The sequence below is a fragment of the Panthera tigris genome, chromosome C1 (genome assembly GCF_018350195.1).
Source record: "Panthera tigris isolate Pti1 chromosome C1, P.tigris_Pti1_mat1.1, whole genome shotgun sequence".
Lineage (NCBI taxonomy): Eukaryota > Metazoa > Chordata > Mammalia > Carnivora > Felidae > Panthera > Panthera tigris.
Window position 1 is genome coordinate 8316902 of NC_056667.1, and position 70509 is coordinate 8387410.

Below are 70509 nucleotides of genomic sequence, written 5' to 3' on the forward strand. Positions count from 1 at the left end.
CAGCCCAGCACCCTGTGAAATCTGCAGCATTCTTTACCTTCCCAGCTGCTCCCCTAGCCCTCAGCCACCCTATTTGCACTCTTGTCACCCTTCTGTGTCCTGGCCTTGTGGGGTCTCCGAATGACAGAACTGGAAGGTATCTAAAATCTCATTGCGACCAGCCCTCCCATTTGACAAAGGGCAAACTGAGACCCAGGAAGGAAGACTAGCCTGAGATCACAAGCAAGGAGGAGACAGAGCCCCGTTACTGTGGAAGGATTTGGGGTGGGGATTCCCACTGACTTAGGGTGATACTGCACCACTGAGCAGGGGTGGGGTGGGGTGGAAAGGGACTGGGATTCTTGAGTCCAGGTAACTTCACTGGGGTCTCTTGTGGTCCCCGCAGCTGGGAGCCACAGCCAGTTGCTGGGGCCCAGAATCTCCTGGGAAAGGCAGCAGAGTTGAGGAAGGATGCTTAGAGATCTGCTCTTTATCCCGGGGCCCTCTGCTCTGCCTGCTCAGCGTGGACCCTTAATTCCTGTCTCTGTAGACAGCTGCACCATCACGGGGTGTGGGGTGAGGCCGAGAGCCCGTGTCAGACTCCCCACCCTGTCGGGGGCCTCTGTGCCACTCCCCACTATAGGCACCCGAGTTGTCATCATCAGTGTAGCCAGGAAGCCCTTCCCCGGAGCCACTGACTGGTGTGGGCACTGAAGGTGCATTTCTACCTAGACACTCAAGTCGATGAACTCACTTGCTAGTCCCAGATCCTCCTCTCCTCCCTTCCCTGGGGCCTGAGCTGTGCCTAGGCTGTGGCCAGGATGACTCTTTGGGGGGGGGAGGTGCGGACCCTGAGAAAGACCGAGGGAGATGGAGAAGGCACTCACCTGTGTGTGCACCAGCAGGGATCAGGAGGGCTGATTCCAGAACTCGGAGAATTTCAAACATGTAAGGCTCAAATAAAGTCCAATATAGTGAGGAGAGTGCCGAGCTTATCAGAAATCCGGTTCAAAGAAATCCGTTTACTTCTTTTAGCCTCAGTTCTTGTTTGCAAACTGGAAATAATTCCTAGGACTTGAAACCCCACGTGAAAATGATCTACAAGCTGTAAGATGCTGCGTAGACGCATCCCCCAGGATGTGAGGGGCAGGGGCAGGGCTGGCTCTGTCTTGGGGACGCAGGGTCTGAGCAGCGTCCAGCATCTCCCTCCTGTGCTTTCGGCCGGTGCTGGCCTCCTTGGCCCTCCGCAAGCGTCAGCAGCAGGGGCTGGGGAAGCTCGGAGTGCTCAGAGGGGACATTTACCCTAAGGGCTCTCCCTGTTTTTTTCCCCGGCAGTCAGGCTGGGGTACAGCCTCCCTGGAGCTCCATCTCAAACCAGTCGTGGTGGCCTCTCTGTGGTCTGAGCACTTCGTATTATGTGCTTTTTTATCTTTGGTGTTCCAATTTACCTCCATGCTTGTCTTTCATGGTGTGGGGCTGAGAAGGGTCTTGCAATGTCCTTGGGCCCACAGATGTGGTCTGGGGGCTCTGGGGGGGGTGGGGGTGGGAAGGGATACAGTTTCCAAAGCCTCCCCCAGAGCTGATTACTGACAGGTGGCCAGCCACCTGCTGTGTCCCAGCAAAGCTGATGGCACCTAGGACGTACTGCTTGGCTGGTGTCAGAGCAGGACCCTCCCAACATTTCCCCATCCCCCAGTCATACAACAGCTTCTGAATGGGGTGAAGGGCAGCCCTCTGCCTTTCCTTTGTGTCCCCCTCTTGGGCAGAGGCCGAGAACACAAAGCGCGAGGGTGTGAGAGCGTCTCTCCCCAGGTGGGGGACCGCCATCCAGAGGTATTAAGTGACTTGTTCTGAGTGACACAGCAGGCCAGTGCCGAGGCCCAGAGGGCCGCTTCTTCTGCCCTAGATACACATCCCCCCGCTTCTGCCTCGTTCCTTGTCCCTGAGCTTGGAGCTGCAGGGAGAGCTGGCTGGAGCCAGAGATGATAGGGGAATCGTTTTACATATTTGTTAATCAGGTCTCGGAGACAGAGAAGGACCCCAAGCTCATCATCCACGAAGGAATCCAATTTGGCTTTTATGGCCATGGTTATTGGTCGTGTTTTGTGGGAATCTTTTTATTTTTTATTAACCTAGCGGTCTGGGGCTGGGGAGCTGATTGGCTACTGGGCCCTGTGGACACTGAAGTCCAGACAGCAGCCAGGACTTGGGACCAGGGAGTGGGGAAGAGGTGGTGGGAAGCAGACAGGTTGGCCAGAGCATGTAGTGAGGGTTTTCAGGAACCTTCTGACCCTTCAAGCAAGGGACGCCTGGGGGCCTGGCTGTATTTTGCGGCCTCTGTAAGTGTTGCTGGTTTTATTAAGCTTTCATTGCCTCTTCTTCAGAGATGCCAAGGTCGCCTGGAAGGCTCCAGGAGTCCGGACTGATGGGTCTGGGCTATGAGGTCTGAGTTCCTAGGCGGCAAGAGGTGTGGGGGAGGGGCAAGAGGTGTAGAGTGGGGCAGTCTGTGTGGAATCCCTCTTAGCAGTAGAGCACAGAGGCTAAAATGATGGGCTCTGACATTGGGCCTGCAGAGGCCCAGATCCCCGCCCCACCCCTGCACACTGCCTCATAGAGCTGAGGCTGGACCAGAGAGGACATAAGTAAAGTGCCCAGTGCTGGGTACACAGCAGTGCCTGGTGGATGCGAAGCTCCCTGCCCAGGCCCCTCCCACAGCTTTTGCCAGAGAGTAAGCCCTTGGCCTGCTGTTTTCTTTCACTGCTGGTTGAAGAGCTGGTTGGCAGATCTGGGCGGCCTGTGTCCCTCTCTCTGGACGTAAAGTCCTGTTCCTGGCCCAGATGCTGTCATCTCTTCCCTCCTCATGGCTGGAGGAAGAGGTGCTTAGAGGAGTGAGCCCTGAGTCCATCCACAGGGCCCCCTGGGGGTGTGGTGAGCCTGCAGAGAGGCAAGCATGAGCTGCAGGAAAGGGAGTGCCAAAGGCTAGACCACCTGCCGGAAGAAACCACGGGGAGCTGGGGAAGATGACCAGGACAGCAGAGTCTTTCAAGGAATACTCCCGGGCCGCCTGCAACAGAATCACCCAGGGAGGTGGTGTCACTAGATTCCTGGGCCTTGCCCCCTGCCTCCCTGAGAGTCTGAATGACTGGATCTGGTGTCTGGCTGAGAAGTTTGCACTTGAACAAGCGCACCTGGTGAATGACCCATGTTAACATCTGAGGGCCAAGGTCGTAGAGAATGAAAGAGGTGGCTCCGGCCAACGTACAGCCCTGCACAGGAGCCGGGGCCGGATTTAGGGTTCTCCCCATCTCTGAAGCTCATACTGATCGCACCAGCAGCTGTGTGACTCAGTAAGCAGGTGTCACCATTGCCATTTCACAGATGGGGAAACCGAAACCCCAGGCACCCAGCCAGCGGCAGAGCCAGGGTCTGACTCCAGGTGTATCTGACTGCAAAAACCCACTGCCCCCCGCCAAAATCAGGCCCTGATGCTCTTGGTACCCCAGATCCTTCTTAGTGCTGGGGGGAGGCCAGTTCTGTTCCCCTGAGCCCACTAGAGAGAACACACAGAACGGCGGAAGGTGGCAATGCTCTGGTGACCATTAATACTGGATTCCTCTGGTGCTGGCTGGGACATTCCCCGGGTGATATATTGATCAGAGCAAAGCTTGTTTGCCTGATATATATTGAGCTGTTGGGCTTACAAGTCAGTGCCCAGTTTCCTCACCAGCTGTCAACCCCGGGAGGCCGGCTGTCCTTCATGTACTCTGTCTCCGCAGCCGGCCCCGGTCTGGGGAACACGGGGCCTGGACAGGCTCACCGCAGAGCCCCTGCCGACTCCCTCCCTCCCACCCCTTCTGCCTCCCTATAAATAAGCCCAGATTTGCTTTGTGAGAAGTGGTCATGTGTGTCCTCCTGAACTTCCTGCCCTCTGCTGGCACATTTAGCTAATGAGGATATGGTGTTTCTTGAGGGGCAGGGGGTCTGAAGGGGAGTAGGGGCACGTGTGAGCTTCAGCTACAGCTGCAAAGCCAGGTTTCCTCAGGGCTGGGGGAGGGGGCGGTTGGGGGGGTAGATGGGGGAACTTCTTGCTGAGGAAACGGTTCAGACACGCCCTGAGAGCCTCCCAACCATGCCCCTCCCTCTATGGATTTGGAGGGCATTGCCTGGCTCTTTTGCCATTTTCATTTGAGATTCTGGGTAGGACTTGGGGCTTCTTGAAGGAAGACCTCTAGGATCTAACTGCTGGGATGGGGCTCCTGCCTCACCCCCACTTTCCCTCTGAGAAAACTGTATTAGAAAGAAATGGAACCAATAGGATGTAGGCTGATGGATGGATGGATAGATAGATAGATAGATAGATAGATAGATGAATTGGCTCACATGAGTTTGGAGACTAAGAAATCCCAAGGTCCACAGGCAGCAAGCTGGCGACCCAGGAGAGCCGATGGTGGTTCCAATCTGAGCCCAAAGGCCTGAGAACCAGGGAAGCAGATGATGTAAGTTCTTGTCCAAAATCCAGCAGGCTTGAGACCCAGGAAGAGCCAATGTCTGAGACTGAGTCTGAAGGCTGGAAAAGACTAATGCTTCAGCTCTAGCAGTCAGCAGAAGCCCTGTCTTACCCGGCCCTTTTATTCTAGTCAGGTCTTCAACTGATGGGATGAGGCCCACATTGTGGGGGGGTGGTCCTCTGCTTTCCTCAGGCTCCATATCCAGGATCATGTTTGGTCCAACGTCTGGGCATCCCATGGCCCAGCCACACAAAGGTAACCAACACACCCATGTTCCCATTGGAGGGAAGGCTAGGCTTCTGAGACTGATGGGGACTTCCTTTAAGTCATGCCTTGAGCTGACAAGTACTGAAAGCAGAGTGATTTTTAGGTCTTGCAGTGCTGGTGCAGGCTTGCTAAAGAGCAGTGTGTTTTTTCAATGGGTATTGCCATCTCAGCTCTCAAGAAACTGACGGGCCACCTGGAATGCAGAAATGATCATGGGCTTCAGAATCCGTAGACCTGAGGTTCAAACTCCAGTTTCACCCCTTATTCGCTGTGTGACCGTAAGGGAGTCACTTAACCTCTCTGTTTATTCTTCTGTTAAATGAGGACGCTCCTACTGCCTCCCTCGCAGGGCTGGTGTATGAGGGAGGGTGGAGAGAGTACCTGGACCTCGCAGACACACAGCTAATTATTAGATTGTGATTATCTTAATGGGTGGCAGAGTTTCTGCAGTGAGTTAGTGGGGCTTTGAGCTTCACCCCATCTGGGTGATTTGGCCCCAGTTTTACCACCACGTCTCCACTGCTCCTATAGCCTCCTGGCCTGAGATGGAGTGCCCAGGTCTTGGAGAAGGGCTGGGGATTCAGGATGGAAGGCACATAGCTGGGGCATCTGGAGGGAAGACTGGGCATCAGCAGATAGGGCATTAGGACACTGCTGCCCAGGAGGTCTCTCCCTTCTCCTGTCTACCCTTCTCCGCCTCAGATGAGCTGAATTCACCCAAAGGCGCCGACCCAGAACCAGGAAGCAGAGAAGGACACGATGTCCCCCACTTCAGTGTCAGGGGAGAATGGGACCGTTCAACTCCAACTGTCTCATTTTGAACTTGCACGCACATCTCTCAGCCGAAGGGTAGAAGAATCAAACACCCCAAGATGTTTCTGAGGACCAGCGCCGCACCAGGGAGGCAAAACACCCCGAGACAGGAAGAAAAAGCTGATTAGCTCCTAATTGCCATTAAATTATATATACATGTATGTATTTGAAGTTGAATCTGCATGTCTAATGTGACTTTTAGTAGTCTGGCTGGGATAAGGGAATGAAGAAGGAATGTTTCTGTCGCCCATCACGGGAAGGAGGGACGTTGTAACCAGCGCTGCAGGCAGGCTCTGGCGTGGGTCCATATCCCTGGGAGCCATGCTGCAGGAGAGCAAGAACTGGGTCAAGGGGGTCTTTGAGGAAACATCGCCTCCCACCAAAGCCCCATCCTGTCCAGGTTGGGGGGCGGGTCCATCTGGCTTGGGACTTGAAGAAGGCCTCTTTCCCTAGACCTTAAAAGTCGTTTCCCTATTTGGCTCTTTGGGAGCACGTGCCGTCTTCTCCGGGCCTGGTGGCTCCCAGGGACTGCCAAGAAGTGCCCCCAGAATCTGCCGATGGAGCAGACTGAGCACTCCTTCAAGCCGGAGTCCTGGCTCTGCCACTGAAATAAGACCTTGGGTGAGTCCCTTCTCTTTGCCTGGTCTCAGTGTCCCTATCTGGAAGACAAAGGGATTGGACTGCCTGTGCTCTGATGCCCCTTCTGGGACATGATCTACTCCCTGTTCATTAAAGAAAAATTTTAATGTTTACTTATTTTTGAGAGAGAGAGAGAGAGAGAGAGAGAGAGAGAGAGAGAGCACGAGTAGGTGAGGGGCAGAGAGAGAAGGAGACACAGAGTCCGAAGCAGGCTCCAGGCTCTGAGCTGTCAGCACAGAGCCCGACGCGGGGCTTGAACTCACGGACCATGAGATCATGACCTGAGCTGAAGTCAGACACGACTGAGCCACCCAGGTGCCCCTCCCTGTTCATTTTAAAGACCCCTCTCGGGTCACCTGGGTGGCTTGTCGGTTAAGCCTCCAACTCTTGATTTTGACTCAGGTCATGATCTCACAGTTCATGGGTTTGAGCCCCGCTTGGGGCTCCTTGCTGACAGTGTGGCGCCTGCATGGGATTCTGTCTCTACTTCTCTCTCTACCCCTCCCCTGCTTGTTCTCTCTCTCTCTCAAAATAAATAAGCTTAAAAAAAAAAAGACCCCTCTCTTTATCTCAGGAGAACAGGAGATTTCCACATTCGCTCACTCATTGGCCTTTGCCAGCTGCCTCTCTTCCAGGACCTTCTGTTTTCTAACCAGGGTCTCTCCTGCTGCAAGTCAGTCACCCCCCCTCCGCATTTGCTCTCCTTTGGGGACAGAACCCTCCTCCCAGGCCCTATTATCCTAACTCCTCAAAGAGTTGGAGGCTGTTCACAAAATCCCTTCCACACACATACACACACATTCTATTTTTAAATAAGGTTTTTTTTTCTCATTCTAAAAGTGAGGCTACACCTGATCATTGCAGAAAAATTGGAAATAGACAAGTATAAAGGAGAAAATGAAAATTACCCATAATCCTCCCAGGTAGAGATAACCATTGTAAGTGTTTTTTTTTTTCTTTTAATGCATGTGGAATTTTGTTTTTTCTGTTATAATATTGAGATTATGCTTCAAATGTGGCTTTGGATTGCCCCATGCCTGGCCCTTAACACTGGGCCAGGTTCCTCCCTGGGCCCCCCAGGGCCTACCATTCCCTTTCAGGCACCTGCCCCTCTTGATTCCCCCAAGAGAAGGGATACCTTTTTTTGTGGATGTCTCCACCTTGTCTCCTGGGCCCCTGAGAGGCTCAGAGTTCAATTCTGACCATCTCTGAGTGTGTGTGTGTGTGTGTGTGTGTGTGTGTGTATGTAGGAGAGACAGAGACAGAGAGAGACAGGGGAGGACAGAGAGGACGTTGGGCACTGAGCAGGCCTACCATGATGAAGACCGTGAAGGCATAATGGAAGTCGGCTCATGACGGGTCCCTCATAAGCTGTCCTTAGTTCCTTTCCATGGAGCAGCTGGAGCTCCTTGCTCGGCTAATCAATTCCCATCATTTGAGAAGGGAAAAGAAATGTGCAATTTGCTGCCCACCCTGTGGAAAAGCCTGAGGAGGTGGTTGTCCACTGAGGTGCTGTTGTCAGACCCCACCTGCGAGCTGAGGCCTCCCTGGGTTTGCTGAGGGTCTCTCAGACCCCACCCACCCTTGCTGGCCTGCAGACCAGGGCTTCTCTGCAGCTCGGCGGGAGTCACCACTAGAGGGACCTGAGGCTTTACCATCCCAATGCCAGATGGGGGAGACAGGGCCCCAGGAGCGGATGGACAGGCCCAGGGCCACACAGAAAGTTGATGGCTGAGCCAGGCCTGCAGCCGTGGTGGTCAACCACCAATCTGGTGTCATTTCCCACGTGGCAGCTTTTCTTCCCAGAGGTAGAGAAGACAAGCGTGGGGGTGGGAGGCATGAGAGACAAAGAACTCATCGAGTCCACTTCTTGTTTGTTCGTTTCACCCTCTTCAAGATCCTCCCCACCCCAGGCAGAAGAAACCATACTCCTGGCTGCATGTGTATATTGTTTGGTGATCATCCTCTGTCCCGGGGGGAAGTTCTAATACCTAACCCAGATTCTCCAGAGATTCCTTTACCTTTCCTCATTCGACAACTATCCGAAACCCAGAACCCCAGCAGGGAACATGACAGCCAAGTCCCTGCTCTCTTGGAGTTCATGTCCACCTGGCTGCGGGGCTCTCACTGGGAGGCAGAATGGCTGTGCCCAATTTTCTGGGCACTTCAATCCAGAAAATGTTGTCTGCAGGGCACAGAGTCAAACGTAGGGGACAGGGACCCATTATAATAGTTCAGTTACTATTACTATGTAATCAATCATCCCCCAAACTTAGTGATGTATGACAACCAGTGTATTATGCTCCTGGACTCTGTGGGTCAGGACAGGGTACAAGAGACGGTGGCTTAGCTCTACTCCATGGTACTTGGGTCTCAGCCGGGAAGACACGAAGGCTTGGGTTACTCCTTGGCCGGTGGTGTCTTTACTCACATATCTGATGGTTGATGCTGGCTGTCAGCAGGAGCTCCCGCATGTGGTCTCCCTTCCTGTGCTAGTTTGGGCCTCCTCTCCGCATGGCAGCTGGGCTCCAAGGACAAAGCATCCCAAGAGAGCCAGGGGGGAAGCCTGCCTCTCCATTTGCCAAGCTCAGAGCCACTTCTGCTGCAGTCACAGCCCCCACGCTCCTGGATTCAAGGGGAAGGAATGCAGACATTACTTCTTGATGGGAGAAGTCTCAGTCATACCATGAGAAAAGCACATGAGACGAGAGATATTGCTGTGATCATCTTTGGCAAATGCAATGAGCCATGTGAGTCTTCCAGTTCACAGCCTTGGCGGAGGAGCAGAGTATAAAAGAACAGAAGCAGTCATTTCCCAAGCACTTACATGTACCAGGCACTGTGGTCAGCCTGCTGCGTACATCATCTGATCACCTCTGTAATGATGACTACTGGTAGCCCCATCTTATAGATGAGAAAACTGAGGGTCAGAAAGGATACATCGCCTGCTCTAAATTGTATAGCTGGGACCAACATCCAGATCTGTTTGCCTCCAAAGCCTTAGCTCTTAATGTCCTACTATATTGCCTCTCCCTCCTTGTCCCTGAGTAATTTGTACCCCCTAAGTGTGGTGAGAAGTTTAGATGGGTCGCTGGGGGCTTCAGATCTGGGAAGGCTTCTTGTCAGAGGTGACACTTGAGCAAGACCTTGAAAGATGCATTAGACTTCTAGGGAAGGGAATGGCTTCGCCGGTGCAACAGCAGGATCCCCCAAATCCCTCAGGAAGTGCTGCCGTGACCCAGAATCCTGGCCTTGGACCCCTGCTCACATATCAACATACCGTAAACTATACATCTTGAAAGGCAGGCTGAGGCTGGGGGCAGGGTGGATGGACCCCAGAAAAAGAGGCAGAAGTGGCCTTTGTCCCTCCCTCTCCACCATATTGCCATCAGCATCCTCCTTCCAAGGCTGGGAGTGGGGGCGAAGCTCCCACCTGCCCCCACCTCCACATGCAGACTTAGTTCTGCCCCTTGGACATGGGGTGAGTCTGAGCTGCCTCTGGTTCACACTCAGGAGTTCCTGCTAACACAAATTGGTCCTGGGAGCATATGGCGTCCCCTCGGCCAGAATGCTTTAGGGCATCGCAAATGGGAAGTTTAATGATCTCATCTTAGGATAGGACTCTTGCATATTACAGGAGCAGTTCCCATCCCCTCCAGGCCTCTCTCCCTTTCAAGTTTTCTGCTTTGCCCTCCTCTTCTCCCACCCTCCTCTCTGTTTCCCTTTTTGCATCTCTGTCTGCCCACCCCCCACTCAATTCCCCTCTCCTCTCTGTCTCCTCTTCCCAGCTGTCTCTGTCTCTCATCTCTCCCGTTTCCTGTCTCTCTGTCTCTGTTTCCCTCCTTCCCCTCACCCTCTCTTCCTCACTTTCTCTGGGCTGACGGCAGCCCCCTCTCTTCCCGGACAGACCGTCTAATTGAAATGGAGCACTCTAGAGAATGTTAATAGGAAAGGCAGCATTAATTAGCCAGCTCTGGTATAATTAGCTTCCTCTTCTCGCTGCCTGGCGTCTAACTGGATAATGAGTCTCTCCCCGTCCAAACTGAGGACAGGAGGGACAAGGGGAACAGGCCATGCCCGGGGATGCCGGAAGGCCTCCTGCCTTCGGGCCACCCTGCAGGAGTCCTCAGTCTGCCCGGGCTGCCCTCTCCTGCCAGGCCCTCCTGCTGCTTGTGCCCAAGTCTTGGGGAGACAGATGCCTGGCCCCTGCTCGTGCCCAAAGGTTTGATGTTGCTGGCGCTGCATGTTAAGTGGCCTGAGCCTGACAAACAGTGGCTGCAGCTGCAGTGTCCCAAAGAGGGGGTGGGGAGCTATTGAGAGTTCTTGAGGAGAGCTATGACAGCTCTGGCACAGCCCCATCCATGGGCGACCGCTAGGCACATTACAGCCCCCAGAGGGGAGCAAACAAATCTGCTTACGTGACAGATATAGTAACTAATATACTACCCAGACTGCAGCCCTCCTCACAACTGTGTGAGGCAGGAGTGGCCACCTCTGTTTTATAGACGACAAATTGAGGTTCAGAGAGGTTTACTGCCTTGCCAATGTTCACCTTACCAGGACCCAAACTCCCGATTCCAAAGACCACGTTCTTTCCTCCTACCCTGATACTTCAGAAGGTATTTTATTTATTTTTCATATGAAATGTATTGTCAAATTGGTTTCCATACAACAGCCAGTGGTCATCCCAACAGGTGCCCTCCTCAATGCCCGTCACCCACTTTCCCCTCCCTCCCACCCCCCATCAACCCTGTTTATTCTCAGTTTTTAAGAGTCTCTTATGGTTTGCCTCCCTCCCTCTCTAACTTTTCCCCCTTCCCCTCCCCCATGGTCTTCTGTTAAGTTTCTCAAGATCCACATAAGAGTGAAAACATATGGTATCTGTCTTTCTCTGTATGACATATTTCACTTAGCATAACACTCTCCAGTTCCATCCACGTTGCTACAAAGGGCCATATTTCGTTCTTTCTCATTGCCATGTAGTATTCTATTGTGTATATAAACCACAATTTCTTTATCCATTCATCAGTTGATGGACATTTAAGCTCTTTCCATAATTTGGCCACTGTTGAAAGTGCTGCTATAAACATTGGGGTACAAGTGCCCCTATGCATCAGCACTCCTGCATCCCTTGGGTAAATTCCTAGCAGTGCTATTGCTGGGTCATAGGGGAGATCTACTTTAGAGTTGCTAACTATAAGTAAACATGATGGCAGTGGAGTAACGCCTCCTGTTGGCCATGAGTTCTAGAATCAAAGCATGAAGAGGAAGTTGAGAAATCGTGTGTAGTCAGAGTCCACCCCCCCCCCCGCCCCAGTATCCCTTACACAGGGAGGAATGTCTCTTCTGTTTGCAAACGGGCTGTGATTCTCCCTTTCCTGTGGCCTCGAAAGCCAAGATCTAGTTGGGGGAGGTGATGGACCAGTAACATATTTTTCTTTGTTTCGTGTACAAGTGATGAAGTTCAGTTGAGTTACATGCCCACGCGATGCAATTCCATCGCAGTATTTGTGGACGGGGCTAATACCCAGGGCTGGGCGACTGCAGCCACAGGACACCGTCTTCTCCCTCTCTCTAGCCTGCTGACCCTCTCCCTCTCCTGTAGGCTATGGACTCGGAGGATGACCCCTTGCTGCAAGACTTGTGGCAAGAGGAGGAGCAGGAAGAGGAGGAAGCAACCGGTGAGGCCTTTAGGAGGGCCCAGAAGCCAGGGCCCCGAGCTGGGAAAGGAGGGCAGTGTTGCTGGAGGCATTGGACCTTGCCTTCCCGGCCGCCTGCCTCGGGCTTCTGGAGCACCCTGGGCTGGGCTTTCACAAATCCCTGCTGTGCAGGGCTGGTGCTCTTCCTGGGCTGCAGCATCCCCATGGCCCTGTCGGCCTTCATGTTCCTCTACTACCCGCCGCTGGACATTGACATCTCCTACAACGCCTTTGAGATCCGCAACCATGAGGCCTCCCAGCGTTTTGATGCCCTCGCGCTGGCGCTTAAGTCCCAGTTTGGGTCCTGGGGGCGCAACCGGCGCGACTTGGCTGACTTCACTTCTGAGACGCTCCAGCGCCTTATCTCAGAGCAGCTGCAGCAGCTGCATCTGGGCAACCGCTCTCGACCGGTCACCAGGCCCCCACGGGCAGTCTTTGCGGCCCCAAGGCGTGGCCCAGGCATATCCCCTGACACTTCCGCAGACCAGAAACCAGCAGCCAATCGGAGTGGGCGTCTTCGGCGGGAGGCCCCAACCCTGGTGGATCTGGCAGCCAACCAGAGTGAAGGCCCAACGAACCAGGGCATGCAGAAGAATGTACGGTGCCAACCCAGCACCCCGCCCCGTGCTGTGGCTGCGGCCAATCAGAGCCGAGTCCGCAGGGGTGCCTCGCGCTGGGACTACTCACGTTCTTATGTGAGCGCCAACACCCAGACGCATGCGCACTGGCGCATTGAGCTTATTTTCCTGGCCCGTGGCGACGCAGAGCGCAACATTTTCACCAGTGAGCGGCTGGTCACAATCCACGAGATTGAGCGCAAGATCATGGACCACCCGGGCTTCCGGGAGTTCTGCTGGAAACCCCATGAGGTGCTCAAGGACCTTCCACTAGGGTCCTACTCCTACTGCTCCCCACCCAGCTCGCTCATGACCTACTTCTTCCCCACTGAGAGAGGCGGCAAGATCTACTATGATGGCATGGGCCAGGACCTGGCCGACATCCGGGGTGAGCAGCCTTGTGTGTGGCCGATGACACAGCCTGCTGGGGAGGGCCTTGTAAGGGGTGGAGCCCTTGGGTGGGTGGGGCTTGTAAGGGGCGGGGCCTCAGTGAGGCTGAGGGCGGGTCTTCATGAGATTGAGAGAAGGTACTTTAGAGACCCATGGGAAATTTGGCCATGGACTCACACCTGAAGGAGAATGGGGTGGGACTCCGCTGTGGGCAGACTCAGGTTCGAGCTGCCTGCTGGGCGTGACCTGAAGGTGATACAGCGAAAGACTGGCAGCAGGGTAGGATGTGAGATGGATTTGAGAGAGGCAAGGAAGGTTTGGGTGCAGACCTGGATTGTGGGAAACTGGCCAGTTAAAGAATGGGTGGGGTAGGGCTTGGGCATGAGGTTGGTTAGAGGGAAACCCAGGTGTGGTCAGAGGACCGGGCATCTAATCGGAGGAAGATAAGGGAGAGAGACAAGTTGAAGGGAGACCAAGGCGGGGTTAGTTTGTAGTAATTTAGGGATGAGACTTGAAAGGTGGGGTGGGGCTAGAGAATGGTCGTGGGGTGGGGCTTGGGTGCTTGGGTGTGCCTTCTAAGGGGCACACGGGCAAGATTCTAGGCAGATGAATGGGGACTGTAATGGAAAGGTGGAACTCGAGGGCTGCAAAGACTGAGCCTTGGAATTAGGTGAGGTTCACATGCAAATAAAATGTGAATTTATTGGGGGCTGCCTGAGCAGGTCTGGGGGACTGCTGCTCTTGGGCAGTGAGTTCTTTAAACCGTTGCTCTGTTCCATTTGAGACAGCTGGAGGCAGCCTGAGGGGGAGTGCCACGTCCTTAGAAAGGAGTGAGATTAGCAAGGAGGACAGGATGATGTTGATGGAGGGCTGTGGGGAGCTGCCCTCTGAGCTCCTTGGGCCACCACCCCTGCCCCTGCAGGCTCCCTAGAGCTGGCCATGACTCACCCCGAGTTCTACTGGTATGTGGACGAGGGCCTCTCCGCAGAAAACCTCAAGAGCTCCCTACTGCGCAGCGAGATCCTCTTTGGAGCACCCCTGCCCAACTACTACTCAGTGGACGATCGCTGGGAGGAGCAGCGGGCCAAGTTTCAGAGCTTTGTGGTCACCTACGTGGCCATGCTGGCCAAGCAGTCTACTAGGTAGGTAGGAGGTCCAGCTGCACGCAGTGTCTGTTTGTCCTTGTGTATATCAGGAAAGGGCTGTGTTAGGGTAGGAAATTGTCTTTCGAGTGTTTCTTTCTCATAAACCCCAGATCACCTCCCCTGAACCTTCTCCCTAGGAAGTCTTTCTTCCTGAATCAGGGGCAGAGCCAGATACATCCTCACTGTCACTCTGACAGCTCAAAAAGCCCCTTTTCTTGATCAGTGCTGATGGTTAGTGAACATGAAAGCTTTGGAGGAGGTAGGAAATCCCAGGGCTTTTGCCTAAGAAGTCTTGGATATTGATTTTTCTCCTGAGATGGTGCCTAGAGGGCTTTCTGGAAAGAGTACTGACCAGGGAGTATTGGCCTGTTTGCCTCCTCTACCCAGAGAGAGAGTTGGCAAATATGCCTCTACTTCTCTGGGCCTCAGTTTCCCTACTTGTAGAATGGGGATGATGAGTCCCGATACCTTCTGGAGGCATTAGGAGGAGGTGAGCCAAGAGATGTGAAGGTGCTCTCAGGTAGTGGGTGCTTTGGTTGTCCTCCAAACCTTGGGCTATGTGTCTAAAAATACACGTAGGCCCCTCCTCACCCAGAAAGGGCATTAAATAGTTCATCTATCAGTCCTGATGGGCAATAACTGTGATGCCTCTCAGTCCCCTGCCCTGACAGGCCAGCTCCAGGCAAATGAATCATTCTGCCTGAAATACCCTTGTTCCTTCCATTACTCATTCATTGCATTGAGCAACAACTATGATAATCAGAACCAACATTTATGTGGCACAGTGCTGGTATAAGCCCTTTATACACACCATCTCATTTAATTCTCAACACCGACCCAATGAGGCAGGTGCTATTATGATCATCTCCATCTTATGGTTGAGGAAATCGAGGCACAGCCCTATTAAGTGAGTTGTCCAAATTATAAAGCCCATAAGTGGTGGGATTGGCACTAAAAGCCAACCTTTCCAATCCAGAGCCCTTACCTCTTTTGTTTTTATGCCAGTCGCTGCACTAGGAACCTTCTCCTGACCCTGCTTCTTTGCTAAACAAACCCCTGCTCATCCACTAAGATCCAGCCTGGGCAGTTTTTCCCTGAAGCTGGAGTGAAAGCCCACTCCACCCCCCTTCCACCATGCCCTTCCTTCTCACTAGAGGAGGAACAAAAGAGCATACATGAGCTTTGGAGTTAGATATGTCTAAGGTCACATACCAGTGACTTAGTCCACTTGGGAGTTTCCATGAGCTCTTTCACCTCTCTGAGCTACAATTTCATCATGGCACTTGTCAGTCTGTATTTTGGCTGTTTAATTCCTTGTCACTCAAAGTGCATTCCTCAGATCAGCAGCATCTGTTTCACCTGGGGGGTTGTTATAAATGCAGAATCTCCAGGCCTTTCTTGGACCTACAGGATCCTAGATGACTTGTCTGCATGTTAAAGTTTGAGGAAGGTTTAGTTTCATTATGTTTCAAGAGAGTGTGAGTTTGTTGCGGGCTGGGATTGTTCCTGGCTTCTTTCTATAGGCCTGGTCCCTAGGACAGTGCCAGGAACCCCTTAGTAGGAATTTATCTTGGGCATGAATGAGTGGGTGGGTGGGGGTGGATGAACAAATAGAGGTGTTCCAGAGAAACGTACTTGGCTAGGGTGGGAAACTGGGAGGGGCTGCCTGCAGGAGGATCTTTAGGGTTCAAATACCAAAAACTACCACTGCGTAATATGTTCAGCTGTTAAGAGAAAACCTCTGCCTGGGTAAAAAAGCCTCTCTTCCCGTTCCCATCACTCTAGAGCTTCATAGGAGCAATGAAAAGCAGAGTCCCTATAGACTTTAGTATCTTCTTTTGGAATAATTGGATCTTTTTACTACCTTATGACTGGTTACCCAAGAGATGGCAACATGCACCTTGACTTAACTACAGAATAATACAAATGATCACTTTCACTACATCTCTGATAATATTAGAATCTTAGAACATGTTCACTGCTTTTATACCCTTTAGCCTTTTGCATTTTGTTGCATGCATTTTAATTCTAGATACATTGAAGCCCCGCATGATATCACATTATTATTTTACTAAGTCAGTACTCATTTATATTTACTCACATATTTACTTTTGCTGTTGCTCTTCATTACTTTCTACAATTTCATGTTTCCCCCTAGAATCATTTTCCTTGTATCTTTAGACCTCTTCTTAATAGTTTTTTAAGTGCATATTTGCTGAGGATAAATTCTGTGTTTTTGCCTAGAAAACATCTTTATTTTACTTTCATTTTTGAAGTATATTTCTGCTGGTATAGAATTGTAAGCTGGTAGTTATTTTCTTTTAGTACTTTAGAGCTGTCAATCCATTGTGTTCTGACTTCCATCATTCCTGTGGAAAAGTCAGCTGTAAATATTTTTGTTGTTCCTTGGAAAAATTGTCTTTTTTTTCTCTGGCTGCATTTAAGATTTTTCTCCTTGGCTTCACCAGTCTTACCATGAGTTATGTAGGTGTAGTTTTCCTTGAATTTGTTCTGCTTGGGGTGCACAGAACTTCTTGAATCTGTAGATTGATAACTTTCATCAGTTTGGGGAGTTTTCCTGGCTATCACTGCTTCAAATATTGCTTCTACCTCATTCTATGTTTCTTTTCCTTTTAAGATTCTGATTACACAAATGTTAGATTTTTTTTTCACTGAGTCCCATGTGTTTTCAGGGATCTTGTCTAGGTCTTTTATTTTTCATTTCTATGTTTTGGTTTTTGTTACTTTCTATGTTTCGTTTCTTTCTGTGTTTTAGATGTTCTAGTTCACTGATCCAGTCTTTTGTTATATTTAATCTGCCACTTAATGTCTGTTGACATTTTAATGGTATGTTTTTCTGTGGAGAATTTCCATTTGATTCTTTGTTATTTATCTAAATCCCTGGTGAAATTCATCATTTTATTTATTTTGTCCATAGTATCCTCTCTGTCCTTAAACATATTATTATTTTTTTTTAAATTATCATTATTTTAAAGTCCTTATCAGCCGACTTTCAACATAGGGATAAGCTGTGGATTTGTTTCTGTAGTCTGTTCTTTCACTTGGTTTTTGGTCATGTGGTCATGCCTATGAGTATGCCTGGTAATTTTTATTGAGCGATAAACATTATGCATAAAAAAACAAACAGGTCCAGGTGATATTATTTCCTGCACAGAAAGTCTATCATTCCTTCCACTAGGCAGACAGAGTTGTGACTGATCACCTTAAGTAACCAACCATTTTGTTGAGTCAAGGCTGTTTTGCAGCCCTGGAAAGTCTCAGTCTGCCCCTTGTTTGCCCTTGGTTCTCTAGGACTTTCTACTGGGAGTCTGGTGTATTCTGCAGAACTCTTTCCCCTAACAAGTTCCAAACTCTAATCTTTGTTTCTCAAAACTACAAACACACACACACACACACACACACACACACACAAACCAACAGAAACTCCATGCCACGTTTTTAAAGAAGCTTTCTGCTTAGGTTTCTAGCCTAATGCTTCATGCAGCTCCAGTATTTAACCAAAGTGCTGAGGGGAAACTCTGCTAGTTCATCTGACTCCTAGCCTCGATTTTCACATCTTTCTGCCTGTGTTCAGAATCAGCAGATGCCTCCAGGGTGAAAATAGCTGTAGAAGAACAGCTTACCTTTCCTAGGTTCTTCCCTTTATGGAATCTTTCTGGAGTCCCTCTACTTTTCATTACTTCAGGAACCTTCTACTGTCATCAAACAGATGATTTCTGAATTTTATCTTTTTAGTAGTTCTTGGCAGGAATACTTGTCTTCCATGAACTATTCCTTTATACCTGAGAGTGAAAATTGGGGCCTGTGTCTTTTTATAGCCAGCAACTAAAATAGGACCTGGAACTTAGAAGGCACTCTATAAATGCTGTACGAATGAATGAGTAGAATGAATAACAATTTCTTGGGGCTCCTGAGTAGCTCAGTCGGTTAAGAGTCCAACTTGGAGTCAGGTCATGATCTCATGGTTCATGAGTTCAAGCCCTGCATCAGGCACTCTGCTGTCAGCACAGATCTGCTGCAGATCCTCTGTCTCCCTCTCTATCTGCCCCTCCTCCAGTTGTGCACTCTCACTCTCTCTCTCTCTCAAAAACAAATAAACATTAAAAAAATTGTTTGAATTTTCAGTTGTCTACTCTAATGAAAGATCAATTGATCTATATAACTAAAAAAGTAGATAATTCAGAGATCTTTTCTATTTTACTTTTAAGTGTTCTGTTTTTAAAAACAGCTTTATTGAGATGTAATTGACATACAACCAACTGCACATACTTAAAGTTTACAGTTTGATTAGTTTTGACACATGTATATACCATGAAACCTTCACCATAATCAAGATAGTGAACATATCCATCACCCCCAAAAGTTTCCTCATGTCCCCTGGCTAATGAGTCCATCCTGCCTCTTCTTGCCTCTCCACCCCTACCCCAGGCACCACTTTCTGTTTTCTATTACTGCATACTGGTTTTCATTTTCTAGAATTTTATATCCATGGCATCATATAGTATACACTCTTTTGGTTGACCCCTTTCAGCCTAATTACTTTAAGTTCTATCCATGTTATTGCAGCCATTGATAGTTTATTATTTTTAGATGCTGAGCAGTAACCCAGTGTATGGAGATGCCACATTTTTTAAATTTTTTTAAACATTTATTTATTTTTGAGACAGAGTGAGAGACAGAGCACAAGAAAAGGAGGGGAAGACAGAGGGAGACACAGAATCCGAAGTGAGCTCCACGCTCTGAGCTGTCAGCACAGAGCCCAACACGGGGCTTGAACTCACAAACCGTGAAATCATGACCTGAGCTGAAGTCGGTTGCTTAACCAACTGAGCCACTCAGGCACCCCAAGATGCCACATATTTTTATACAGATATCCAATTGTTCAAACATCACCTGTCAAAAGGATTATTCCTTCAACAAAGATTGCCTTTGTACCTAGGACAAAAATCTATTGTTCATAGATATATAAGTTAATTTCTGGACTCTCTGTTCTGTTCCATCAATCTGTTTCTTTATTTGCACATGAGTACCACACTGCCTTAATTTTGGTAGCTTTATACCATATCTTGTCTTTATACCAAGTCTGTTAAGCCTCCCAACTTTATTCTTTTTTACAGTTATTTTAGTTATTTTAGGTCCTTTGAATTTCTATTTGAATTTTAGAATTCACTTGTCTGTTTCTCCAGGAAAAAAAATGTCTGCTGGGATCTTGATTATGGCTGTGCTGAATCCATAAATCAACTTGAGAACTGACATCGTAACAATATTGAGTCTTCTTACCCATGAATGTAGTATATACATCTTTTGTCAGATGTATCCCTATTTCATGTTTTTATGCTGTTGTAAATGGTATTATTTTCTTAATTTTAATTTTCAATTGTTCATACTAGTATATAGTAATATAATTGATTTTGTATCCTGTAACCTTGCTAATCTCCCTTAGTAGTTCTAGAAGTTTTTTGGTAAATTACATTAGATTTTTTACATAGTTAATTATATCTTATGCTAATAAAAACAGTTTTACTTCTTCCTTTCCAAGTTAGATGCCTTTTATTTTTCTTTCTTGGCTGATTGCACTAGCTAGAACCTCCAGTATAAGGTTGAATAAAAGTAATGAGAGAGGACATTCTTGTCTTATTCCTAATCAAAAGTACATAGGGTTTTTGTAGATGTCCTTAATCAGGTTAAAAAGGCTCCCTCTATCCCTAATTTGCTGGTAGCTTTTTTTTTTTTAATCAATAATGAATGTTGAATTTTTTCAAATGTTTTTTCTGTGTCTAAAGAGAGATCATACAATTTTTCTTTTTTGGTTTAATGTAGTGAATAACATTGATTGAGTTTTTAATGTTAAGCCAAGCTTACATTCCTGGGGCAACCCAAGCCCCCCCCCCCCAGCTCTTGGTCATGATATAGTTTCTTTTTTATATAGTGTTAGATTCTATTTTGTATTTTGTATTCTGTTTGTATTTTGTGTTCATGGGCACAATATGTTCAACATAGATATTGGGCTGTAGTTTCCTTGTAATGTATTTGTCCTATTTTGGTATCAGGGTAATTCTGCTATTATAGAATGAGTTGGAAAGTATTCTCTTCTCTTTAGTGTTCTGGAGAGTTTGCATAGAACTAGTATTCTTTCTTCCTTAAATATGTGATAGAATTCATCAATAAAACTGTCTGGGCCTGAAATTTTCTTTATGGGAAGAATTTTTTAATATACATAGATAGGGCTATTAAAGTTAGCTATTGCTTCCTGCATGAGCTTTGGTAGTTTTGAGTCTAACATTAAATCTGTCCATTTCATTTAAATTGTCAAATTTGTTGGTAGGAAGTGGTTCATAATATTCCTTTACTATCTTTTAAATATCTGTAAAACTGTAGTGATGTCACATCTTTCTTGTGTATTTTCTCTTTTTTCATGATCATTCTGACTAGAGGTTTATCAAATTTTTTTTAACCTTCTCAAAGAACTAGCTTTAGATTTCTCTGATTTTTTTTTCTATTGGTTTTGTTTTGTATTTCATTAGCTTCTCTGATCTTTGTTATTTCCTTTTGTCTGCCTACTTTACATGTAATTTTTATCTTGTTCTACTTTTTTGAAGTAGAAGCTGAGGCCATTAACTTGAAATGTTTCTTCTTCTCCAATACAGGCATTTATTGCTATAAATTCCCTTTTGGTACTGTTTTAGCATATCCCACAGATTTTCACATGTTGTGTTTTCATTTTCATTCAATTCAAAATACTTTCTATTTCCCCTTTGATCTCTTTTTTGACCTGTGTGTTATTTAAAAGTGTGTTATTTAGTTTCCAAATATTTGGGAATTTTCCAGATATCATTTTGTGGCTGATTTTTAATTTAATTCATTTGTGGTCAGAGAACATACTTTGTATGACTTCAGTCCTTTTAAATTTAGTGAGTCTTGTTTTATGGTCCAGATTGTGGTCTGTCTTACTAAATGTTCCCTTGTGCACTTAAAAAGAATACATATTCTGCTGTTGATGAGTGGGGTGTTTAATAAATACCTGTCAGGTCAAGTTGGTTGATTGTGTTGTCTTGATGAATCAAACGCTTTATCATTTTGAAATTGTCTTCTTTATCCCTAGTAATATTCTTCATTCTGAAATTTATTTCATTTGTTATTAATATAACCATTCCAGCTTCCTTTTGATTTGAGTTAGCATGTCATATATTTTTCTTTTTTAAATATTTTAACCTATTTGTTTCTATACTTAAAATGGGTTTCTTGTAAGCTTCTAGGTCTTGCTTTTTTTAAAATCTAGTCTGTCTCTGCCTTTTAATTGGGGTGTTTAGACCATTTATAGGTAATGCAGTTATTAATATGGCTAGACTTAAGTCTCTCTTTGTTCCCCTTTTCTTTTCTTTTGCCTTCTTCTGGACTGATTCCGTGTTTTTTTATTATTATGTTTTATTTCCTTTGTTAGTCTTTTTTTTAAGTTTTTTAAACATTTAATTATTTTTGAGAGACAGAGAGCAAGCAGAGGAAGGGCAAAGAGGTAGGAAGACACAGAATCTGAAGCAGGCTCAAGGCTCTGAGCTGTCAGCACAGAGCCCAATGCAGAGCTCAAACTCATGAACCACGAGATCATGACCTGAGTCGAAGTAGGACACTTAACTGACTGAGCCACCCAGGTGCCCCTCATTTGTTAGTCTTTTAGCTATAACTTTTTATTTTAATGGTTGCTTAGGGTTTATAGTATATAATCTTAGATTATCACAGGCTACCTTCAGATGACATTTTACCACTTTGTGTATAGTGTAAGACACTTCCAGTAGTATGCTACCATTTCTTTCCTCCCAGCCTCTATGTATTGTTCTCATGTATTTTATTTTCATGTGTGTTATCAACACCACACTACATTATTATTTTTGCTGAAGTGGTCAATTATCTTATAAAGAAACTTAAATAAGCAATAAGAAAATATTTTATATTTGTTCATGTCATTACCATTTTTAATCCATTTTATTCCTTTGTATAGATCCATATTTCCATCTGTTATTCTCTTTGTACCTGAAGGATTTACTTTAACATCTCTTATAGTGCAGGGATCCTGGAGATTAATTCCTTCTGCTTTCATGTATTAGTGGGGCGCCTGGGTGGCTCAGTTGGTTAAGTGGCCAACTCTTGGTTTCAGCTTAGGTCATGGTCTCATGGTTTCATGAGTTCAAGCCCCACATCAGGCTTGGGATTCTCCCTCTCTCTCTCTCTCTCTCTGCCCCTCTTCTGCTCATGCTGTCTCTGTCTCTCTCAAGATAAATAAACTTTAAAATTAAAATAAAATAAAAAATGAAAAAGTCTTTATTTTCCCTTTGCTTTTGAAGTATATTTTTGCTGGGTATAGAATTCTGGGTCGATGTTTTTCCCAATAGGTAAAAGATGCTGCTCCATTATTGTCTCACTAGCACTTGTTTCTGATGAGAAGTCTCTCTCATCTTTGTCCTTCTGTATGTGATGCGCCTTTTTCCTCAGGCTGCTTTTAAGACTTTCTTTTGGTCACTGGTTTTGAAAAAATTTGGTTATGATGTGCATTGTTGTCATTTCATTTCATTTTTTTTTTTTTGTACTTGGAGTTTGTTGCTCAAGCTTCTTAAATCAGTGGGTTTATAGTTTTCCATCAAGTTTGGAAAAATTTCAGCCTCCTTTGGGGAGCCCCATAACCCATGTATAAGGTTATACTGAGACCCAGCAACTCTCAAGGCCGTTAGTCAGGATAACCATAGGGCCCATTTTGCTTCTCATCTCTCAAGAATCATCATCCTGTGTTGTCTCATGTCCCGATTCTTGTTTTATATAGTTTCTCTTATTTTTTTGTTAGTTTTATGGGGAGGGTAAATCTAGATTTCATCTTATCACTGCATCGTGTCCAGAAGCAGATATCACTCCTGTTTGTATTTTAAAACTCTACTTGACCAGCCCGGTTAACATTTTTGTTATTATGAAGAATAGTTTGTGTTAAGTGCACACTGAATAGCAGTGTAAAACTGCATAAGTGGAAGCTGGTTTGAATTTAGAATTTTGCAGTGAACAATTGAGTATTGGGAGATGATGTAGTATTTGACTATAATTGATTATTATCTGTGTTGAGCAGGGTCTCAACCTTGACTGTACGTTTGAATCACCTGGGAGATTTTTAAATACTGATGACTCAGCCCCACCCCAGAAATTCTGGTTTAATTTGTCTAGAGTACGGCCTGGGCATCAGCAGTTTTGGAAGCCCCCAGGTGATTTAACATGGAGCCAAGGTAAAGAGCCCTGTGGAGGTGGGTAGCTCCTGCTTCTCTTCCAGGTGTCAACAGTACAACCCACTTCTGTCTTTCCTCTCCCCTTCCAGCAAAGTCCAGGTTCTGTATGGGGGGACAGACCTCTTTGATTACGAGGTGCGCAGAACCTTCAACAATGACATGCTCCTGGCCTTCATCAGCAGCAGTTGTATTGCTGCCCTCGTCTACATTCTCACCTCCTGCTCAGGTAGGCCTCCTTGGAAGGCCCAGCAGGAGCCAGCCCCTTTCTCTCCTTCCTGTGTGCTCCTGTCCGGCCAAAGCCTGCCTTCTCCAGAATGCCAGAAATCATCTCAAATCCATTGTGTCAAAGGATTCTGGGGAAGGGTGCTCAGAAATCACCTTCCAATCCCAGGCAGGTGGACTGAGGTCCAGAGGCAGTTTGGGCCATACCTGAGGGCCCCTGCTCCTGGGACCTCACGTGGTTAACCTTTTGCCCTTTGACCATCGTTTTCTTGCTAAAAATTTGGTTTTGGGGAGTCTGGAGTACTGGACCCTTCTTTATGGATTATTCTGTAGCCTGTTTTACAGTCCCAGTGCAGCTGCCTTTCTGTCCCCAAGGTCACTTTAACAGCATCATCTTTTCCATGTACCCTGGCTGCTTCTCACTGCATATACAGTGGGTACTCTCTATTGCCCAGGTGAACAACAGATTAGTAATACCTTCACAAATGGAAAAGACACTCATTCGTCCATGTAACAAATACTAATTGGGCACCAACTATGTGTCAGATGCTCTGAGATGCCAGGGATACAGTGGTGAACATCACCAACACATTTCCTACCCCCACGGAACCTCTAGTCTACTGGGGTGACAGATGTTAAACATATAATAATTCCCTACTAGCGATTGAGGTAGGTTCTGCAAAGATGAGGGCCTATGAACCACCTACTCAGGTGGCTTCCTCTGCCACTCGGGCTCCTGCCTGGCCCCTTCTTTCTGGGCGTGAGAACTGTGCAGAGCACACCCAGGGTAGTGCAGGGCTGCCACAGGACCCAGCTGTGTCCCTGAAGGGTGTGTGTTCTGCTGGATCCTCCCACTGTATCCCCTCTTGCCCTGCCCAGTGTTCCTGTCCTTTTTCGGGATTGCCAGCATCGGCCTCAGCTGCTTGGTGGCTCTCTTCCTGTACCATGTGGTCTTTGGAATCCAGTACCTGGGCATCCTCAACGGGGTGGCTGCTTTTGTGATAGTGGGCATTGGTGAGTTGTTTCTGTGGCATGGTGGGAAAGGTGGAAAGGAGGCCAAGATTTGGAAACAGGGGCCTCGTTCTGGAGACGGGGGCTGGGGAGGGCAGGGAGAATGAAGGGCAGGGCTTGGATTTCGAGTGGGTAGAGCCAAAGTTGGATGGGTCTTTCCAAACTCCAGACTGAGAAGGAGGACTCCCCTGAAGCCTGACCTCTTGGGGCAGACTCAGGATTGGGCTAGGCCCAGCTTGGGCCTGATTCTGGATATAGCAAAATGATCCTGAGCCTGCCCCTGCTGGCCTGGGACTCCCTCCCATAGGTGTGGACGATGTCTTTGTATTCATCAACACCTACCGCCAGGCCACCCACCTGGAAGACCCACAGCTGCGGATGATCCACACCATCCAGACGGCAGGCAAGGCCACCTTCTTCACCTCCCTGACCACAGCCGCTGCCTATGCAGCTAATGTCTTCTCCCAGGTGCGAGACTGCCTTTGTCCCTAGCCCCGCCTCCTTCTTCCCCCCACCACGAGCCCTGGACCCTGCTCCTCCCACATGCCCCACATAGCTTTTGCCTCAAGGCACTTGCCATGTCCCTAGACACCATTCTGGCTACTAGTCACCATTACCAGAACTTAACAAATGGTAGTCATCCAACTTCTGCCCTGAAGGGTATGTGGCAATTTCCAAAGCTCTTCCACATTTAGTTTTCAAGACATAGGACGAAGGTACAATTACATCCTTATTTTCCAAATACAGAAACTGAGGCCCAGAGAGGTAGAGCAACTTCCCCAAGGTCACACAACTGGTAAATGGTGGCCTATCAAGTCCCCTGACCCTCCGTCTAGAGCTTTTTCCAACCACCGGCTTCACACTGTGTTGTCACCCCTCTCGCTGACGTCCCTCTCCCCTGGCCCCATGCTCCTTCAGGCCTCTGAGTTGGGCTCAGGAGAAGGGCCTGTGTTGGGCCCAGGGCCTTGGTGCTGACAGAACCTGAAAGGCAGTGAGCCCACCTGAGCCTTCAAAACATTTAATGACCTGGGCCGCGTGTCCCATCGAGAAACCACTAGATGCTTTGGGATTATCCAGGCCGTGCTAGAGAACTGCATCCAGAACACAGGCAGAGCTGGGCTCTAGTTCCACCTTTGTGATGGGCCACGTGACCTCCAGACCTCTCTGAGCCTCACTTCCCCCCTGTGTAGCTTATTCAGAGACTAAAAGGAGATGATTGTCCCAAGTTTTTCACAAACAGTGAAGGCTTGTCTGCTGTTGGTTACAGTGTCCTTCTGAGCGCCACATCCCTGTGAGGGTCCCTGGACACCCTGGAGCACACCCATTGTTCCTCGGCCCCAGGAACATATGTGAACATTCTCTTCCTTACCCTCATTAACACACGGCCTGGTGTCTAACGTGCTGTCTTCCTCTGATCGTCAGTCGCTCCTGGAATGACTGCTATCGAGCACCTGCTCCGAGTCAGGCACCGCTGTGGCCAGTGGGCTGCAGCATGGACACCAGCCTCCGACCCAGAGCTAGGAGTGTCCCTCCCCTGCTGGGTCCCCTGACACCAGCCCTTGCCTTTTGACGTCCTCCTAGTTCCCGTGGCTGGCAGCCTGGCAGCCTGAGCCTCCTCATCCCGTCTAGTTCTGGAGGTGGTCCGGCTGCAGGGTCTCAGACTCCCTGGGCTCCAGGCCTGACCAGCCTCACATCCCACCCTTGCCTCTCCATTGCCAGATCCCGGCCGTCCATGACTTTGGCCTGTTCATGTCTCTCATCGTGTCCTGCTGCTGGCTGGCTGTGCTGTTCACCATGCCTGCTGCCCTGGGCATCTGGAGCCTTTACATGGCACCGCTGGAGAGTGCCTGCCAGACCAGGTGAGCAGGTGGGCAGAGGCGCGGTGGGGAGGGGGCGTGTCCTCTGGGGCCACTCAGCATACCACCTTCTCTTCTACAAGCTCTGTGATCCTTTATTGAGCACCTTCTGTATGCCCAGTTCTATGCTGGGTGCTACCGGGGGACCAAGGAAGGAGAAGAGAACCCTCCCTGATAGTCGCCATTTGTGATTACCTGCTCCGTGCCAGGAAGTGGGCAGAGCACTTTTGCACAAGACCTTATTCCCACTGCCTCCCCGTCCCCGGGACCCTCGGAGCTGGGTTCCCTTGTTTTGCTGGTCTTACCCACAAGGAAACAAGGGCTGAGAGAGGGTGGGTGACATTCTCAAGCTCACCCATTCAGTAGGCAGCAGAGCTGAGATTAAAACCTCGTAATCTGACCAGACCCCATGCCCAGGTGCCATACTAAATGTCCCCAGGCTTCTCCTCTCGGTGGAGAAACATATTTAGACACAGTGAGCTGTGTGCAGACGTGAACGGGTCAGGGCCACGGTTGCTGCCAGAGGTCGGGGGGTTGGGGTCTCACGGCCCGAGTGGTGGGGCAAGGAGGGAGAGCGGGGGAGGCCACATGGGGTCTGGCCTGGGTGGCTGGCTGGGCTTGGGTGCTGGGAATGACAGGGGCTCTGGGCTTGGGGCAGGGCACACCAGGGCGGGGGTCCCTCTCCCTGGGTCATGGCTGCTGTCACCCTTTGTCCAGAGGAAGGGGGGCACCGAGGGTCTGGGGGGCAGATGGCACCGGGAAGGAACCAGGCAACAGGCTCCTGGGAGTCTGTGACGCGTGTCCTCGGGAGATGTCCGCAGCAGCCTGAGGCCCGGGCTCATGTGGTGGGCGGAGGCTGGAGGTGAGGGGGGGCTTGCCCCACCCTCCTGGCACACCCGGGGCCCTTGGGGCTCACCCCTCTCCCCGACTCTGTCCGTAGCTGCCACCAGAAATGTGGCCGCAAGAGCTCCCTGCACCTCCCCGGGGACGTGTTTGCCGCCCCCGAGCGGGCTGGGGGCAGCCCCACCCAGGGCCCCATGCCCTACCTGGATGATGACATCCCCTTGCTGAATGTGGAGGAGGAGCCAGGTGAGTTCCGGCACAGGCCTGCCCTGCTGACCCTGGCGGGACCCGGGGCTGTATCTGCCAGGAAGGTCACTTTCGACGAAGTGATTTGAGGACAGGCGGATCCTGATGGCCCTTGGGGATCCCCCTCGAGCATTTGGGCTTCCCTAGGGAGGGCGGGGACGTGGGTGGGCTTTGACGGGTGTCTGGGCCAGGCCTCTGATGGGCCGCTGTTCTGCCTGGCAGTGTCGCTGGAGCTGGGAGACGTGTCCCTGGTGTCTGTGCCCTCGGAGAGCCTACAGCCAGCACCCGACAGGGGCAGCCGGGGCCAGCTCATTGCCCAGCTGCAGGAGTTGCTGTACCACTGGGCTCTGTGGTCAGCCGTCAAGAGCCGCTGGGTGATCGTGGGTAAGTGGCTCTCCACCCTCCTTCCCCTGTGTCTTGCGGTGGGATCCCAGCCCCCTCCTGCAAACGAACCTGGGTTAGTGTCTCACTCTCTGGGCCTCCCCACTTCCTGTGTAGAATGGAGCCGGTCCCACAACAGCTGTTGTTTATTAAGCATCTACTATGCGCCAGTCATCATGCTGGGTGGGAGAGCAGAGCCCCCAATGCTTGGGCTCCAGAGTCAGACCACCCAGTCAGACCAGTCAGCCACCAACTGGGTGACCAGCCAGTAAGGCTGAGCTGTGAGTCAGTCTGAGCCTCACTTTCCTATCCTGTTTCTGAGGAGGAGAATAGCATCTATCTAGGGGCGCCTGGGTGGCCCAATTGGTTAAGCATCTGACTCTTGATCTCAGCTCAGGTCATGATCTCACGGTTCCTGGGTTGGATGGAGTAGCACGTCGGGCTCTGCACTGACAGCGTGGAGCCTGCTTGGGATTCTCTCTCTCTCTCTCTCTCTCTCTCTCTCTCTCTCTCTGTCTCTCTCTCTCTCTGTCTCAAAAATAAATAAACAAACTTAAAAAAAAGAACAGTATGTATCTAATAAGGCAGTCGTGGGGCAAGTAGAGAACTCAGTCGGGTGTGTGAGATGCAGTAAGTGCTCAAGAAACATTCAGTGCTGCTGTTATGATAACGATTGACAGTATTTAAGGTTGTGTATAACCAAGCGCATGTGCCAGCTCTTTACCAACTGTTAAGTGCCCTAAGGTAGTGGCCGATTCTTATCCAGGAGTCTGAGATCGCAGCTTATAGCCTGATCTCCAAACGACACAAATAACATCCACCCCTCCCCGACCCCCCCCCCCACCCCGCACCAAGGGCGAGTCCCTGGCAAGGCTTCACCCCCAGGCCGGCTCACCATACCTCTGCCAGCTCCCTTGGGCCCCCGCCCCACCCTGCCACCCCACAAAGGGAACCGCTCTCACCTGGGGCTGTGGGTGCCTCCTGCGCCCTGGCCCCACCTAGCGCGGCGTCCTCTCCTGGCAGGGCTCTTTGTCTCCGTCCTCATCCTGTCCCTGGTGTTTGCCAGCCGGCTCCGCCCCGCCAGCCGGGCCCCCCTGCTCTTCCGGCCCGATACCAACATCCAGGTGCTGCTGGATCTCAAGTACAACCTGAGCGCTGAGGGCATATCGTGCATCACCTGTTCAGGTGAGAGTTCCGTCGGGGTGTCCCCTGTGGCTCCCTGCTCTCTTTGGAGTTTCGGGTCTCCAAGACTGTCAGCCTGAGAGATGTGACGTGTCCAGGCTGTCCGTCACCGTGCAACCTCAGCAAACCGCTGAGCCTGAGTGTTTCCGCGTTTCCTGAAACAGGTATTTACTGGGTGCTGGGGAGACCTCAGTGGGCAGGACAGGCTTCCTGAACTCAGGGAGTTCATTCGCCTGCCAGGGGCCAGCGTTGTAATAGTGGATCTGAGCTGTGATGGAGGAAGAACAGGGCACCTGGGGAGCTCGAGAGAGAAGAGAAGAGAGGTGGGCAAGACCAGGGCCAAGTCTGAGAGAGGCAGCCGCGGGAGCTAAGGCCAGCCAGGTAGGTGGGGCCGCGGTCTGGAGGGCTAGAGCGAGGAGTCTGCATTTTATTCTAATTGGCAGGGGGAGCTAGTGGAGGGTTTTGAGCAGAGTAGGGCTGTGATGGAGGGCGCTGTGTGGAGGTGAACGGTAGGGCCAGGGTGCAAGCTGGCTGGGAGACCAGGTAGGAGGCCGGTGCCCTCATCTGAACTTGAGATGGTGGGCCTGAGGCCAGCGTGCTTATGGGGGCAGCAGAGCCACGAGGTTTTTAGGAGGTGAAAGCCATAGGATTTAGGGATGGAGTTGGTGTCAAGGATGAGCAAAGAGGTGAGTTAAAGATGTCTCCTCGCCTTAGAGGTAGTCTGGTCCAGAGGAGAGCCTGAGGTCAGGGTTGGGGGCAGGGGAAGTTGGCCAGTCGGTTAGAACCAAAGGAGAAGATGCTTGGGCAAGTGCTTCCTGTTCCTAGGAGAGGATCCGCTGACCGCTCTAATTGCCTTCGTTTAGTTAGGGCGGTGTCCGTATTAACCTGGCCTTCCCCTTGGTATTGGCATTAGCCAAATGCATGATAATTGAGTGTGGCTCAGGGAGGTGCCTGAAGAGCCCCTCCTAAGTTGGAGCCAACCCCTTCCCCCCCACTCCCGCCACATCCCCGGCTCCTCTCCTGCCCGCCCGGGCACATGCATCAAACTCCATTACTACTGCCGCTATGAGGCCACCTGCCATCCCTCAGGGCCCGGAGTCAAAAAGCCACATCCACTACCATTTCACAGATGGACAAAACCCAGGATAGTGCCAAAACTCCTGGAATCATCTGGAGAAGGGCCAGGATGCCGGCCCAAGTCCAGCCCCCAGGCCCTTGTAGCTCTCAGCATTCTGAACTGCCTCTCAGAGGGACCTGTTCATGTTGTCCCAAAAAGGGCTTGCAGGGCCAACAAGACTGGATCTGAATGAGGCTCTGCCTCTCACTTCCTTTGCGGGTCACGGCACCTCCCTGAACCTCTGCTTTCTCCTTTGTCAAGCGGGGTTAATGATAGCGACCTTCTAGAATTATTGTGAAGATTGCATCTTTGAAGATGTCAAATTTCTCTCATTAGAAAACAACGAAGAAAACAGAAAATTCATCCGCAGTGGTTGAGGCAAAACGAGACAGTCCCCTGTCATCTGTGCTAGTTGATGACGTTCCTTTTCTAATTGTTCCCACTAATTGAGCATTTATCACGAACCAGACATGTAGCCAAGTGCACGAGATGCAGCACCCCGTCTGGTCCTTCCACCACCCTCTGGAGATTCGGGGTCACCCCGTTTGCCAGAGCAGGGACGTGAGGCGTGGCGAGGAGGACGAGGGAATGCGTCCGCATGTCTTTCTCTGGGTGGAGCTGACAGGTGCCTTTCTTTCGCCTTAAGATTCCTGCGAAATCAGGGGCGCCTGAGTGGCTGAGTCGGTTAAGCATCTGACTTTGGCTCAGGTCACGATCTCGCAGTTCAGGAGCCCGAGCCCCCACGTCGGGCTCTGCGCTGACAGCTCGGAGCCTGGAGCCTGCTTCACATTCTGTGTCTCTCTTTCTCTCTCTGCCCCTCCCCTGCTAGAACTCTGTGTCTCTGTCTTTCTCTCTCAAAAAAAATAAACAAAAAAAAAATTTAAATAAAGATTCCTGCAAATTCGATATTTGGCACTTTTTCAGTTCCATCCCGTTTCTTTCAGACCCCTGACACCCCTCCCCCTAAGCTGAGAGCCCTGAGGCCCACGTCCCTGGGGCTGTTATCCGTCCCAGTCTCTGCCCTCCCCTGCCAGGCTCAGCCAGGGAGGCCCTGTGTCCCTAATGACATGTGGGGGGGGGGGGCCAGGTCTGTTCCAGGAGAAGCCCCACAGCCTGCAGAACAACATCCGGACATCCCTGGAGAAGAAGAAGCGGGGCTCAGGGGTTTCCTGGGCCAGCCGGCCTGAGGCCACCCCACAGGGTAAGTGGGGCATGTGTTCTGGCTGGGGTGGGGGCTCTGGGGGATCCTGCCTGGTGCTGGGGTGTGGAGGTCCTGTGGAGATAGATGACATTCATTCCCTGGGTCTCCTGGGAGAACAACAGTCTGTGTTCTTGGGGTCACTGAGGAGGGGTTGGGTTGTGGGGGGGGGTGACCTCAGGGCCCCTCCTGCCAGCACCACAGCCAGGCTCTGGTGCCCTAGGAACCCGCTATGCACCAGATCCACCCTGAGTGTCTGGGGGAGGGCAGGGGTGTCCTGAGCCCTGGAGGGTAGCTCATCCCTGCCCGGGTCTCTGTCACAGATGGGGTGCTGGGACACGTGTAGGAATCAGCCCCCACCCTGGGGCAGTTCTGTGTGTCCTCATCATCCCCTGGCTGTCGTCACCCCTCTGTGCCTACCACTGTCACTCCCAGCTCCGGCCCCGCCGCTCAGCCCGCGCCCCACCCTGGGTGGCACTGCCCACATTGCTTGCACCTCGTCACCACGATCCGTACCATCGCCGTCACTCCCTCCACCTATGCCGCCACCCCATCCTGGTGACCGCTGCCACCTCCCTTTCATCTGTGCCACCAATCCATCCCCGCGTCCACCACCAGCATCCCCAGCTTGCCGTGGGCTCGGTCCAATAGAGAGGCGCAGAGCCAGCATTCAGAGCTGAGCCCTGATGCGGAACAGAGAGCGGGCTGCTCCGGGGTCAGGGAAGCCGGTCAGGGTGACTGTCCACCCCTCCTCCATCCTTCGTTTGCCTCCCAGACTCCCCAGGCACCGTGTATGTCTCCAAGGTGAAGAGCAAGGGTCACCCGGCCGTGTACAGGTTCTCCCTCAACGCCAGCCTGCCTGCCCCTTGGCAGATCGTGTCCCCCGGGGACGGGGAGGTGCCCTCCTTTCAGGTGAGTCCGGGCTGCCGGGACTTGAACCGCGGCTGCCGAGGAAGGTGGCACTGGCCATGTAGGGAGGGGGAGGCGGGGTCTGCGAGGACGTTGCTGCTAGAGGCAGATGAGGACCCTCTCCCAGCCAGGTCTGTGGCACCTACAGAGCGGGGACAGCATGGGCTCCCAAGTCAGCCAGACCTGGGTTCGAGTCCTGGCTCTGCCGTCTGTAATCTGGGTGTCTTCGGGCAGCTTACTTAGTCTCTCTGAGCCTCAGTTTCTTCATCTGTGAAACGGGGTGTGTAAAGCACAGCCAGGGTCGGAGGTCCACGACGTGAGGCCTGCATGGCATGTAGCACGTAAGACGCAGCAAGTGCTGCTCGGCAAGTTACATGTGGTTCTTGGCAGCTGCTCCCGCACCCCAGCAAAGAGCCTCTGAGGGCCAACCCAGGCCCTGTCAGGAGTCCTCTGTATTTCTCTGACATGTTACACCCCCTGGGGGACGTAGTTACCTACGTCAGTTCCTGTGTTCAGGCTTTATATTTCCATTTGAAAGATGCCTGTGGCGTTTCCTGACCCTGAGCCTTTGCACTCCTGTTCCCACTGCCCAGAAAGCTTTCCTTCCAGCTTAATGCATGGCAGGCCCCTCACTGACGCCTCAGCGTAACTGTCACCTCCTCACAGGGCCCTGTGCCGGGGCACTTCTCGGTTCGCCCTCCTCCTCCCCTGCCTGTTTATCCCGTGTCTTATCATCCTGACTCTTTAATTCACGGCCCCTGCAAGAACCCAAAGCCATGGTGATCGGCAGCCCCCCGGGGGGCAGGGACCAAGCCCATGTTGCTGACTACTGTGTGCTCAGGGCCTGGCACACAGTAGGTGCTCAGCTGCAGAAAAGGGCTGAGGCTCAGACAGGGAGGGAAGGATTTGCCCAATGTGCAGACTCGAACCCAGGCCTCCTGAGCCTCTGTCCCCAGCTGTGGGGGCGGGGACCGGGTGGAACCAGCCTCGGGGGGAGGGCTCGGAGCCTGAGGCCGGGCCTAGGCCGAGGCAGCCCCCCGGAGTCACGTGTCTTGTCTCTGTCGCTCCACTGCCTAGGTGTATAGAGTGCCTTTGGGTAACTTCACCAAGAAGCTGACCGCTTGTATGTCTACAGTAGGGCTGCTCCAGGCGGCGAGCCCCTCCCGCAAGTGGATGGTGACAACCTTGGCCTGTGACGCCAAGCGGGGCTGGAAGTTTGACTTCAGCTTCTACGCGGCCGCCAAGGAGCAGCAGCACACCCGGTAACAGAGCATCGCGGATAAGCCGGTGTCCGCCAGCCCGGCCCCCTTCTCGCCAGGGATGTCAGCAGACGCCTTTAGGAAGCCCCTGTCCGCGTGCACACACGCGTTCAGGTGGTTCTGTGCCCGGGACCGGGGCGCGGGGAACGCGGGCGCAGAGGACGGCCCGTGACCTGCTCTGCCGCTCTGCTTCCTGCTGGCTCCGCAGCTCCTTCGCAAGCCTCATGTGCTGGCCTCTTTCCAGGGTTCAGGGGTCTACTCAGATGCCCCCCCTGGGGAGAGGCTGTCCCCCCACCCCGCCTCCATCCAGAAGAGCCACACCCTCTCTGTCTCCCTGCGAGGGACCCCCTGCTCCCAGTCTGGCCCCATCACCACCTGGAAACACACTGACTGGCTGGTTTATAAGCTGTGTTGCGTCAGGAGCACGCAGGCATCCTTCCACGGGCGCCCTGACTGCTTCCCCTGCTCCGTCCCTCGCACCTGGCACGATGTCTTGCACACAGGGGGCGCTCGGCTAACGCTTGCCGAATGAATGGACGTGTCCGCTCCGTACGTCCTCTCGAAGGCACTCTTCACATTCTCTCCCAATATAATCAATTCAGAAAACACCGCCATCCCCCTCCCCGACCATAAGGAGACAGGAGAGGGACTGTGTCTATTATACTTACCTGTCGTATCCCCAGGCCCTGCCTAGTGCCTGGTATGACATAAGTGCCCCAAAATACTTAATGAGTGTTGGGATTCTGTGCCTGTGCACTGGAGGGGTGGGGGGGGCGGGTCTCTGAGCAGCTGGGGGCACCTCTTTCCCAGGTTTTATTCCTGTGTTCTGACCCCACATTCATTTCTCCATTGAGGCTGTATTTCTCGTTCATTCACATAACAAACATGGGGCACCGACTGTGCGCCGGCACCATGCTAGTCCTGGGGATACGGTGGTAAACAGGACAGATGTGGGTCCTGCCCTTAGGCCGGCTAGCGGGAGACAGCAGCTAACGAGTCAGCCGCGATGTCGTTACAAATGATGATACGTGCCCAGAGAGCAGCAGTGTGGTCCCTGTGCTGGTGACACATGGGGCTACGGTCTCTGACAGCCTGGCCTCAGGGCACCAGGCACCCATAAAGGCTGGACTCCACTTGAGGCAGAGGGCAGTGGTGCAGAGGTGGGGGGGAGTGGGGAGGTGACTGAGACGGGTTCCCTGGGTCCTTCCAGCCTCGGGTACCCTGGCTCGGGCAGTGGGGGTCCCTCTGCCCGCTCTCCCCTGAGGCCAGGGCTGGGCTTGCTCTGCAAGGACACAACGGCAACTGGGATCAGGCTGCCTGGACGAGCTTAGAACATTCTAGAAAGAACCTTGAGCTCCATCAGGTCCAGTGGTGAACAAGCTAACCGCGGAACCCTTGCTTCAGACAGAATCTTGAGGCTCAGTGACTGTTCAGGTTAAGGTGAGGGTGCCTCTGAGCAGGAACCCTGAGGCTGGCCCGGGGGGCCCGTCTGTGAACTCTTGCACCCCCTGCAGGGCGGTTTGGAAACCTGGTCTTCACCCCTCATGCAGCAGGTGGGGAGACACGCAGAGGGGAAGGCTGCGAGGCAGCCCTGGGGAGCGCCTTGGCAGTGGCCAGACTAGAAGTGGCCTCCAGAGCCCAGCCCCCAACCTGAGACCACATCCTTGTGCTGAGGGACCCGAGTCCGTCCCCTGCACTCTTCTAGCCCCTGCTCGCAGCCACACATGGCTGTGCTTGCCTCACCTCCCAGGCTCCTCCCGGCCTTCCCAGCCTCAGCCCGGCTCCTTTGCCTCCACAGGAAAGTGTACTTTGCTCAGTCCCACAAGCCCCCTTTCCACGGGCGTGTGTGCGCCGCGCCTCCGGGCTGCTTGCTCAGCTCCAGCCCCGACGGCCCGACCAAAGGCTTCTTCTATGTGCCCAGTGAGAAAGGTACGTGCATGGGGAGGCTACCTTGGGGCCTGGGGAGGCCGGGCCCCACCCTCCTGTACAGACGTGACTCCCTCTGCAGTGCCCAAGGCCCGCCTCTCGGCCACCTTTGGCTTCAACCCCTGCGTGAACACCGGCTGCGGGAAGCCAGCCGTGCGGCCGCTGGTGGACACCGGGGCCATGGTCTTCGTGGTCTTTGGCATTATTGGCATCAACCGCACGCGGCAGGTGGACAACCATGTCATCGGAGACCCGGTACGTGGGCCCACTTTGAGCAGATGCCGGAGGACCCGACTGCACCAGGTTCACAAACCAGGCTCGGGCCGCCACTAGCTCTGCTCCCCACACCCCCTCCTGGCTCCTTTGCTCACCGAGCTCAGACGGGACCACCATGGGCTCTTGAGGGCACTGTTTCTCTTGAGGAGTGATCAGGGTTGAGCTCTTAGAATCACCCAGGAATCTGGGTACATTTTGGGCCTGAGCTGGTTGCCCCCTCAGCATGAGGGGCTGGAACGGAGCTGAGGGAGAATGCAAGTGTGTAAACCCCCGCCTTCTGCAGGAGGCCCTCCCTGCACCCACAGCCCTTGCTGCGTGCCTGACCGAGGGGCCCTCCGCTCTGTCTCCTCCCTTGTACACGCTTGTGCCCTGTGCTGGGCTCTCAGGTGTCTGAAAGGGAGAGACACGGATGGAGCCATGGCTAGGTCCGCCTGGCACAGAGTGGGGGCTGAGCACGTGGTAGGCAGGGCTGTGGATGTGGTACCGTCATAGCTCCTGCCTTGAGAAGCCAGTCCAGCTGAGTATACAGGAATCTTTCCCGAAGTAATTCGGGAGCCAGAACAGTCTGAGATCTGTGTGATCAGTCTAGACCGAGGATCCCGAGGTGTTTAGAGGAGGGTGGGGAGGTAAGGAGGGGACAAAGCTCACTGGGGAAGTGGTTGAGGGATTTGGATGTGCAGAGGGAGGGGAGGGAGCAGGAAGCCCCCGTGAGAGCCTATGGGTAAAAGCAGGGGTGAGCCTGGGGGGCTCACCGTGCAGGGTGGGCAGTGGTGGGAGCCCTACAGAGTGGACTCGGGCAGGGACCTCAGGCGACTGTGCCCGGGGCTCCAGCACAGTGTCTGTGATGGTGGTGGGAGCTTCAGAGGTTCTGGTCCCGGGGCAGGGCCCAGGGCCGAGTTCCTGACTCACTGAGCAGCCTGTGCCCGCTTGTGTCTCCTTGGGAAAGGGCAGTGTCATCTATGACAGCAGCTTTGATCTCTTCAAAGAAATTGGGCACCTGTGTCGCCTCTGCAAGGCCATTGCGGGGAACTCGGAGCTGGTGAAGCCAGGCGGGGCCCAGTGCCTTCCCTCAGGTGCGCGGGGGGAGGACAGGCTGGGGAGGCTCCACGGGTGGACAGCCGTGAGCACACACACGTGTGCCTGGCGCGTGTCCTGCAGACAGGCATCTGTGCCTGAATTTGCATCCGCGCTGGGGTGAGGGGTGCGTGACTCTTCCCAAGTGGGCTCATGCGTGAACATGAACAGGTGCAGACGTGCACATGTGTGGGGGCACCTGCAGGAGTAGCTTATCCAGAACTGGGAGCCAGGGCCGGGGCTGACACAGATGAGGCCCTGCCAGGGCTCTGCTCAAGGGAGCACAAGATGTCCTTTTCCACCCCAATGGCAAGTGACTGTTGTAAGTTGCCTAATGGCACTGCCACTGGTTACAGACACGTTTGAAAGCTGGGGGGGTGGGGGAAGGGCGTGCACCCCTCCCACACTCTCACCCGGCGGGTGAGGACACACGTCCGGTGGGGGGGGATGGGGTGGGGCAGGGGTGCTCTCCCGGGGTCCCCTCCCTGACCACCTCTCTCCCCTTCTCCCCGCAGGCTACAGCACCTCCTCCGTCCTGCAGATGCTGCACCCTGAATGCAAGGAGCTGCCGGAGCCCAACCTGCTCCCGGGGCAGCTGTCCCACGGGGCGGTGGGCGTCAAGGAAGGCCGAGTGCAGTGGATCTCCATGGCCTTTGAGTCGGTGAGCTCCCGTGGCCAGCCGGGCACAGTGCCGAGGGCTCGCCTCACATGTGTCCCCTGATTCCCCGCCCCCGGCCCAGACCAGAGGGGCTGCTCGGGTCGCGTGGTTATGAGTGTCAGCATCGGGTATTAAACCAGGGCCACCTGACCACAGGGCGCTGCCCTTTCTCTGATGTCGGCTGTCCGCCGGTTCCCACCAGCCCAGGGTGTGTGTCGTTTTGCAGCCTCTGGGCTGGGGAGCAGACGAGGTTGGGGGCTGGTGAGAGTCTAGGATGCTCCCCTCTGAGGGCCCCTTTGGGGGGCCTGGTTGTGGGTCGCAGAGCCAGGTGCTGGGCCTGCCCCGGAAGAGCTTGGAAGCCAAAGGACCAGCCATCCACGCACATCACTACTTCCTCTCTCATCCTGACACTCCCTGGACTCCCACGTGCACACGTACGCACACGCACACGCACGCACCCGTGAGCATATGAGAGCCCTGACTTGGGCATCTGCGGACCTCAGGGCCCTGGCACTTCGCTCCACGAGGCTTCCCAAGCCCGCCCCTGCTGTCCCTGTGCCGAGACCCAGGGTCCGGCTCCACCTCTGATCCTGGTGTGCTCCGTGTCCTTGAACAAATCACGTATCCCCGCCGGCCTCAGGTTCCTCCTCTGCAGAACGGGGTCAGTGAGGATACACGTGAAAGTCCCAGAGCAGGGTGAGTGCCTGCCTCTTCCCCCGAACGGCTCCTCAGAGCTGGGGGCTGTGAAGCAGACTCACGCTGCAGCCAGGAGACGGGTAACTTGCTGGGCAGTGACAACAGCTATGATGGGGAAGCACCGAGGCCTTGCAGAGCCCAGCAGAGGCCTGTCTTGGTTAATCAAAGAAGGGCTCCTGGAAGACACAGAACCCTAGTGAGAGCCTTGAAGGCCAAGTGGGAGCTGGCTGTGCAGGCAGAGGGAACAGCGTGTGCAGAGGGCGCGGCGTGAGAGCGTGGGGGCTCTGGGAGCTGCAGCGGGCTCTGCTAGAAAGGGACGGGGACTGTGGTTACATCAGAGCCTGCTGCCCTTGTAAGGATCACACGTGCACGCAGAGGCTGGTGGGAGGTATTCCTGGACTGTGGCACCCTCCGCCCCCACGCACAGCATCCTCTGTGTGCAGGTGGCCAAGGGCCAGCTGCATCTGCCACAGAGCAGACCAGCTGTCACCTGGGAAGGGTGAGTGGGCACCGCCCCCTGCCCGTCTCACTGACTCATGTGCCCCACAGACCACGTACAAGGGCAAGTCCTCCTTCCAGACATACTCCGACTACCTGCGCTGGGAGAGCTTCCTACAGCAGCAGCTGCAGACGTTCCCTGAGGGCTCAGCCCTGCGCCGAGGCTTCCAGACTTGCGAGCACTGGAAACAGATCTTCATGGAGATCATAGGCAAGTGGCAGCCCTGCCCCCACGCCGGGCCGGGCTGGTGGCAACGGGTGGGGGAGGGGGCAGGGGCAGGGAGGTGACCTGGGGTGGGGAGGGCAGGGCAGGGCCTGTCTGAGCTACAGCCTGTCATCTCCTCAGTCCTGGCCAAGAGCCCTGCAGCAACCAGAACAGCACGGTGGCCAGGAGTACCCATCAGAGGCCAGAATTGGTGTCTCCTGCTCTGGGGTACCTAGCCACGTTCTCTGATCTTGAATCTGGCCGCCTAGAAAGTAACAGTGATCGCCACATGGCAGGTCTCTGTCATGCTGGGCCTTCCTGGTGCCACGCCCCATGCCGAGGGCCTGACCCACGTTCTCTCTAAACTCCCAACGAGGCCTGTGGGGTAGGGGCTGTGATTGCCCTCTTTTGCGGGTGAGGCTCAGGGAGGTCGTGGCTTACCCAGAGTGACACAGCTAGTGGTGACCGTGTCCACCCGTGGAACCCCAGTAACCTCGGAACCACGGAGGGGAGGGGGGCCTGTAGGCGCCACACCCACGAAGCCCAGCTGAGGACCGTCTGCTCTTGCCTTCCAGGGGTGCAGAGCGCCCTGTACGGCCTGGCCCTGTCCTTGCTCATCTGTGTGGCCGCCGTGGCCGTGTTCACCACCCACGTGCTCCTCCTGCTGCCTGTGCTCCTGAGCATCTTGGGTATGTGGCAGAGGGGTGACAGGCATCAGGCTGTGGGGCCAGGAATGGGCAGGGGCCTTGCTAGTGGCCTCCGGTCGGCGGGTTTCTCTCCACCCTTAACTGTCACATCTCCTCGGTGAAGGTTTCCCAACCACCCCCACCTCCCTCCCAGGCAGAAAGACCCTCAGCCACAGGCGTGCATAGGACGGTGCCCCACAGGCATGTGTGCTCCCACAAGGGAGCCGCGTGTCGCCAGGTAGTAGCTCCTGGCCCAGTGACCCCTTGCCGCACCTGTCCCCCCCCTTGGAGCGTCCGCTTCTCTCTGGCCCTGGCCCTCCTTGTCCCTCCTGTGTCTAGAAGTGGGGGCTCCACTCTAGGCTTGGCCCCATTCCCCAGGGGCCCTCCGAGTTCGCCCAGGACCCCTCCAGGACTGTGTGGGTGAGGCTGGGTCCAAGCTGCCTCCCCCCCTGCCCCCTGCAGGCATCGTCTGCCTTGTGGTGACCATTATGTACTGGAGCGGCTGGGAGATGGGTGCCGTGGAGGCCATCTCCCTGTCCATCCTCGTCGGCTCGTCCGTGGATTACTGTGTCCATCTGGTTGAGGGCTACCTGCTGGCCGGAGAGAACCTGCCCCCGCACCAGGCTGAGGTGAGCGACCTGCCAGTCCTACCCCAACGCATCTCCCGTCCCCGGTGCAGCGGAGGGATCCTCCAGGACAGCTGGACATCCCCGGTGCCCAGCTCCCAATCAGACTGCGTTCCAGGGGCTGAGGTTTCCACGGCCAGTCTCCTCGCCCAGGGGACTTGGGTCCTAAGGCATTTCCACCGAGCAGCGCTCCGGGCCTTGGGCGGGTCCATCCCCCAGCCTGTTTCTCTAATGAGCATAAGGGGTTGGACCCGTTGACGCCCAAGGGCCCTTCCTGCTTCCCTGTGTCGAGTCTCATTCTCCAGCCTGGGGAGCAGGGCGGGCTGTTCCAGTCGTGACTCTGAGGCCACCAACCACCCGTCTGGACCTCTCGGCTTAGTGAGAATGTACTCACATACTCTGTGCCCACACCAGCTCTGGGTCTCGTAAAGTTTTCGTTGTTTCCTAACCTGGAGTTGTGGTGGTGTGAAAACGCTCATAAATACGCGAATCAGCTATGTGTTTAGGTGCTTTTGGTCAAAAGAAAGAGCTCCGTTCCAATCAGGGCCATTTGTGAAGACCTACTGTGCAAATCAGCCTTAGCCTGGTTGTCATAGCAACCTTTAAGCGCCTGCCTGTGCGCCCTCTTCAGGGAGTTGGTTCATCTTCACACCCACCCTGGGGAGCAGGTGCTGTTACTGGCCCCATTTATGGAGGCAGAATTGGGGGCCTCTAGGAGCGGGCTGGCCCCAGGCGGGGAGGGATCCCGCTGGCATGTCCGTCCCTGGCCCCAGCTCTTGCCCTCACCCCACACCAGGACACCCACTCACAGCGCCAATGGAGGACACTGGAGGCCGTGCGGCATGTGGGAGTGGCCATCGTCTCCAGCGCCCTCACCACGGTCATCGCCACGGTGCCCCTCTTCTTCTGCATCATCGCCCCGTTTGCCAAGTTCGGCAAGATCGTCGCGCTCAACACAGGTGTCTCCATCCTCTACACGCTCACGGTCAGCACGGCCCTGCTCGGCATCATGGCCCCCGGCTCCTTCACCCGGACCAGGACTTCCTTCCTCAAAGCCCTGGGCGCTGTGCTCCTGGCGGGGGCCCTGGGGCTGGCCGCCTGCCTCATGCTCCTCCGGAGTGGCTATAAGATCCCCCTGCCCACTGGGACCTCCCTATAGCGCTGGCACTGGGTCCTGACTTAATGCACCTTTTGTCCAGCGGGCGTGGGACGAGGCCCTTGCTCTCTGATCCCAGAGACATGTTTCCTGGCTCGGCTCTAACTCGTTCTGTTCCCAGGCCTGAGCTGGAAAGGCGCCAAGTCGCTCAGTGTGGGAGCCGATGCCCACCTGTGTGGCCCGCACTGCCTTCATCACGGCGCCCAGCCAGAGTTGGATGGGAAGCTGGCTACCACCGTGCCAGACATCCCCTGATAGCAGAAGAGTCCAGCCCCCCTCCATGCCGGGTCACCACGGGGGTGTCCCTCTCACACTGCCTCAGTGCTGACAACTTTCGCATGCGGGTGTTACAGGGCCCCCGTTCTACAGATGTGAAAACTGAGGCACCAGGAGGCACATTGACTGACCTGTAGCTGGGTCGGTGACAGAGCCCAGCCGCCTCCTGAGTCCCATGCTTCCCTCGGGGAATTTGCAGGAAGAGCACAGCAGGTTCAAGGGCAGGGGCCTTGCACCCCCTATCCTATTTTTCCCTTCCCCCAGCTTTATGGCGGCCAGTGCTGGGTGGTCCTGTGGTCCCTCCCAGGCCTTTTGGTCCTGGCCAGAGAGTACAGAGACTGGCCTGGGGTTCTGCATGCCCGACCCTGGCCCCAGCCTCAACAGGCTCCTTCTCCCCGGGGGCTGCAGGGCCCCAACACAGCCTTCCTCACTGATCCAAGTCCCCAGCTCCCCCACTCGACTCTGGGGCCGGAATTGGGGGAGACAGCCCCTGGGAGATGGGGGCTGATTGTGCCTGCCGGCATCTCACAGCAGATGGTTCCAATCCCAGTGACAGGAAACTGCCTCCATTAACACGAGCATCGTAACATCGCTGGCTCCCCCATATTCTTCAAATCGTGATAACTAAGTATTCGCAGGCGAGGGGGTGGGCCTGGGCCCCCCAGGGACCAAGGTCCCAGAGTGCTCTGCATGCAGGGGCGAGGTTGGGGGCTTTGGGTAGCTCTGTGGGAGTGGGGCTCAGTAGATGTGCCTTCTTTTAAGGCGTTCCTCTGGCTCCTCGGCTGGGGCGTTTTTGAGCACGTCTGGCGTGCCGCGTGCTGCACCAGGTACTGGCCTCCTTCCTTGGAGCAGACACGCTGCCCCCTGGGCTTTGGGGAGCTGCACACAGACTGAGCGGGAACTGAGCCCTGAGGGTGAGAAAGGTGTCAAGGGTGGTGTCCGGGCTAGCTCACCTGGCCATCTGTAAATATTAACTGGGGTCCAGGGATGCACAACAGCAGCACAGCACCATGTTCCCACTTAGTGTCCTACCAAGCAGGGACTCGGTATTTGTGCCGGGAACAGCAGACTTTTGGACTGCTGCCCTCCCCACCCCCACCCCCCCATCTATGGTGAAGACAGACACTGAGCAGTTAATGGTACCAGTTACCGTGCTGGACGTCCTTCTGAGGATTTGTATTAATCTGCTGGGGCTGCCATAACAAAATGCCACCGACGGGGGTGGGGGGCGGGGGCGGCGCTTAGACAACAGAAGCTTATTCTCTCGTGGTTCTGGAGGCTGGAAGTCCAAAACCAAGGTGTCGGCAGGGTGGTTCCTCCTGGAGGTTCCAAGGGAGAATTTGTTCTGGGCCTTTCTGCTGCCTCCTGTTGGTTGCTGGCAGTCCTTGGTGGTCCTCGGCTTCTGGACACATCACTCCAATCTCTGCCTTCGCCTTCTCGTGCTCGTCTTTTCTCTGTGATGTTGACGTCATTTTCCCTAAGGACACCAGTGGTATCGGATGAGGGTCTGTCTTAATGACTCGACTTTATCATCTGCGAGGACCCCATTTCCAAGTAAGCTCACATGTGTAGGTGCCACGGTTAGAATTTCAGTGCGTCTTTCGGGGGGACATTTCAACCCAGAACAGGGCTCAGCCTGCATAGATCCTTCATTAACCTTACAGAGTGGGTGCTAGCATACCCATTTTGCACACGGGGAAACCAAGGCTCTAAGAGATGGACTTGGCTAGGTCACATAGCTAGTTAAGGTGGAGCCAGACTTTGCCCCCAGCCAGCTTGCCCCAGGATGTATGCTCGGCCAGTAAGGGCATACTACCTGTGGGAGAATTATAATAAAGCCCGATGATGGGGACATTCAAGGTTGGTGGTCACATCGAGCGAGAAGCCTGTGGTTAGAAAATCTGGGATGGAAACCGTTGAATGTGTACCATATTCACACTTAAGCACTCTCTCGTCAGCCTTAAGTGAAACCTGAGCCCTTGGAGGCCCAGCAAAGAGCACTGTCTCTCAGGGGCAGGTTGTGCTTGGGACCACACAGCCCTGAAGGGGCTGCTCAGGGATTCAGTCCAGGCCAGTGAACCCAGGGCTCTGCAGCGTGGGGGACCCTTATGGGGTTGTGCCCCTTCCAGTGATCAGCACTGTGGGAGGAGCAGGCAAGCATCCGGGTGAAGCCCAGGCGGGAGGGGGTGACTGGGAGGCAAGTCAACAAGACAGCCCGGAAGGTGCTCTAAGAAAGGACTGCCCCGTCTGTCTAATAGCCTCTCCAATAACGTAGTTTTAAAGCGGAGGCAAAGTCATTTGCATATCATTTGCATGCAGTCCAATAATGCCCATTTGTAAAGAAACCCTCAGCCCGTTTCCTTTTAAGAAACAGCTCCTCCTCCTTCCCCTTGGCCTCTGGTTTCTTCAGTGTTGTGGGGGTGTTGAGCAGGCAGCCAGGCCTTGGCGTCACTGTCACCTCCCCGCAGTTGACTAGGGCTGCCCTGCCTGGGCACTATTCTGGGGACCCCTCTAGCTCTCCAGTGAGCTCGGCTCCTGTCTCACGGATGAACACCTGGGACGCAGAGGGGAGGGCAGTTTCCCGTAGCACCAGGCTTCTCCCGCCACCCCCACCCCCACCCCCACCCCGCCTCCCTGCCAGGCTCCCCCTCTGTGGGTGGCATTCTCAACTTAGGATCTTTATTTCCTCATCAAAGCTGACCTGTCCTGGTCCCTCAGGCCCTGTGTGGTGACCGCTCTGTCCAGCTCCCGGCCAGGAATGCTCTCCTCACCAGGGGCAGGGGCCGAGGCAAGGCTGAAGGAAGGATGTGGGTGACTATTTGGGCCCACGCACCTGACTGTCTACTTGTCTACAAGTAAATCGCCCTTTAACTTGTTTGTGAATATTCGCACGCAGAGTCCCAGAGGCACTAACTCCCATGAAAAGAACCTTGACCTTCCTTTGCTACTGATGCACAGCTCACGGTCTTAATGAGCTTTTGCTGAGCATTAATGAGATGCCCTTCATTAGCTTGGGCACAGCAGTTATTCTGGGGTCTGTGAAGATGTGCAGGCATTCAGCAGGCCAAGGAGGGCCACGGGACACCAGGGGAGCCCAGAAGAGAGAGACCCTTGTCACCTGCAAAAGTTCCCTGAGCCCCAGCTTCTCTCCCTCCTTCCTTTGGAGGCCAGGAGATACTTATTAATGAGAGCCAGCTTTTTTTGGAGTGCCGACTGCGTCCCAGGTCCTATCCATGCATTCTTGGGAATTCTCACAGCTTCAGGAGGGAATGTTTTTGTTCTGTTTCACTGCTGAAGGAAATTGAAGCTCAGAGACAAAAAGTAACTGGGCTGAGATCACACAGCTTGTGAGAGACAGAGCTGGGCTTCCCACCCAGGGCTGTTGGCTCCTGACTATATGTTCTCTGTCCCCTTCAGCCTCTCAGCATGCACCACCTTTGACCCGAGGGCCAGCTGACAAATGTCCCTCAGTTGCTGTCCCCTGCCTGCATGCTACTCTCAGAAAAAGGAACACCAGGTCTAGAGTTGAGAGCCCAGTGTCCGAGTCTTAGTTCCAGCCCTGCCTGGGTGACCTTGAACAAACCACTGAACATTGATATAGTCCCTTGGGAAATGGGGCAGGGGACAAAACGATGTCCAGAGCTCCAAATCCTTCCACTGCTATGCTGGCAGAATTTGAGTCTCCTGAAGTCCAGCTGTCCTCTTCGTCCACCATCGGTGGCCATCCCAAGTCTCTCTTGTTCCCATCATTGTTCACATCTGATAGGCAGAAGAATACCCATTGGAGCTGTGTGTTCATTTGTCCAACAACTTCCTTGCTGAGCACCTACTGTGTGCCAGGCAACATTCCAGGCCTCAGTGATACAAGGTAACACAAACACAGACCCAGACCCTGACCTCCTGGACCTTACTGTGGAGGTGGGGAAAATTAACAAAAGAACCCCTCGGGGTGCCTAGGTGGCTCAGTCAGTTGAGCGTCCGACTTCGGCTCAGGTCGCAATCTTACAGTTTGTGAGTTCCAGCCCCACGTTGGGCTCACTGCTGTCAGCTTGTTAGCACAGAGCCCACTTCAGATCCTCTGTCCCCTTCTCTCTCTCTCTCTCTCTCTCTCTGCCCCTCCTTCACTTACGCTCTCTCAAACGATAAATAAAACATTAAAAAAAAAAAACCCTCAAACACATAACCACAAACAGACAGCAGTGAGGAAGAAGAGTGAGGAGAAAGGGCCCTTTCTGGGACTGGGAGTGAGGACCGGTTTTCTTGCCTCCGGGGAGTTGATCCCACCTGACACAGGCCTTCTTGAGCCAAAGGACAGCCTACTGCAGGCTGATGTTAAGCATAAAAGAAGGGATTCATTGGATCTTCGAGGGGGCAAGGCTGGAGGCTTTGGGGGCAGCAGACGTGGAAAGAGGTAACACGCTGGCCCAGGAGAGAACATCTGGCTCAGAGTGACACGCACAACCCACCAGGTGAATCAAAGGGAGCTGAGCAAAGCACGCAGAGTGGCCCTCTGCACAGGCCTTGCAGGCCAGCCTCGGTTCCTGCAGAAAGTTGCTCAGGAAGAACCAAGTCTCCTTTGCCTCTAGAGGAGTTCGGAGCAGTGGTCACACGCATTCCAGCAGGCTAAATACCATTGCCTTTGGCATTCAAGGCTCTGCGGAGTCCTGTGAAATGCCAGCCACTCCCAGCGGATGTGAAATAATACGAGCCCAGCCTCCCTCTTCCACACATCACTGTGCCTGAGGGGCTCAGGCTGGCATGGGGCTTGATGTCTTTGACCAGCCCCGCCCTCCAAGGCTGCCTGGATTTGCCTTAGAGACTAGGTCTGCATCCTGAGACCAGGTTGCAGCAGATGGCAGAGTGTGCTTCCCAGCCACAAAGAGGTGCTCGGGCCCCCCCCCCACCACACCCCCAACAGGGGGCTCAAAGGGAGCCTCTTCCTTTCCCCCACCCTCTTCCTAAACTTTACTGTCTCCTTCTTGGCTTCCCCACATGTAATCTGTCTCCCATACAAGCCCATTCTTCCCTCTCTGGTCACTGCACCTTGATTTTTCTTTGAGGATCTTCCCGCATCCCAGACATGTGGTGCAGGTGAGGCTGAGGCCACCCTCCCCCATACACACACACTCCCCCAATTACCCCCTTACATCACCCCCACCCCTCCACCAGGTGAGTGGGTATGTAACCCAGGCCCGGACAATAAGCACATTCCATCTCCTGACCAAAGTGATTGGTGGAGGGATGGGCACCTGACCCAAGCCGGTCCATTGAGTGTCTTCCTGGGGACTTGCTGGAATCATGGGAAAGATGTACTGTCTTTTGACTGATATTCCCAGGTTGTGGGAGGAGCCCAGAGCCTGCCTCGAAATGAGGCCAGATCAGAGGAAAGCAGAGCTAAGGGTAAAAGTCAAATTTCTGATCACATTACTTAAACCTCTGGATCCAGCCATGCCTGAAGTTAGACATGCCTAGATTTCTTTCTTAAGCCAATAAATCCCCTTTTCCTTAAGCCACTTTGAGTAAGGTTCTCTTTCACTTTAAATCAAGAGTCCTAACTAAATAGCCCCCCACCAAAGGCTTCAAGAGCTTCTAATATTTACAGGCTTAAGCCCCAACTCTTGCACATAACATTCAAGGCCTATAATGACCTGGCCTTAAGCCTCCCTTCAAGCTCACCTCCTTCAAGGTCCTCCAGCCATCCTAGACTCTTCATCTGCCCCAGACATTCCCCATCTCCATTCTGGACTATACGAACATGTCCCCCTTACTTTTCCCCCATTAACACCTGTCAAACTCTGGCCTGTCCCTCAAGGCTCAGCTCAGATGCCATCTTCTCCATGAAGGCTTCCACTTCTCTTGCATGGCTCTTTGCTGGAACAACATGTTCCATGTTACCATGAGTCATGTCCACATCTACCTTCCTGGCTGACAAAGTACTCTTAAAAAGGAAAAAGCTGTGCCCACTCCTATGACTGCCCAAGGAAGCTGGACTCTATCCCAGGGGAATGGGGATATAATGAAGGGTTCTTTAAAGCAGGAGACCATTATAGGCTTGTCCAATTGGTAAAAATCTTAATGTTTGATAACACACTCTGTTGGCAAGGTTTGGGGAAACAGGCTCTCTTATGCATTGTTGGTAAGAGTAGAAACAACTCAAAATGGAGGGTGATTTGGCAGTAACACTCAAAATCACAACTGCATGATCCTTTTGACTAAGCAAACCCACTTCTGAGAATTTAGCCTGCAGATAAACACACACTGGTCAAGTGTAGACATTAATCACTGAAGCCTTGTCTGGTATAGCAAAGGACTGGGGGCTCCTAAATGTCCATCAACACAGGGACCAATGAAATAAATTAGTCCTTTCAGACAATAGAATACTCTATAGCTGTAAAGAAAGAACAAGGAAGCTAAGTGCCAACAGGCGAAACATCACCAAACTACATCAAATCGGGCAACATGGCAAAACAGTGTGTAAAATGTGCTAGCTTATGTGTTTAAAAAAATAGGTAGGTGAGAGGATATATTCTCATTTTCACTTGTATATGCATGAAGAAATGCTGAAGGAAACAAGAAAAGCTAAAACACTGGTTACCTGTGGGCATGGCGGCGGGGGGGGTGGGGGGGGAGGGTACCAGGCAGATGGCAGACAATCACTGGAGGAAGACTTTTTTAATAAATCTTTTCACATTCTTGGATTTTTTTTGACTTCAGGAATGTAGTACCTGGATGATTGTTTTTTTAAGCAGAGGAGAAATGTGGCTTTCATCTACTCCTTAGAGAGCTCACTCTGGCTGCAGGGCAGAGGGTAGACTGGAGGAGGGTGTAGTGAGGCAGGGTGAGCAGTGAGGAAGGAGGGAGGGGAGCACCCTCCACCCAGAAAAAGCATCTACAAACATCAGCTGAAGTGCTCTGAACCCAGGCACTGCCAGGAGCTGGTGGGGCCAATGGCAGCCTCCCTGCCTCCTCCTCTAAGCAGAAACATGGGATAACCACCTGCTCTGGAGCCAAAGAATTTAATCAGAGGCTTTGGAGTGACCGGGAGTGTGGCATTGCCTGATGCCTCTTCCTCTCCCCCTCGTAGTTGGGAAGGCAGAGGGGATGCTTGGTAGGGGCACAGGGTGATAGAAAAAGGCCGGGGCCAGGCTATGTGTCTGTGCTGGTGTGGAGTCCTAGAAATCGGGTTTTGTGTCCTCATTCTGCCTCCATTAGCTGTGTGAATTTGAGCAAGTCACTTGCTCTATCTTAACCTGTTTGCTCATCCATTAAATAGAATAGTCCATGGTGCATGCTTGTTGTATTTTAAATGAGATAATACAATGCCAAGGACTTGGCCATAGTGATATCTGCTAAACCATCATCACTACCATTGTCATTGTTCCCAACTCAGGGTAGCATTTATGTGCTTAAAGTTGCAAAGCTGTTCAATAAATAGGGACTATTTGCTTCCCAATTAGTTTTTCTCCAACTGTGAGTGGAATGTTTTTTCCTGTCCCATTGATGCTGGGTCTGGCCATATGACTTTGCATTGTCTACTGGGATGCTGGCAGGCGTGAAGCAAGCAAAGGCTTGAAATATATCTGTCTGAGGGGACTTGCCCTCTGAGCTTCTGCTTCTCCAAGAGAAAGATGTGTCCCAGGGAGCCCACCTGTTCTAGGAGGCTGAGAGATATGTGGAACAGACTGGATCCAAGCTGTTGTCTAGAGTCAAGCAAAGCTAGTCCTAGCATAGATCACCTGACTCTCAGCTGACACTGTAAGTGATTGTTGTTTGATGCCACTGGGTTTGGGGAGATTTGTTTTGCAGCATTATTGCAGCAATAGCTGACTGGAGCATTGGCCATTACTTCCAGAATAAAGTTGAAGGTCCTTCATGTAGTCTTCGAATTCTTTTAGGGTCTCATTGACAATTTCCCCATTTTTATCTCACACTACTGACTCCACTTTGCACCTTGGGCCTCAGCTGAACCAAATTTATTTCAGTCCTGATGCATGTAGTGCTCTGACTCACCTCCAGCCTCCACTGTGGGCTGTTCTCCCTGACTGGAACACTCCTCTCCCTACTGCACTTTGATAGCTCTTTCCTACCCTTTGGGACTCAGCTTCCTCCAGGAAGCTTTCACTACTGCCCCATGTCTGTGTTGGCTGTACTGGGATGTGACCCCACAGCCCTTTGTATTTCTTGTGCCCCATATTTTTAGTGACCTTCTACTTGTCTCTCTCTCCCCACGAGGGCATATTCCATGAAGGCAAAAGACTGAATATCCCCAGTTCCTGGCATAGAGTATATTTATTATACATATTTGCTGACTGAATGAATTTCCTGCCCCTTTCAAGCCTCCATCTGCCTACTTGTAAAATGGGAACTATTTCATCAGAACTGGGGCAGAAGGATGCCCTTGCTCTGCTTCTCTACAGGGGGATGAATTAACAGATGCCTTCTACTCTCCAGAAACCCTGCATCCTTCCTTGCCTTCAGCCTCCTCCCCCACCTCTTGTCAGAGGGACTCGAGGTGAAGGACGGGTTTCTCGGCGGATCAGTGGAGGCTTTGTTCTGCACAAGCCTACCTGACAGAGATGCTGCTTGTACTTATCTGGCTTGTGTGGGGAGAGGAGGAGGGTTTCTGACCAGACTGTGCCGCAACAGTCACTCCACTCTGCCTGCCAGAGTGCCTTCAGGGCAGATCTGCCTTCCCTTGGTGAGAACAGGCAGAATTCTACAGGGAGGGGTGGAAGGAAGCTGAGATATAACTGAGTCCCTTACACATGCCTTGAAATCATGTCATTCCTACTACCCTCCCTGAAAGGAAGATTGTATCCCCATTTTTCAGAGAAGAAAGTGAGTCACCTATCTTTACCTAGTGGTGGGATTCTAACCCAGGCTGGCTGACTCCAAGGTCAGTTTCTACTGCATGCAACTGCCTCCACCCTGAGCAGTGACTTGGTGTGGCTCAGTGGTGCAGGTAGCACCAAAGGGAACAGAGAGCATAGAAGACATTATTATAATAAAAATAGAGACACCCTAAAATGCGTATAACACTATGCAACCCACAAGAGCCTGTCTCGCCAGTTTCACACAACTTTGCAAAGCAGGCCTATTAGCACCCCATTTTACAGAGGAAAAAAATGAGGCTCAGGAAGATGAAGTGATTTCTCTCAAGATCTCACAGCAAATGGTGGAGCTGAGGCAAGACTCCTCCCATCTTTGTCCCCTGAATCACTGAACTCCAGAGGTCCCACTAAAGGACTCTGGGGCCCTTGACCCAGGGGGAATTTGGGACATCTGATACCTTGGGGCAGGTCCTTTCCCCATCGTGTGATAATCAGACCATCAGGCTGCGTGGGTTCCACCTATAGCTGTGCAACCTTGTGAAAGCCACGTGATCTCTCTGAGTCTCAATATACCAATTATCCATTGCCGTCTCACAAGCCACTTCAAAAACTAGTGGCTTAAAACAATAGCCATTTATTTAGCTCATGATTCTGTAAGCTAAATTACGCTGGGATAATCTGGGTGGTTCTTCTGATGCTAGAGACTCTCTCATGCGTCTGTAGTCAGCTGTGGGTTAACTGAGTGGTTTTGCTTTGGGGGCCTGGCTAGCTGTCAAGCTGGGGGAACAAGGGTCACAGGGCCATATGTCACTCACCAGGCTTGTTCACAAGGCAGCGTCATGGTTCCTGAAGAATGAGCAGGAGTGCACAAGGCCTCCTATTATGGCCTGAATTGTGTTCAACCCTCCTGTTATGGGTTGAATCCCAGAAGACAGATTATCAAGCTTTGTTTTATAAAAAAGAGAGAAAGCAAGGGTGGAGGGGAGAGAAAGGACATATACACTTGCCAACCCCAAAATGCAATTTATAAAACGAAAATCTGGTGTGACATTCCACTAAATTAACAATTTATAGATAATTCACTATGCTTATACCATTAAGCAAATACACTTTAAATTGATTTCAAATTAGTGGGCTAATGACTCCCCCCAGGTCCAGTCTCTGCCAGCCCCCCAGTGCAGTGTTTTTAATAAGAGGTAGGTGTGCAATAACGGCCTCTTTATTCCATAATTGAAGCCATAATTGAACTTGAGGTCATATCCAAGGGCCCTATTGATCTACATAGAGAGGGAAAGTGCTGACAGTGACCATCTTCAGGCCAGAGAGGTGGGGTGGGCCAGGGGAGAATCCTGCAGCTATGGCAGATTTGGAGATCACTTTTTGTATGACCTCCAGGTAGCCTTGATGGCTGATGAGGAAGTTAAATAACCTTGAGGCAGGCAGAGCCCTTAATTCCAGCCCTACAGGGACTCCCTAAAGGCATGTCAAAGATATGTGTGACCCTCCAAGATTCCCAGGGCCCCAGGGTGAACACTGCACCCTCTCTTGTCCCACCATGACTTCCTGACCCCCAACTCCCTAGGCCAAAGGGATCCAAGCCAAGGTATACCACAAGTGTGTTCTACTTTCCTTCCTTATCCTAAGTTTCAAGTCCTTTAACCCTCAGCTCAGCCAAGAGCTTCTCTAACCCCAACTCAGAAAGGCAGGATGGAAGGTCTTTGGTTCTTGTTGACATAGTTCTGATTGCTTTCATTTCATAAAGCACAAACCATTATCCATCTCTACTGCTACCTCCAAAGGGGCTGTAAGAACTTTATCTCCATCTCAAGAGAATATCAGAGTCTCATTTTATTCTTCATCAGTCATTTTGGCTGCTCTGAACCCAGAGATCTTTTGTCCAAAGGGTATGCCTGACAGAAGGAAGTGGGAAGGGAAGCAGAGAGGGAAAATGAGAAGTCCAGAGGAAAGAAGTGAGGAGAATGACAGACCTAGTGTTTAAAAAAAAAAAAGAGCATAGAGCAACAGAGAGAGAGAAATTTTACAGAGGAGTAAATGTGTAATGGAAAATCTCGTGACTTCAAGGCCAGGGAGAACAGCCAGGGAGGTGAGGCAGACTGGGCATTTGGTCTCCTAATGAATGGATCAATGTTTAGGAAAATCTGTAAAATACTCCATGTGTGCCCTTGAGATTGTTGAGCTGTCTATAATACAGTCCAAATTTGAACCCTAAAATTATCTAAACATTGTATACTAGCAGTAAATATTATGCTCCCAAATCTCATAAAATCTGGACAAAAGACAAGAATGGAGAAGAACAAAGGAGAAGGACCTTGTTATTTTCCCTGCTACCCATCCCCATTCTGTTCTTGGAGCATAAAACTCCTTGCAGATTTTTAATTGACCTTTGAGTGTGTGGAGCTCCCAAGATTCTTTCATTTCACTGGCGGGGAGGTGGGGGGAGGTAAATATGATGCTCCTAGCTCTTCTTGGCCAGATTCTTCTCTCAGACATGTTGTACCTGGATGCAGAGGAAGGAGAAGATTATTCATTATAAGCTCTGCATCATCTCATTCACATTCCATTACAGGGGTCAGTCATGATGATAACCAAAGAGAAGAAAGGTCTCAGGGAAGAATGTCTCTGGTTTCTAGGAAAAGATTAGTAGGGAATAGTTGACTAATCAATATTAGTCAATAAAATGTCCCAGAAAAATCTAAAGCCACATTATTTAAACAGAGTTTTCCCTAGAACATCTTCTCTGTTAACCAAAAGAATGAAGAAAGGCAAAATCACAAAGGAGAAATTCATCTTTTTTTAAAAAATGACTGTAAATTGATGCAAATATACATATAATCAGCAATTTCACCCTTGGGTATGTACCCAACATAAATGAGTGCTTTGTCCATCAAAAGGCATGCACAAGAATGTTCACAGATTTATTCATAACAGCCTCAAATTGGAAACAACTCAAATGTCCCTCAATGGTAGAATGTATCAATAGACTGTGGTTTATTCACACAAAAGAGTATTCTACAGAAATAAAAAAAGAATGAACTACTGATATGCAATGACATGGATGAATCTTAAAACATGATGTTGAATGAAAGAAGTCAGATATAGAAGAGTGAATACATTTATATGAAGTTCAAGGACAAGAAAAACTAATCTTTGGTGACAGATGTCAGAAAAGGAGTTACCCTTGGTGGGAGGCATCACAAGAAAGTGGTGCTGAAAATGTTATGCATTTTACCTGGATAGTGGTTATACACACATGCACACTTTTAAGCTGTATACTTAAGATTTGTGTACTTTATACAAGTTATTCCTCAAAATGATTAATAAATGTTTTCAAATGGTCACTCCACTCCCTCAGTCCAAAATTTAAATCATCACCTGTCATTCACTTCTCAAGGGCTATAAAATTACAAACCTTTGTTCTTTATTTTCCATCTTGAGGGAAATGGAAACATAGTTGTTCATTGTGCAGATGAGGATAATGAGCTATGGGATCTTCCAGCAGAGACATCACTACAGACCACGTAGTGTAAGGCTGGACTGACAGGTGTCATGGCGAGTGGAGATTGTGAACCACGATCTGTGACACCTCTGTCCTTCCTCATGGCATTATTGATGTGGTGCACAACGCCTGAGGCTGGACATGCCCCTTGGAGCTGCCAAAAGGTCTCATCATCCCATAGCCCTGCCACTCTCCCTAGAGCAGAATAGGATGGCTGTCGCAGCAGCTCCTGGATTAATTTCAAGACATACTAAATTAGAATTGAATTATAGTTCAGCCTTGTGATTTCCAACAGCTATCATTGCAGTGATCCAGCTATGCTTGGTGACCATACACCAGGGGTAGCTCCCAGAGGTTGTTTCAGCACCTTGGACAGGGAAAGGACCCTCGCTAAGCCCTCGTGCCCAGCTGGTTCTCTTATTTCAGCACCAGGGACAGCGTCTCGTGCATTTAATGGGCATGGAAATAGACTGGGCTGGCAAAACGTATTTGCAGAGAGCAATCTTCCCACAGTTTGCTATTTACACACAACGCGACTGCTTCCAGCTTTGTATAACAAATTAAATTCTGACAGCATTAAAAATGTATGTGTGATGAGAAGATTGGTTTGGAAAACACCCAACATTTACCTCCCTTCCACCTCCACCTCCTTCCTCCAATCCACGTGTTTCCCAAGGGACCTGCACTTCAGGGAATGCCCAGGTAAATGGAGTTTCTCATATTTTAAAGTTGTCAGTGGAGTACATGGGTAGAAGAGCAGAACCCCTGGGACCAAACTTATTTTCCCTCTGAAACCTACATGCAAGAATACCTCCTCTCTGAGAGAGTGAAAAGTGAGGTTATTATTTAGAAATCTTTCCTTGACTATTGAAAGCCTGCTGTGTGCCAGGCTTTGTGCTAAGCACTGGACATATAGTGATGAGCCAAAGAAATTCCCTGCTCTTATGGAGTGTACAGGCTAGTGGGAGGAAAAGGCAAAAATTACATAAATACATCAGTAACTAGGATAATTTCAGTTCGTTGTAAGTTCTATGAAGAAAATAAGCAGAGAAATGGGCTATGGTGACAGGGTGGGAATTACTCTGGCTAGGATAGTCAAGGAAGGCTGCTCTGAAGAGATGATGAATGAGTTGAGTTTTGAACAATGAAAAGGAGTCAGATTTATGAAGAGCTAGCAGAAATGCAATCCAAGAAAAGGGTGCCACAACTGCAATGATGCTCAGGTGGAAACAAATGTGGCATGTTCAGAGTGTGGAAAGGAGCCCAATGTGGATGGAGTGTAGTGCACGAGGGGAAAACCTGGAGGAATAAGGTTGGAGAAATAGGAAGGAACTGGTCCACATGGGTCTTGTGGGTCATATAAGACATTTGGATCCTAAGCATGGGAGTGATCCGATTTATGTTTAAAACAACCTGCTTTTTAGCCCCTATGTGGAGAGTGGACTGGGGAAGTGGGAGAGGAAGCTAGCAGACCAAGTTGGACTGTTGCAAAGGTCCACTGAGAGACAATGGTTATGATAACCCTTCTCACCTCCCACCGTTTGCAATTTTGTCTCCAAAATTAAGGATGCACTTGTCTGAGTCATCCATGTTCCCGTTCTCCAGTCCCTCTTATAATCAGTGCCACACACTGGTTATTGTGAGATATTATGAGAGAACACGCACATGGTCACATATTATGGTTCATTCCATTGAAAGAATGAATAAGTGGTGGCTTCAGAGCCACCTGTCTCATCTAGAAATAGAATCTATTACCTCTTTTACACCAGTTTTTCTCACTCTCTCAATTCATGGGTTACTTGTTGGGGAGAAAGGATGTGCAGAGCACTTAATCCACTCCTCATAGCTCATCATCTGAGAAATAAGCTTTACCAAGTCAGTGGGAATTGTAGGCTCATGCTGATGGGATGTCAATGGAGGAGACTATACACTATCATGCAGTGAACAAAAGCATGAATGTATATGATATTTAAAGCATTAATGTAACAGTAATATCACTTCCCAGACCAGCCACAGGACCTAGGGAGACCACAAATGCATAATATGTGAGTCCATGCTCTATCCAACTAGGTTCACCAGCCATAAGTATCCAATATGGGAATTGGAATCCAATATGACCACCAGGAAGGGAGCAAACTGAGCAAGGAGAGGAAAAACAAAGATCACATGGCTTAGTATCAGGGTCTCTGACACTTGGTCTCATCTCATTCACTAATTCACTTGAAGATGTCAGGCAAATTCTTTCCTTTCCCTGGGCCTTGCTTTTCTCAAATGCAAAATGAAGGGGTTTATTTGAACCTCATGATTTTCTAGCTCAAGAAGTCTCTAAATCTGCAATGGCCTCAATTTCCCACATTCTTTTGTATCTCCTCTTGTACTCCCCAAATCCCCCCCCCAAAGTATGGTAAGTATGTATCATTGTGCCCATTTTTCAGGATGGGAAAACCGAGGCCTCAAGATCACAAGAACCATTCACATATCTACCAACTGAATGAGAGAGGACATAGATGCAATTACAACTCACTCAGGTAAATCCTAACTCTTCCAGAAGGAACTCACAGCAGTGCCTTCTGCACAGCCTTCCTCACTTCACTCCAGACATCCCCTTCCCCTTCTCCCAGCCCCTTCAAGCCCCTGCTGGGCTCTGGCTCTTCTGCAACTTCTCTGGTCATCATCAGGAGGTATGCTGGTACTACGAAGATGCCTGTACTCCATGCAGCCTCTGGTGGGTATGTATGGCTATTTCAGTTTCAAGCTACTGGCAAATCCCATCATGGCCAGGCCCTTCCACTGGGCTCATAATTTGGAATATACCAGCTCATTAGCATGGGGAAGGGAGGAAGACACCCTGGGCTTTATTCACCAGTCCTGATTTAGTAGGTGTTCCCTTTGCAGCTCCTGGGCCTTGGAGGTATCTGTGCCCCGCCTGTGTGTGGTTGTGTTTGTTATGGAAATTACCGCTCACGCATACATATAAATCTGCAAGAGAGCATCCTGTCATTTCTAATAGTTCCACAGGCTGCACTGAGAGAAGGCTGGGCAGACCTGAGGCTATTTCAGAGATGCGAAGACCTCCATCTTTGTGTTAACATCAGAAGAATCTTGACTACCAAAAGAGCTCATGTAATAGTTTCTAGTCATCAAGAGCTTACAGTGTACCCAGCACTGTGCTCAGGATTTCCTGAGTATCATCTCATTTAATCCTCACATTACCCCATAATCTCCACATTTTAGATGAGAAGACTGAAGCTAAGAGAGATTTAAGTGACTTGCTCAATATCACAGGAATGGAAAGCAGCTACCTTTAATTGCCCAACTTCTAGATCATCTCTGTGATTCTTGGGCTCTTTAGGGCCATGGTGAGAGGAGAGGAAGGAATGGAGGTGATAATACTCCGTGAGAGGTGGAACCTCCCCAAAGCAGTCTCCCACTATCTCTCCCCTGGGAGATGTTCTGCCTCCATCTAGAAGAAGTTTCTCCCCCACAGAATGAGACTTGGGGCTCAAAATCTTGGCCCTTGTACTACTTTTGTGGTACAACCATCCCTCTCTCCCTCGCTTTATTGTTAAGAATTCTTTCAGTTGTGCCAGAAACATGAAAATCCTGGACAAGAGCTGGCTGGGGGCATGGCTCTACCCAGAGGCTTAAGCAATTTGTTAGAACTCTGTCTCTTTCCAACTCTCAGCTCTGCCTATGCCTGCTTGGAGTCATTCTGCAGGTGGGCCTGCCCCAACCAGTTAGCCAAGAGGGTCATCACAGGCCCGAGATTTCATACTCCCAGACAAGAAGAACACCATTATTGACGAACACACCAAGACTAAGTATATGTATATTGTATTTTTCCATTCGTGGCCCCCCCAGTATCTCCCATGTTCTTTTACAACGTAACACTGACACTCCTTTCATCTCATGGTCACGTTGGTCCCTTCCCCTTGAATCTGGGCAGACTTTTGGCTGCTTAGAGCACTAGAATATGATAAAAGTAATTCTTTCTCTTTTTCCAGGTCCAGCCCTTAGAAACTGGCAACTTTGGGGTGCCTGGGTGGCTCAGTTGATTAAACGTCTGACTTCGGCTCAGGTCATGATCCCACAGTCCATGAGTTCAAGCCCTGCCTCGGGTTCTGTGCTGACAGCTCAGAGCCTGGAGCTGCTTTAGATTCTCTCTCTCTCTCTCTCTCTCTCTCTCTCACTCTGTTCCTCCCCACTCATGCTGTATGTCTCTCTCTCTCCCTCAAAAATAAATGACCATTTTAAAAAATAAAAAGAGAAAGGAAACTGGCAGCTTCTATTTTTTTGTCTCTTGAGACACTCACCTCTGAAGCTCTGGGCCCCCATTTAAGAAGTTCAAGGCCACCAAGTTGTGGGAAGCCCAGGGCATGTAGAAAGGCCAAGGGTGGGTGTTCAGTTAGAACAGCCCCAGTGGAGGTTAAAGTGGACAACCAACATCACTACCAGACATGTGAGTGACATCGGATCAGGATGGTTCCTCCCCAATAGCGAGTCCTCCTTGGTAAAGCCCCAGACACCCTCTAAACAAAGACAACGCATCCCTGCTATGTCCTTTCCCAATTAATAACCCACAGAATCTGTGATCATAATAAAATGGTTGTTTTAAGCCACAAAGTCTAGGTGTAATAGGTTATGCGACAAAAGATAACTGGAACTTTGTGTGTGTGTGTGTGTGTGTGTGTGTGTGTGTGTGTGTGTGTGTGGTGTTAGAGAGATTGTTTCCCATAGGAATTAGAAGGCAGACAGATAAGCACATGAGACAAACAGGCACTATATCTAACCCCTGAAGAATTGCCTATGGGGCCCACCACTTCTGAACGTACCAACTTTCACTGCTGGCAGGAATGATTGTAGGGTAAAGACAATGTACACGTGGGTCTGTTCCCGTGTTGGGCCTCACAGTGCCCAGTTAGCTTGGGCAGAGTGTTAAAGCACATAGTAAGCTCTTCTGTGTATTCCCTTCTCTTCTTTGCGGTGAGCTGGCTGCTCCTCTAAGCAAAGTGTCCCCAGGCGGGGTCTCTCACTTGTTCAATTCCAGGGTTTACCACTCACCTCTTTTTCCTTATAAATGGTGCCCTGCCCCGAGTTGTATTATGTCAGTGACATAGACCTTGAGGTCCTGGTCCCTTTTACCCGCCAAACCCAGGCCAGTCATTCTCCAAGCCCCTCCAGCCCATTCCTGGGCTCTTCCCACCCCCCTGCTCTCACTACAGCCTCCTGGATTCTGACTCTGGAACAATCTCTCAATTCTCCTCCTTTTCTTTCTTTTCTGTGTTTATTCCTTCCAGGTGCTGTGAAACTGCCCTGCTTCTGAGGTTCTACTCTCCTCTTTTCTGAACACGTGGATTCTCAACCAGTCCCAGTTTCGTCATCCACTACTTGCCAGAGTCATCAACCCACAGGAAGAAATGAAACCCCCTTCCCTCAGGTACACAGCATCCAGGCTGAGAGTGTGGTCTCCAAGCCAGCCTGGCTCTAACTCCTGGCTCTGCTGCCTGCCCACTGTGTGTCCCCCAGCACATTAGTCAGTCTCACTGTGTCTCATTGTCTTGTCTGTAAAAGAGAGATGACAGAAGCTCCCATCTTGTGGGGTTGCTGGGAGGATTAAACAAGACAACCCAGGTAGAGGACACTGCACCTTGCTCCTATTAATTGAAATGACACAAGGCCTCTCCAACTCCTTGTTTAAATACAAATTCCAACAGGGCCAGGTTTGTTCACGCTCATTCATGCAGGAGAAGAGACAGTGCCCATCACCCTCCTCTGGCTTCACAAAGACAGCTCCCAAGTATTTAATACCTTCCAGAACACGGAAATATCCGCTTACATATTATCACCAGGGTGATACATTTTTAAGTAAGACAATCAATTGGAATTATGGGGGGTTTTCTTTAAGAGTGAAAACTGTTTACCAGGGAGGATTGCAACCACCTCTGAACTCAGGGTGCCCGTATAAAGCTCTTTTGTTAGAAATAACATTTGCAAGGATGGATTTCTCATGCAGACTAGAATCTGCTTTCCTATAGCTGCAGGGAAAGTGGGGACTTTTTTTTTTTTTTACATCTTGCTGAGATCTCTTTCGCCAGCATCTATAAGGACTTACAGTTTCAAGATCCAATATTGGAATTCTATTAGTCAGCACAGAAGGGGGAAAAAAAAGCAGTCTTGAGGGGGTCAAAACTCAAAATATAAAAGAGAAAAAAGCAGAATAGTGTTGTTAAGTGAAATGTGGGCATATTGGATAATAACCTTCAGTACATGGTAGGTACTATTTTTGTCCTTGTTCTTACTGACATGTAACCATAACTAAAACCACAACGCAAATGGTCAGTGTCATGATGGCACATAGTCCAGCAACCAAAACGTTATTTAAAATCATTTCAATTCTTCAGCTGCATAACTCAGACCTTTTGAAGGGGACACGTGGTCAGAGAAACTTCCCAATTTGCTTATCCCTGTCACCTACGTCCATACAGTATTTGGCTCCCCTGGTGACTCCTTCCTGCCAAATACCCCGGTCCTGACTCCACCTCCTGAGCTACAGATTTTCCAGCTGTTCCGTCCTATTCTCCCTGATCCCATATCCCAAAAGCCAAAGAGCTGGTCTGATAACACGAGGGCCTTCCCTGGAGTGGGGAGGGGGACTCACAGGGTGGAAGGAACCCAGTAGACAATGCCAGAACCCCCTTTATCGTGTGGGGTAGGGACAGGCTGGGACCACCCCCAGGTCAATCCTTTCTGTCCTCCCACACTCCTGAAAGCGTGACAAGGACCCTCCATGACTAGTATCTCTCTTCGTCCCAGGAACATCAGTGTTCCCTACTTAACATTTATGATACATCTCTCCAACTCCGGTTCACCAGGGACTGCAGCAAATCACAGAGTTGGGGCTGCTGCCGTGGGGAGAAAGTTTTGCTTCTCTCAGCCCCAGCTAATCACAGCACATTGGGAAACAGCCTGGTGATGCTTCGAATCCCAATCCGCCGCCAGGATGCTGGCCCTGCTACCAAATCCCAGTGCAAATTGGAATGAGTCGCTGGGGCCTCACCTGCCTGCCCTGCCTGGCCCAGATTGCTGGGGGGCTCAAACAAGGTAGCACTTTGGAAGTCCCCCTTCCCCTTTCCTCAACAAGAGATCTCCTTGCTACCCACCTACCACAGCTTCCGACATACCCACCATTCAGCTTAATTCTTCAGTTTAAGAAATTGCCTCTGAAACATTCCCTGAAAGCAGGGACCCTTTGGCACTGGGGTGAGCTTCTCGACCACAGGCACTTTGTCTCACACGTAGTAGGTGCTCAATAAATATGGATTGAATGAATAAAAGAGTGTCTGCTGATATAAGAGCATAGATTAAGGGGCTCCTGGGTGGCTCGGTTGGCTAAGCATCCGATTCTTGATCTCAGCTCAGGTCATGATCTCACGGTTTGTGGGTTCAAGCCCCACATGGGGCTCCACACTGATAGCGTGGAGCCTACTTGGGATTCCCTCTCTCCCTCTCTCTATGCCCCTCCCCTGATCTCTCTCACTTGTTCTCTCTCTGAAAATAAATAAACTTTAATTTAAAAAAAAAAAAGAGCATCAGAGTGCCTGGGTGGCTCAGTCGGTTGAGGGTCCAACTTCGGCTCAGGTTATGATCTCGCAGTTCGTGAGTTTGAGCCCAGCGTAGGGCTCTGTGCTGACAGCTCAGAGCCTGGAACCTGCTTCAGATTCTATGTCCCCCTCTCTCTCCACCCCACCCCTGCTTGTGCTCTGTCTCTTTCTGTCTTTCAAAAATGAATAACCATTTTAAAAAAGTTTTTAAAAAATAAAAATAAATAAAAATTTAAAAAGAGCATTGATTACGTTAAATCATGTTACCGATACCTGGCAGAGAGTAAAGAGAGTAAGTTCTTGAAGGGACTGGGTACAGAGGTTATTCATTCATCCACTTGGCAAATACTGGTGGAGCCTATATGCAGGCACTGTGCTAGGCACTGAAATACAGGCGATCAGGGCAGGAACCGTCCCCATCCTCATGGGGACAGAATGAGCTTCCCGGGTTTGATATGAGGGCCCTCCCCACCCGGCCCTGTCTCAGAGCCAAAGTTATTCAACCCCTTGGGCCTCTGCTCCAGAGAACCAGTTCTCTCCAGGCGCCCATCCCTACCCACCCTCCTCCCCCCTGGAAATTCACAAAACGAGAGACCAGAGGTGAGGGAGTGAGTGTCACTGAAAATGGCCATTATCAGATTAGACAAACCCCATGGCCTCCAGCCAGCACCGCCCACAGCCCCGGCCACCAATTTACTGGGATGAAAAGACTCATCCATATTTCATTTCAGGCATTCAGCATTCTCAGCTGCCGTCCATTCCTTCAGTGGGCCCATTTCACGCCTCCCTGCCTCAGAGGAGGCCCCGGACCAAAGGGAACATGCAGGGCCTGAGCTGACAGCCCATTTGCCCAAAGTCCGCCCCATCCCCCACAGCACCTACATTCTATGATGCACTCAGGCCCCTTTGTGAGCCCAGCCCCCACCTTCCAGCACTTCCCACGGGCCAAAAGAAGAGCTATTCCCCCCCTTGCCAGGGAAGGCACTCCTGCTCCCTCATGCCCCCACCCCGGTGTCCCCACCTCCCCCAAGGGACCTGGTGCTTGCCACAAACCTGATGTGTCGGCAAACCAGCACGGGGTGGGGGAGCACGTCTTGAGTCCCTGAAGGCGGGCCTAGGACAAGATCGGGGATTTTCAAGCATGATAAGGACCTCAGAGATAAGGGATCTGCTATTCATTTTCTCCCTCCACCAGCAGGGTGATTTGGCATTTGCCTTTTTCCCCCTCCTTGTGGAACCAACTAGTGGAACCAACTAGAAACTGAAGCAGCCAGAGGACTCAGCAGGACCCAACGGCCTTTGGAAACTGCAGGATGGCCATTTCCTGGCCACGGATGGGCAGGGGACCCGAGGAGTCAGCTAAACAGTACGAGAGGCAGGCAGGAGCAGGGGGGACCACTCTGTCCTCATCCTTAAACACAGCCAAACGAGGGCTAGAGAACTGAGGAAGAAGAGTAGGGCCAGGAGCCTCCGGGGCTGCAGAGCCATGAATCGGGGAATGGGCGAGCTTTGCTCTAGTTCAGCCCTGCTATAGTGACCTTGAATGAGTCCCTTCTCACCCCTGCCATTAGCTCATTCAGATATAAAGTGAAGGAACTGCATCAGGTCAGTGATTTTAAAAACAGAGTTTATAGGACACCTCCCTCCCAGAGTGGAGTGACCTCTGGACTCCTTGCTCACACAAGCGGTACCAAGCTCAACCTGAGAGGCAGTGCCGAGCAGTGCTTTGGGGGTGTCCCCAGCCTAACCCAGCGGTTCCCAACGGGACATGATAATCTTTTTTTTTTTTTAATTTTTTTTTACGTTTATTTATTTTTGAGACAGAGAGAGACAGGGCATGAATGGGGGAGGGTCAGAGAGAGAGGGAGACACAGAATGCGAAACAGGCTCCAGGCTCCGAGCTGTCAGCACAGAGCCTGATGCGGGGCTCGAACCCACGGACTGCGAGATCATGACCTGAGCTGAAGTCGGACGCCCAACCGACTGAGCCACCCAGGCGCCCCCCCAATGGGACGTGATAATCTAATCAAGCGGGGCTCCACGTGACCCGCTGAGTCCCCATCCTGGAAGGCCTGGCGATCGGCAGTTTCCAAAAGCTCTCCTGGCAAGCAAGACTAGTCACGAACCCGATTCCCAAACGGCTGAGCTGGAGGGGAAGGAGAGGAAGGGGGTGGGGCAGGGACCCTCTGAGGCTTCCAGAGCAACAGGGAGAGGAGCGGGGGGAGCACCTCCACGGCCCAGCTGCAGGGAGAGCACAGGCGGAGACACTTGCCGTCCAGCCCCCGAGAGGAGCCCGTGCAGGGCCGGGCCTTACCTGCCTCCCCGAAGCCTTCTTCGCTGTACAGCTGCGAGCCGTGAGCTCCTCCGAGGGCCCCCCCACCTCCCAGAGCACCGGAGTGTCTATTTACAGTTCATTAGCTACTTGACAGAGAGGCTCCAAGAGCGAGAGACGTAAAGAGGAAGTGTCAGGGCCCAGGCCCGGCGCAGATCCGTCAGAAATGAAGATAAAGCTGCTCACAGGTGAACGGGTCTGACAATAGCTACAGCAGCTCGGGCCGGGCGCCTGGCCTTACAGGTGGCCGGTGAGCACAGCTCCGCTGACCTGAGACCTTACACCTGGGGTTCCCAGCCTGCCCGCTGCCCAGTCCGCTGGCTTCCTTGGCTACTCACAGCCCGGAAACAGCCACGATGCCTGGCAAGCGGGGGTCGGTTGGGGAAATGATGCCGCAGCCCCTCCACGGCGTACTATCTGGCCATGAAAAATTGTATTTGCAAGGAACTCGTCCCTACGTGGGAGACTACTTTGGGGCTGTAAGAGAAAGTGAGGGAAGGGACACCTGGGCGGCTCAGTTAAACATCCGACTTCAGCTCAGGGCATGATCTCATGGTTTGTGAGCCCAAGCCCCGCGTCAAGCTCTGTGCTGATGACACGGAGCCTGCTTTGGATTCTCTGTCTCTCTCTCTCTCTCTCTCAAAAATAAAGAAACTTTAAAAAAAAAAAAGACTAAGTCAAGGAAAAGCAAGATGCAAAACAGTATGAACAGCATCAACCCTGTAAACTGAAATTGCGCATAGAGGGGAAAAAAAACTGGAAGGAAATACTCCAAAAGGTGAGGATGTGGTCCCCGGATGCTGAGGGATCCCCTTCTCTACTTCCTTCTATTCTGTCTTTCCCACATTTTCCATACTGAGCACGATTGCTTTTTATTTTTGAAATGCAAAGACTTAACTCACCACCTGCACTTGTTCCGATCCTGACGTCCCCAGAGCGAGGACAGACCCCTGCTTTCCCGGCCCGAAGCCCAGCCTCCTTAGGGCCCAGACCCTTGTTTCCTGACTTGAGCTGCTTCCCTGAGCCCGTGACTCTCCCTGGAAGCCCAAGGCAGATGCCCAGGTGACCGTTCCCACCGCCACATTTTGTGGTCAAGGGAGGGGGCTTCCTGCGAGTTGGGCAGCCCCTCACACCCAGGGACGAACTGCCCACACCCGTCGCTCACCGCTGGAGTAATTCGCAGCGGCTAATTGAAGGTAGCAGAACATCTGTGCCTCTTGAGCCCCTGAGACCCAGAGACGGAAAGACAAAAGAAACAGAACTCAAGAGTTTTCATCAGGGGAAGTGGGGGTGAGGGGTAGGGGGGCAGTTCCGGAAGCTACTGTACATGTTCTCAGGAAGCCCTTGGTCATGATAATAACAAGCAACGTTACTGAGCCATTTTCACAGGCCGAAGTGGGTTGAATGGTGCCCGCCCCCCGCAAGATACATCCACCTGTAACATATGGATGTGGGTTTATTTGGAAAAGGTGTCTCTGTGGGTGTAATTAACTTAAGAATCTGGAGATGAGGGGCACCTGAGTCGCTCAGTCAGTTAACCGTCTGACTTCGGCTCAGGTCATGATCTCGCGGTCCGTGAGTTCGAGCCCCGCATCGGGCTGTGTGCTGACAGCTCAGAGCCTGGAGCCTGCTTTGGATTCTGTGTCTCCCTCTCTCTCTGCCCCTCTCATGCTCACGCTCTGTCTCTCTCTCTCTCTATCAATAATAAATAAATGTTAAAATAGGGGCGCCTGGGTGGCTCAGTCAGTTAGGCGGCCGACTTCGGCTCAGGTCATGATCTCGCGGTCCGGGGGTTGGAGCCCCGCATCGGGCTCTGTGCGGACAGCTCGGAGCCTGGAGCCTGTTTCAGATTCTGTGTCTCCCTCTCTCTGACCCTCCCCCGTTCATGCTCTGTGTCTCTCTGTCTCAAAAATAAATAAATGTAAAAAAAAATTTTTTTTAAATAAATGTTATAATATATATATATATATATATATATATAGAGAGAGAGAGAGAGAGAGAGAGAGAATCTAGAGATGAGATTATCCTGGATTAACTGGGTGGGACCTACATCCAATGACACCGTTCCCTATGACAACGGAAGACAGACACACAGACACACAGAGATGAAGGTGATGTGGAGACCGAGGCAGAGTTCCAAGTAACATGTCTACAAGCCGAGGGATGCCATGAATGGTGGGCAACCCTCAGAAGCCCAGCCTCCAGAAGCAACCAGCCTGCCGACACCTTGATTTCGGACTTCTGGCTTCCAGAACTACGAGACAGGAAATTTCTACTGTTTAATCCCCCCAGTTAGTGGTCATGTGTGTGGGCAACCTGGGGAAAGCAAGACATGGCAAAGCCCCTTGCACCCACCGTTTGTCTAATGACATAAGCTCCTCTGTCCTCCGCATCTGACAGGTAGGGAAAATGAGGCTCAGAGGCGTTACGCAACTGTTCTAAGGTTACACAGCGCTGAGCAGGAAGGCTGCCGTCCTCCTGAGTCCCTAACGGTCCAGATCCCCAGCTCTAGACTCAAGCTCTAGCTCTATCATGTATAGGCTGTGTGACCCCACACAAGTTACTGAATGTCTCTGAGCTTCAGTTTCCTCCTTTGCAAGTTGGATAGACGATGAGGAACTACCCCCAGGGCCGTTTTAGGATTTGAAAACTAGTAGGGAGCTTTGCACTGGATAACCTCCCCGTGTTGGGGATACCCTCTGCACCCTGTCTGCTCTCAGGGATCCCCCCACCCACCTCCGCCACGGCCAGCACGAGTGCAACCTCCCTCCGTTAGCATACCCCAGACACAGCTTTGAGCAAGCCAGGGCATCACCAGCTCTAACGGCAGCAGCAAATTATGCTCGTAAATTAGGGTTCGGCTAATTGTGACTTTATAGACCTTCCTTTAGACATTCCTTTAAAAACCCTGTCTGTAAACACACAGCGGCCCTGCTGAGCAAGTGCCGAGCTGTATAAAAACTCTTTTAGGCAGAAATATATGGGCTGTGATAGCTGACTCTCCGGGACGGCATCTCATTTGTTATGTTTCTTTCTCCTCCCCATGCTGAACAGCGCTGCGCAGAGCTAATCCGCCAGCACGGCTCCCTCTCGCTTCACCCCATCAATCCTTGGCTCACAGTTGCCCCGAGCACAGCCATCTGCCAATGGCGGGACGATGCAGCGACACAGTGGCAACGGAGTCGGGGGGAGGGGGGCTGCCCCTCGCGCCGACCCCACCTCTCAAAAAGCCCGTGAGGTCCTCCCGAGTGGGTCACCTGGAGCGGGTGTGGGGGGAAAAGAACCCTGGCATGGGAGCAAGACCCCAGATTCTTCTCATTATAAACCCGCCCCCACTCTCATGCCCCATCCTTACCAGGAGAAATGGGCTGAGCTGGAGGGTTTTGGAGAAAGTGCATGGAGTTGCTGAGAGCAGGTCCCTAGGGGAGGAGGGGGAGGAGGCGGAGGGGGGTGATCTGGAAGCTGGGGGTGAGTCTCCCGCTGTGTTCCCCCCTGCCTCCTGCTTCTTTCAGGAGCCAGTGGCCGAGAGGTCTCCCCAAGAGCAGCCAGGGGCCTCTTCACGGGGCGGGGGGGAGGGCGGTGGAGAGGGAGGGATCCTACATGGGAAAATGCCCTGGCTTCGTGGTCAGACTGCCCTGGGCTCGAATCCACTCTCGGAGAGCACCGGCTACGTGCCAGGCACCTTGCTTTTCTGGCTCGTTGCACCCTCGCATGATCCTATGTGGCAGCTCTGTATGGATACCGTCCCCATTCTGCGGATGACAAAACTGAGGCACAAAGAGGTCATGACATTTGCCAAGGTCAGCAGATGAGTGGAGGAGATGGGATTCAAATCCAAGCGCCACCCACCTTGTTCTTATCCACCGAATGGTTCCCTTTGTTAGACCTCAAGGCGGCAGGTTAGTCGTGCTGAGCCCTCACGCGTCATCTTATTGTTGTGAATAAAGTTTTACTAGAACACGGTCACACCCACTTCTTTACACGCCGTCCATGGCTGCTTTCATGCTACAAAGGCAGGTTTGGTGGAGACTGTGTGCCCTCAAAGCCTAAACTATTTGCCATCTGGCTTTTTTGCAGAAAAGCTTTGCCGACCCGAGACTGAGAATTCTGGTCTGTTCAATGACAGCAGCAACGACGCTCGCTCTGGGGGCGGCTGAAACGAGAGCATCTGCACTCGGGCCCCGAACATAGCCAGGCTCGGTAGAGTCTCTCCCTTTCTTCTCCTGCCTCTCTCCATCTTCACCCCTGCACACACACCCTTGACTGCCATGGCCTGCCCTCCACACTGGGGCACCAGAGGTCCACCCCCTCCCCCCCCCCACACAGATGAAGGTGCCCGGGGTGCTGGGCCCCATTTAAAAGCAACTCCAAGTCATTAGCGAGTCAAGACAAAGGTTTCTGCTGTCCTCCTTCTTGCCCACACCACACCAGCGTGCCAATTATGCTGAGCGCCAGCCTCAGCTCAGCAGAAAATGTTTCAGTTTAAGAATGAAAGGTATTTTTTAAGAGAATTTTGTTATTCTACCGTGAAACAAAATCCCCCAAATAAGTTAAATCTCCAGCCCTGCAGCAACACACAATGGGGGAAATGTCGCTAAATAAACAGTTGCTAATTTGCACAGGATCCAGCCCTGACCCACTTCTGGGTCTTGCCTTTCTAAACAGCCCCTTCATGGTTATCTATTCATCACCGACCCACTTCTCTTCCCTGTGTTGCAAAGGTTGGAGTCTCTTCAGCCCTAAGCAGACACTCAGTTTGTTATTTAAATTAGTTAGTTTACATATGTGAGCATTTGAAGCACATTTTATTTACAACCATGGGTCCATTAACAAATATATGGTACACTGAGTTCAGCACGTACAGCTGTGCGGGCTGTGCACTGTGCAAATCTAAGAGACACTGCTGGCACTTCATGTTCTTAGATCTGTGCTTTGGTGAGGATAACTGCCTATCAGATGTCAGCAGGGATACAGGGGTGTTCTGGGGAATCTGGTTGGAGGGAGTGGGAATCAGCTGATTGGCAGGGTGAGCAAGGGGGGGGTGGGTAGGAGAATATTCCAGACATGGGCAGCAGGAACTCCTCTCTAAAGGAAGGTCCTCGCGGACTCGCTTCCTCAGCACACCTAGTTTTCGGTGCCCATGACCCAAAACACACTGCCTGGGAGAATGGATGCGGGAGGCCAGTGTGGCTTGGCAAGCAGCTCAGCCATCCAGCCAGACACAGACTGGACCAGACATGTCCCCAGAGGCCCCGACTTCAGCAGCCTGCTGCCCCCCACGGGGGGCAGGGCAGGAGGGCCGAGGTTCAGCCCCTCCTCACTCTAGGCCTCTTCCCCAGGGAGCAGCAGGCCCGGCCAGGGTCGTACTTCAGAGGCCTCACCTCTGCCTTGTCTGACCTGTGCAACCCCGGGCACATTACCCAACCTCTCTGAGCCCGTTTTTCTCATCTATCTATCGAACGGCATAACAAGAGTATCCGCTTCATAGGGCCCTGCATTTTCATTCAACAATTATTAACGGATTGCTCCCTGCGTGCGAGACGACAGGAACCGTGCCCTCCCCGAACTTAACATTCAGGTGTCTTGTGAAAATCCAGTGAGCAAATCCACACTCAGGATGTGGCACATGGCCTGCTCACAAGGAGGCCTCGTGACGGTCTTCGCGAGCATTTTCCTCGTCTGTCAGTTTGCTGCCCAGACAAAGGCAGGGTGGCAACAAATCTGGGGGTGCCAATTCGAGCAGAAAGGAAACCATGGTCTCCTGGGCCAAGAGCCTGAGGGTCCACAGGGACGGCTGAGAGACGTCAGGGCCTCCGTGCCTGGTGGGGGTGGAGACGATTCACTGGCTGCTTCATCATCAGGGTGGCAGGATCGTGTATTGGGGGGCCGACTTGGGGGTGATGCACACACACACACACACACACACACACACACACCCTCTTCAAACACAGAGAACTGGCCTGGAGTGGGGGTGGCAGACACACTTTAGGGCGCAAATGACCCTTGCCACCATGCTTCTAACCATGATCCGGATCATAGAGTCCCGCCGTGAGCTCCCGAGGGTACCATTTAGCCAATCCGGGTGCCACAACGGAGGCCACGTTTGCCCAGGAGCTGAAGTCAGAGCCGCACAGAACCAGACAGATCCTTTAAAAAAGCCCACCTGCAATGCGGGTTAATGGGGTGGCTTTGGTTCCCATGGCGAGAAGAGGAAATTACAAGCTTGAAAAGATTCAGAGACTGCGGGGGCACAGGGGTGAGGTTAGGGGAGCTTTCTTCTGGAACCCCTGGAGCTGAGCTTCTATCCTGGCCCATGTGAGAGCACCAGTCTTGCCCTCCCACCCTTGCTACCTCCGATTTGGGGCTTTTTGATGTCAAGGGGCGAGGGGTCTCTGAACCCGTCCAGCCCCGAGACGCTCTAGATGTTCCGTTAGGCATGTCTCGCCATTAAAAAGCAAATCAATTGGTGTATTAGTGTAGGGCAATGGGGTTTAAATTTTTTTTTCTCTGTTTTCAACACTTTCTTCAGCAGTTTGCGTTACTTTGAAAATAATCATAGCTAACCCTTAGATAGCCCTTACCATGTGCC

General features: G+C 51.7%; 1 protein-coding gene across 1 annotated transcript; it reads left to right on the forward strand.

Annotated features, from left to right (window-relative positions):
- The first annotated feature begins 11814 nt into the window (after positions 1-11814).
- DISP3 (dispatched RND transporter family member 3) lies at positions 11815-42208 on the forward strand. The gene is made up of 20 exons (XM_007078374.3): positions 11815-12910; positions 13835-14054; positions 23428-23564; positions 24440-24574; positions 24879-25039; positions 26291-26430; positions 27368-27516; positions 27739-27900; positions 28921-29082; positions 31284-31397; positions 32170-32306; positions 33381-33565; positions 35361-35491; positions 35571-35743; positions 36711-36837; positions 37354-37499; positions 38742-38901; positions 39471-39584; positions 40044-40210; positions 41004-42208. Exons 1-20 carry the CDS (start codon positions 11815-11817, stop codon positions 41364-41366), a joined length of 4179 nt encoding a protein of 1392 aa, XP_007078436.2. The 3' UTR covers positions 41367-42208.
- The last annotated feature ends 28301 nt before the right edge of the window (positions 42209-70509 follow it).

Coding starts and splice junctions, on each gene's coding strand:
- DISP3 (XM_007078374.3), top strand. CDS start 11,815: ATGGACTCGGAGGATGACCCCTTGCTGCAAGACTTGTGGCAAGAGGAG. Junction 12,911..13,834: donor GGACCTGGCCGACATCCGGG/GTGAGCAGCCTT, acceptor CTGCCCCTGCAG/GCTCCCTAGAGCTGGCCATG. Junction 31,398..32,169: donor GCCTGAGGCCACCCCACAGG/GTAAGTGGGGCA, acceptor TTTGCCTCCCAG/ACTCCCCAGGCACCGTGTAT.